At 43.2% G+C, this 60,948-nt stretch overlaps 1 protein-coding gene across 1 annotated transcript; it reads left to right on the top strand.

Moving 5' to 3' along the window:
* Positions 1 to 392: 392 nt before the first annotated feature.
* On the top strand, positions 393 to 19,968 carry angpt2b (angiopoietin 2b). Its single transcript, XM_047605353.1, has 9 exons — positions 393 to 1,283; positions 6,279 to 6,434; positions 7,086 to 7,207; positions 9,283 to 9,515; positions 9,820 to 9,944; positions 12,639 to 12,740; positions 15,676 to 15,842; positions 18,673 to 18,803; positions 19,034 to 19,968. The coding sequence occupies exons 1-9, from the start codon at positions 966 to 968 to the stop codon at positions 19,192 to 19,194; spliced, it is 1,515 nt and encodes a 504-aa protein (XP_047461309.1). The 5' UTR covers positions 393 to 965; the 3' UTR covers positions 19,195 to 19,968.
* The last annotated feature ends 40,980 nt before the right edge of the window (positions 19,969 to 60,948 follow it).

Here is a 60,948-nt window from a genome sequence, read left to right as displayed (position 1 = left end):
AAGGAAGTCAGGCTAGTGCGGCGGCTTTTGACGTAATTTCTGGTAACAGACCAGGTTCTTTATCAAACGCAGATCACACAGAGAAAAGATTTTGCCCAGTGTTATTGGCATAGTTTTGCCAACCTTGAACCACATGCTTTGGAAAAACCGTTCTTATGTTCATGCCAATAAATCAAAGCTACATTTTAGACAGACACAGACAGAGGTAGAGGGAGTAGAAAGTTGTCAGAGAAAGTTCCTAGTTTTCGTCTCTCGTTGTGAGCAGTGTGTATTTTTGGAGCTTCCTCTTCAAGTCCCCGCAAACAGGAGTACCGTAAGAGGGAGGGAGAAAGTAAAAAAAGGGAAGGGTGGTTGACTGATTATGTGCTAAGGAGGTGTGTATATGTGCGTGTGGAGAGGTACGCCACTCTCTTGCTCACTCTTACTCTCTCTCTCTCTCTCTCCCGCTGTACTTTAAGAGCTTTACCGCTTCAGCCAACATCCTGAAGCAGGCCACTCTCCACTCCACACCTCCTTTCCCCTCTCCTCCGTACCGGCACATGGACTCCAGCAGCCTGAAAATACGGCAGTGAGGAAAGAAAACTTTTCAGAAGAGAGATAAATGGTGGGAGGGAGGTCTGCTGTTGGCTTCCTGTGCTGAGCTGCACGCACTGGCTCAGTGTTGGAGTTACAATAGGAAACAATCCTCTGTTTCCTGAGTGTGTGTGTGTGTGTGTTTTGTACGCCCTCACAACGAACAGCGGGAGCACGAGCTGGGCTGAAGAAGACTACTGGATGCAGGAGCAGAGAGGAGGACCAGCCAAAAGAGGCAGACCAGCACGAGTTGGACTGAGAGGACAGGAGAAAGACAGTTAGCAAGAGACAGAAAGAGATACATAAGACAAAAGGACAAAACTCCCGTGACCCACAACGCTGCCAGGTCGTGCTACCTCCTCCCTCCCCCTCCCCCTCTTTTTTACCCTGACATGGGCCGCCTGCTGGCCCTGACCCTCGCCTACCTGGCCTACCTGCTGGCCACCGCGATTGGCTCAGAGCGCCAACAGCACCGCGTGCAGCACGGCCCCTGCAGCTACACCTTCATCCTACCCGAGGTGGAGCACTGCAAACCCTTACGGGACTTCCAGGTCACCAACACCCTCCAGGGGGACTCCCCACCTGAGGCAGAAGCAGACACAAGCCAGTCCAAGCAAAGCAAGGCCCAAAGGGAGAGGCCTTCCTGGCAGGAGAGGAAGCTGGAGAGTCTGGAGAGCGCCATGGAGAACAACACTCAGTGGCTGCAGAAGGTAAGGTCTCTGAATCGCTGACTAAACCCACCACTTCCGTCTCTCGCGTAGAATAATTTCGCCTGCAAACCTTCAAACTCGGCGCTGTAAAAGGGAAGCCCAGGATGTCCGCGGGGGTGCACTATTTGAGCACAAGCCTTCATTATTGATAAATCCAGCACGTAGCTGTGATTTCCTGGATGCTTTCTGTATACATATTTGGCTCCATGACAATGCGTGGTGTATGAGTCTGTATTTAAGACCACTGGGATGCAAGAACTCCCTGTTGCATGCAAGTAGAGAAAGACAAGATGAAATAAATTTAGCGCCGTGCCAAATATGTCTCACACAGTTAAACCTTCTAAATGAGTATTTTACCCCCCCTCCTCCAGGCAACAAGCTCGCAGAGACTTCACTCTTGACTCATGTTTTTGTCCATTTATGAGGGTACAGAGCTCAGTGCTCCCTGAACCAAACACAGCTTACATAAAATGTGTTTTTTCAGTGAAAAAATAAAAATAAAATTGTTTATCAGTGGGAGACACATTTCAGCATGTCTCCTCATTGGACCGTTGGCCTTTGCGATTCCGTTTAGCCCAGATTATGACCGACTAAAATGAAATGATGCGATTAAAAGTGGCTTCACAATGGAGTTTTCATTGCGAAGGTCATCTGGGCACCGAATCTGTTTCGGGCCATTGTCTAGGACGGACTGACTGACTGACACGCCGCCGCTCTCCACCCGTCTCTCCGCCCGTCTCTCCATTCTTGTCTGCATGTCTCGCAAAACGTTTTGAACCCTAATCCTCAGGCTGATTATAAGCGTTTGTGTCAAGTGTTTAGATTGGCCGACAGAGAGCAAACATGATTATATTTCAGGATTTGAAAGTGGGAATGTCAAAAACTCTTACCATTCACTCTCACCACAAGTTCTCTATTTTTATTTATTTTTTGTTGCTTCCCTTCTGACAGTTCTTCTCTATCCGTCTATGTCTTTTCTGTGCGCACCGCTCGGCTCCTCTGGGATGATGAACGGCTCATATCAACTTTCATCAGATCTCAAAATCAAAAGTCCATCCTGCCCACGGTCACCTGACATGCAGTCAGAAGCGCCCATACAAAAACACGCGCTGATATCCGCTAGTGTAAACCATGTCTGGTGCTCAGCGTATGAACTGGGGGCCAAGACTCCATGCCTTCCATGGGAAGAGTCCCATGAGGCCTCAGTGCATGAGAAATGAAGAGGGCCAGAGACAGTGAGAGATCGCACAGCCTTTTCCTTGTGTGTACAGCACATTATTCACTCATATAGCTTGAAAAGCAAAGGCTAAATCGTAGAATACAAATCATCACGCTCATCTTGACCATGTTCTGTGCAGCTTATAGCCCCCCACCGTCACACTCTCTCCTCTCCTCAGAGATGTGATTTGATCGGCCATGAAGGAGATACAGTTAAAGCCCCACCGCCATCTATATATAAAAAAGGAAGCTCTGCTGACACATATTTTGCTCCGTTGCCAACTTCCTCCACACAACGTCTAGAATGAACACAAAGATCCAGCCTTTCAACAAGTATTCCCCACCGGGCCAAAGTGATGCATAAATGATCACACTGTAGGTGGGATTTCTGCATAAACATAGCGTAACCCCAGAGGGCCTCTTTCGAATATGCAGGAGGGTATACTGGCCTTTGACCCCAGATGGGAAAGCCTTTTCAGCACCTAGAAGAGTTCATTAAGCCTATCTGAATAAGGATGGGGGGGAGGGGGGGGGGGGGGGGGGGGCTTGTTGATATGCATGCAGGAAAGCTTCAGGCATGTGCGTGTTGGGGCTTCTGCGAAACTTTGGACTCAAAGCTCCCCTGGGACGCTGCAACCCTTTCACCCAAGCCCCTTGAAAGAAAACACACACCCACACACACGGGGCTAGGAGCACACACACACACACCAATACACGATGTTCCACTGAGGAATCTCCAAGTGGACGAGGGCAACCGGACTATATTAATGCTCCATATTCCTTCTGTGGTGTTTCCAAGAAGAAACTTTGTTTTCCTTCGGACTGACCTTTGACACAGCCCCCCATCTTGTCCCCTTCACATTCTGCCACCCCGAAGGGTTGGAGAAAGGGATGTGAGCTTGCTTTTGTTGAGACTTTTAAGAGGCTGTACGGATTATGTTAATGCAGAAATATTGCCCAGAGATCAAGGCAGCTAAGCTACCCTTGGTGACCTGATATTTTGGCCTTGTAATATTTCATTAAACCAATACAAAAGTACCATATGTCACTGCCATTACTCACATAACCCAAGTAGACTGCCCTCTCTTTCCTAAACATGCATACATTCCATCCATCTTAAACAGTCTCAAACTTTGGCCCTTGGCTTAGGAACATCTTAAAGCATTCATCAAAGTTACAACAAAACACGTTTTTATCATTTCTAACCTCTTGGTATGCTGCCATGCAGAGAGATCACAGCGCTTACAAAAATAAAACATTTGAACAAGTCTGCGTTCATGCTAGCGGCAATGTGAGACTGGATTCAGGGATAGAGGCGCTTCCAGATAAATTATAATGCTAATATTGGATCAGTATCAGTATGCTGGCACTGGCAAATTGCATGAGTTTCCTCAAAAGACAACGGATTAGCAAAACTGAAATTTTGATTTGACGGTGGAACTCCTTGAAGACTTGGGGATGTCAAACATTATTATTGAAAAAGATTGTGGATGTCTGTCTACAATATAAAGGCAATTAATCCGGTAGTGGATCCTGACATTTCCCCCAAAACTTCAAATGTTGAATTGCTTGAGGAAACTAGCACGCGAGGAAATCTCATTTCCAAAGTTATGAGGAAACATCTTCAGGAAAACATCAATATCTGTGCAAAATCTGGTGCCAACTCATCTATTATATTCCATCTATTCGATTATACTTCATGACTTGGGGGCGATGTGGTTGGAAAAGTAGCTTTGAGACTGTGAGGTCACTGGTTCAATCCCTAACATGTCCATGGCTGAGGCACGTGAATCCCCAAACTGCTCCCCCCAGTGCCTTGTGAGGCTGCTCACTTAGATGAGTTAAATGCAGAAAACACATCCCTTGTATGTGTGTACATAACCCACAGAACATGGTGTCTCTGACAAACAAATTGTAGCTGCATAGTCTGCAGTGAGATTCAAAGAGATGTTTTGGTTGGTTTTACAATGCTGTGGACCGCACAAACACACATCCCCTCCCCTTCCCTCCCCTCCACTGAATCTGGACAGAGTCAGAAACACAATGAAGCTATCTGTGTGCATAAAGCAGGAAGATTCTGCACGCTTCTTCTTTTTCACCGTTTAAAGTCAAGAATACTCTTGTGAAACTTGGATTTCCGGAGCGCAGCGCCAACACATCCATCACGTAACCATTTTCATTTCTGTTCTTTCACAATCATCCCCATCCTGACGCTTCCGTCCATCATTACCATTTGCCTCAGCACCCGGCAGATATGTTTCCCATGTCCTCTGCAATTGTAACTGAGAACAAACGTGTCAATACGCTCAATAATTAAGATATCAAGTGATACAAGTCCTATGATTTTCTCACCACTGATCCCTCCACTGTCCCCTCTCAGACACAATAAAACAGAATTGTGTTACTTCCCAAAAGTGATTTATCTGGCTGCATTGCACGGCGGGTGACAGAGCTACAATTAATGCAATTGGCTCGGGGAGACGGAGTGCAGCAAGACTTCTGGCTTGAGCCCCGGCACAAAGGCTGTAATAGGAACGGTTTGAAAAGGCAGCTGATAGCAGCATGAATACATAAGGCTGATTATGATGCAGGGATCTTTGGTTTCTCCTTTGAAGGTTGGCTTTAATCCGCTTGGTAATCTTCTCATAACCTTCATTATGGGGGGATTTTTTTTTCCCGTTTCGGTCGTCTCAGATGTCCCTAAAGTAGCAAAATGTGAGCGATGGATTTACAGAGCAAGAGGGAAGAAGAGGGACACATTAAAAGAGGCAGTCCGGGAGACAGTTGAAGAGGATCTAAGAGACAAAGAGAGAAAGATTACTAGCAGGCAAACACTTTAATTGCATATTCATCTCCGTTAGCCCACTTGGAACTGTATTAAAATAAAACTTTCCAGTGGCAATGTATTATAATATATTATAATAACGCCACTTCTCTCTCAAATGTTTATTTTTGTCGTAATAAAAAAAAAAAAAAAAATGCTGTGGTTTGTTCTGAATTGCCTTCGATTTTCGCTGGGTAACTTTGAACACTTTCTCTTCAGATACTTTATTTTCCACTTGTGTGGTTTAATGAGTAAAATCTGATCATTTCTCCCAAGAAAAGTTCTAAATAATAATCCCTCTTTTTTTTTTTTTTCTCCAATATGCAACTTTGGTTTGTTGCAAAGACACAGCCCATTGCCCGTTAAGCGTCAAAGAATATTCTATCGTTTGGGGCAAGTAGAGTGGAATTGGACTTCCAGATGCCATTTTCTCAGACAGACCACATTAATAAGAAAGTCTATTTATTGGAGCAAGATGGATGCTGGCCTATTTTTACTCCTGATATAACATATGATGTTTTTTGCCTCTTTCCCTGAGCTTGTGATTGATTGCAGAGTGCAGGCGACTATCCCTGAAGTCCTGCACATGAATATCATGATGTCAGACTCCTGGTACTGTATATGCTTTTCACTGCTCTTTCTGAATACCCACAGACATGCCTAGGCCATGTATTTCATCATTTCGTTAATGTGAGGGCCGGTATTTGCCTGCGGTAGACCTGCAGATGGATGGATAGACGGGTGGCCAGACACTGTAAGCACCCTATGGGTACTACATTCCGTGACTCCTTCACAGTGGCTGAGAAGATTGAGGTGAAAGAGACAGATCACTTGAAGGTTGCCTTTTTCACACCACATTCAAGCTGTCAGTGAATGCACAGGGACGTTGGCCGCTAAAGTAGGTTTCTAGGAAATCTGACAACCCGGATGAAATTCACCTGTTCTCCCGCCAGCTGGAGAACTTCATCCAGGAGAACGTGCGCTCTGGGATGGAGGAAATAAAGAGGACTGCGGTGCACACCCAGACAGCTGCCATGTTGGAGATGGGAACCAACCTCCTCAGCCAATCAGCGGAGCAGACTCGCAAACTGACAGACGTCGAGACCCAGGTGAGCACCCGGTCTAAGTGAACAACTGCGGCGTCACACCCGCACAAAAAATAAAAGAGAAAAAAAAGTATGAAACGCTCACTGCAGCTAATTAAATGTAAATCAGATGTAACCCGTTGAGAGGCCGTGCCCAAAGGTGGCGGCAACTCCTTTAAAACAGCTGGTATTCGGTTCCACGGCCTTTGATTGACACAATGAGTTGAGCCTGGTGTCTGACAACAGGCCAATTAAAACATAAAGCTCGGTAGCACAACACAGATGTGTCTTCAATCATGCCACAGGCTTGTTATTACAGATTGGGCCGCTTCGGTCCTCGTGCTTTCCTTTTCTCTTATCAAAGTCGATACAAAACTGCAATCTGCACAAATATCTGAGCGGCTTTGTTCAAGTTTTTCACTCTTTTGTTTCATCTGCCAAACATGTCATAGGTGCATGTGAGATCACTCTCACTCAACTTTTGATTATAAAATCTGAGAAGGTAAATTATAAGCTTTGTGATGTGTTGTGCGACGCTGTTTGTCCCCAAGGGGCCTTTTTTTTATGAATTCATCCGCCGGCGACTTTTTTTTTTTTTTTTCACTCTTACCTATCCCATCCTTCTGTCTGCACATACTGTGATAGAATAATTCTTCAGTTTTAATCAAACTGTAGGTGTTAAACCAGACGAGTCGCCTGGAGATCCAGCTGCTAGAGTATTCGCTCTTCACTAACCGGCTGGAGAAACATATTCTCCTGCAGACTCAGGAGATCTCACGGCTCAGTGATAAAAACAGGTGAGCACACACACGCACACGCACACACGCACACACTTCAAAAGACGATCCGGTGAGTACATTTTTGAGTGCTGCGAGACGTTCACTCTGTATAGGCACTTCATTTCCTGATCCATTATGCTATCTGAAGTGCCGGTGGAGTTGCAGGGGTAATGGTTATTCACAAGGTCAATTTTGGAGAAAGACAAACTGATGTCATGCTGTTATTTTTTCTCTTCACTTTCCCAGAAATCTTTTCTAGAACCGTGCTTACTGTTTGTTTGTTCAGTTTGCTTATTTATTCTGTTAGGGCTTTTACTTTACTGTGCTGTTTTCTTAATCTGCTTTGCTTTCTCTTTTCTAATAAAACGGGCTGCATTGGCTGCTACTGGAAATACAGATTGCATCTCCAAAATAACGCATTCTCAGGAAACAGCCACTTCACGTTTGGCGGTGGAACACAAAGCCCCCTCCGCATATACTGTACTGAAACTGGGCTTTCTGATACAGCTGGGATATGACAGTATCCTGAATGACTTCAACAAGTCTGAACAAAAAAGGGGGTGAATAATATAATGCACATTGTGGAAGCATGCAAATGGCACATGAATGGTGCAGGGCGTGTTAGGAGGGCCTTCCCATTCTTCTCTCTAGGAACACGGGGTCAAACAAAGGCCGGCAGGGGTTAAGGACCGGGCTCCGGGGCGGCGGCATGAAGGCAGCGGTTGTTTTCTCTCTTTTATATCTGCTTGTTTATCATTCCATCCATCTGTACCAGGCGTGACCGAGGGAGAACACAGTGCCCCGGCACCGACACCTGTCGCACATCTGGCCCCGCTTGGCCCGGCTCTGCCCTTTGGCCCTCGTCCTTCAAGCGGGCGGCTCGGCCATGGCATGAAAAAATGAATGAATACGCCTTGACAGGGGTAACCTCCGTGACAGGATGCATGAAATTAGAAATGGAACCGCAGATTCGCAGCCAGGCCGCCGCGGAGCGAAGAGGGGGGAAAGCAGGGGCTGCGGCGGCTGTCGGAGGCTACTGCCGCAGAGGCTTAAGGGCACGGAGCCAGTTTTTGAACTGCTGCCAAGCTAAAAAGGGCAGGTTTGTTTTCGTAGGCATGACATGTAAAATACTATTGGCAGGATGTGCAGCGCAGTGCAGGGGGAATGAGAGCAGACTAATAACAATACGCTGTATATATTACAACAATAACAAATAGCACAATATCGTAAGTAGAACGGCTTAATCGCCCAGGATGCAGAGCGATCCAAAATCACATTGGTTCTGTCGAGCCCAGTAACTGTCTCCCACTCTTTGACTGCTCCTCAAACTAAAATACACACAATGGAGAATATGTTAGCTTTGCCACTTCCACAGAGTGTTGTCCCCACAAAGCAAATATGAATTGGAAGTGAGGGGCGGGGTAGGGAGGGGGTGCTTGGATTGATCCAGCTTTGTTTCCAGGCTACATACTGAGCCGCTGCCCAAAGTGGGAGAAAGAGGATCCATCTAAAGCGCGGCAGCGGCGTGTGCGCGCCCGGCGCTTAGAAGTAGGCTCGTTCAATCTGGGTGGCTGGATTGTTTCAATAAATAACTGCTGCAGAGTCGTTAGTCAAAGCCATAAAGATCAAGCTGCAGGGATTTATGATCTTCATTTGGAGGTGGGGGTGTGCCACTTGTGCCGATGCAGAGACACACACACACACAGAGACACACGCTCGCACACACTGTCAGGTTGTTGCCTCACGGCTATGATCGAGCGTCTCAGCACGCAGGGCCATCTGTGAGTGCTGCTGTGGTACAGGTGTTTATATATTGTTAGCCTGATGAGACTGTTGCGCTGATGTCTATTAATCATCCTTGTGCAAATGTGCAAGTTTGTGCAATATCCACAGTGAAAGGTAAATGCTGAATGGATGGTTTCTGCACCTGCGCCCGCTCTGTTTTATCTTTTGCCCCCAAACAATCTGATATGCATCTTACAGTGATACAGTGTTAGGCCTTCGGATTTTTTTATTTATTTATTTTTTTTAATCTCTTCTGCGGTGCACTGTAGAGAAGAAATATTAAATTAGGATTCTCTTTCCTTTGACAGTTTTCTGGAACAGAGGCTCCTGGCGCTGGAGGCTCGGAACGGGAGGGAGCTGCAGGGCTTGCAGAGTGAAAAGCAGCAGCTTCAAGAGCTTCTGGAGAGGCAGAGTCGATTAGTCAGTCAGCTTCAGGGCGAGCTGGGAAGCTCCACGCTCAACAGCACCTTACTACAGAGACAGCAGGCCATTCTCACCGGCACCGTTCAGCAGCTGCTGGCTATGGTCAATAACTGCAATGGTAAGGCTCAGTGGGTTCACTGTGTTCGGATCAGTTGTTTCACACAAAGATGCTACCAAACCCAACAGAGACGCTACTACGCTATCAATACAAATCTCCAGGACTTTTTATTTGCACAAAAAGTCATCAACAAACACAAATATGACTTTGAGCAGCTTGTGATTCAAATCACTGTGCACATGCTACACCGCCGACACTGCAGGCTCATAACTAGAGCTTAACACACAACATGTGGGGCAGGGATGTGTGTGTGCGAAACCCATACGGTTGCCATCTGCAAACACATGTTTATATGTTTCTGCAGAAATCTCCAATATGCCCAAGGAGGAGCCGCTTAGTTTCCGAGACTGCGCCGAGATCCTGCGATCTGGAGTGAAAGAGAGTGGAATATACAGCATACGCCTGCACAACTCCACGCGCACTGTCAAGGTAGGAGGGCTTTAAAGGCCACTGGCCTTTTCCGGCAAATATCACCTAACTGACTGTGACACTTTTTGTCAGACATTTTGGTCCATTAATCCCAAAGCATTCAACTCTGGATTCTGTTTAACTTGTATGAACTTTACAGGATTTTTCCCAAGCCTGCGTAGGATAAAGTTGTCACGCAGTGTGTAAAGACGCTGAACAGGCTCATTGTTACATTCTGTACAGCGCTAACTATTGCAAGGACAAACTCGATCACTGTAATTCGCCGGAGCTTTTGAACAGAGGTCAATGAAGTTGCCGTGATGTGTAGCAGAGAGCTGAAACATTAAGCAACATGAGGACCGTGTCCTGCAGGGACGCAGGCATGCTTCAGAATGCAAAGTCTGAAAAGCCGAGGAGGGGTAGCGAGCCCTTACTAGCTCAACCGTGGCATCCACCGGCAGGCATCCTTTCTTTCAATCACATCTAGCCCTCTTCTCTGGGATCCTCGCTCTCAAAGCTAGTAGGGAAAAAAAAAACAAACAAACACAGAACTGCAAAACAGTTTTGTGTTATTCATTACTTTCGGTCTAGTTGACTGTTGGCACCATCTCCCGCTGCCTCTGTTTTCTCCTGTTCTTCCCCTTCATTTCCTGTGGGCAAAGCAGCCAGGTGTTAGGCACTGGTGCCATGTGTTTCCTGCCAACTGGGGCCAATGCACGTTTCCACTGATTCAAGTTAGCGCTCCCCAAATCATTGCTGCTTTCAATCTATGCCATCTAAATTCCAATGTGGCTGGCGAGCTGGGTGGCTGCGTTAAAAAAAAAAAAAAAAAAAAAGCGGGGCAGATACGAGTTGCTCCATTTTTCGAAGTAGATCGCAGGTTCTCTCTTTTGGGCCCGAGACAAGAGGCATGTGTTTAATGACAGCGATCTGTCCATCTGTCTAACCTGAAATCACAGAGGTCGTGAGTTACGATGATTGTTACAAACCAAATTATCCACAGTTCGGATCAATTTCTGCTCCGTATGCTTTTGAGTAGTAAACATGCACAGGGGTCGTGAAGTTAATCTCATTCCTCAAAAACACTCGGAGTGTTTCTTAGGAAATAATAACCAAGGCATTATCTTTTTTCGGGAATCATAATAATTCTTAACATGTCTGCATTTTATTGTAATAGATTTGGCCCTAATCCGTCTCCTTCTTGGCTAATACTAAGTGAGTACTTAATATGAATCTGGTCTATATCAGAGTAACAACCGCTCTTGGGAATTGACTTAAATAGAGAATTATTTTCCAGCAATCTGATTTTTTATTCAGTGTTATGTCTTCAGGGCCAGAACATTGCCTTAACGTGCCAGAGGATAATCCAAAAATATTGCCAGTCTGACAGGTTTTTTTGGGGAGTAAAAACCCTTGATTTAGCTTTACCTTTCTGGGAAATTGTTGAAAAATCTCGTTTCATAACTAACACAAAAGAGCCCTGGGAACTGTCTGTCAACATATCAGCGTCTACACTGCGACTCTTGACGGGTCAGAACTTTCTCTTCAGTAGATTCAAGCGAAATCAATTTAGCCCCATCAATGATTATCCAAGAAAGTTGCTCAAATACCAGTTTTAGATCATCTATAATGTGAGGTGACAACATTGTATTAGAGGTCTTAGTATACCGCAGAAGAAGAAATGTCCAACCATGAACATGTGTTTTTTAGTGTCCTTGAGGTATACTGAATACACGTTCAATTATAAAGGATCCCATAACAAAAGTATATAATCTGATTTACAGTCATTTAATCGCCATACCTAAAGGAGGCTGCAATACCCTGAGTTCCTATACACGTCCAAGTTTCAAAAAATCTACCACTAAACGACTAAATTCATTTTCTGTTTGTTCCCCCAAACACATCTGCATATGTGCAGCCAAGTAAAAAAGAAAACATTCTGTGTAACCGAAGCCTCCTCTTCAACCCCCACTCATGGGATAAGAGAACATGCTGAGATGTTAGTTTTTCCTTCCCACCTGGGTCATATCATTGCATGGCCGACACCCTGAAATGCAGGGTGCCCCCCTCGTATTCCTGAGGCTTTCAAGGCGTCCTTCAAATAACAGAAGGACTCTAGTGTGTTTTAAATGGGTTAAATGTGACGTTTCGAAACGACTCTAACTGTACTACCACTCAAACGGCTCCAAAGTTACAGTGGATTCTAATGATATCTGTTGCTTGCACCAGTTACATTCATTGTTTTCCTTTTTTTCTTTTTTTTGTTAATGGTAAACGAGTGCTAAATTAAAGCTTTGGCATTTAATTTTTTTGTATGTATTCAATTATTGTAACGTAAAAGTAAACTGTAGCAGACTCTGAATGGATTGCCACCTTCTAGCTCCTTTCAGTCGATTGTTTTGGTCTTGCAGGCTGAGCCCTTAATGTTTTTGTTCAAAGGTTGTGCATCTCACCGTAGGCTTCTTCACTTCACTTACCTTACATATGTTAATTGTCTTGTCCTATCGTGTCTTAGCTGATGTTGTCATCATCACTTGATTTATCTTAGTTTATGCATCACACTTTAGCTTATCTTGTATTTCTCAAGTTTCTTGGCTTGTCATGTCTTAGCTTATCTTGTCTTGTTCCTTATCTTATCTTATCTTATCTTATCTTATCTTATCTTATCTTATCTTATCTTATCTTATCTTATCTTATCTTATCTCTGTTTTCTAGGTGTTCTGTGACATGAAGACCAGAGGCGGGGGCTGGACAGTGCTGCAGCATCGCCGAAACGGATCTGTCGACTTTCATCGTGGATGGAGGGACTACAAAGTGGTGAGTTCTGCAGAGGGCAGGATTGGGGTGCATCAGTATAGGTTGTATGGATCAGTATAGTGGGACTAGACAGGAGGTTTCAATAATTATCCACGGGTGGTTTGGCAAAGAGAGGCGTGGGAGAGCGGCTCGCCTGTGATCCCAGGTGACCTACGGTTGTTGTATTTGGCCGCCCTCGTACTCTCTACTGCCCCCCCTTCATGTTATTGCACCTGCTCTCTCTCCCTCTCCCTGTCATACTCCCACACATCCCCGGACACACAGCCATGCACAAACACACACGTCATGTACAGCACTTCACTACTGTTTGTATTCATCCTCAAGATTCCAACAGCAACGCAAGCCCCCAGAAAACAAACTAGATATGATACAATCGCACCCACGGGACTGCGAAGGCCAAAACAAGCATTTTTTTTTTTTAAACACCTTTGGCTTTTGTATTGTTTGGAATTTCACTTCTTTTTCACAATGTTTTCTCATTAGAAACAATATTCCCTTTCCGCAACAGAAAAGCAGAGAGGAAAAAAACTATGCTTGTGAACCTTTTTTCACTGCTAAATTACACACCAAACAAACGGTTTGGGTATTTGATTGAACGGGGTAGCAATTTGTCTCCCACCCAAGCCAACAAATCGATTGCCACAGCATGGTTTGGAAGTAAAATGCAGAAAGGACTGTGACTGCAAACAGAAAGAGGGAGGGAGGGAGAAAGCGTGAGTCAAAAAAAGCCTTAAAACCTCTTTCAAGGCCAATATTTTTACAAGTGCATGATAAATATTTGGCTCCAGTTGGGGCGTGGGAGCACAGGGGCCCTGTAGATGGCAGATAACGTATGTACTAAAATGCTTCACTGCCCCAGTCCACCCTCCGTAGTCTCAGAAACTGTGGTCACAGTTGATCAAATGTTGCACAAAGCCCTGCTGGTCAGATGATAAATGCTCCACGGCTCTTGCTATATATTTTCTTTCACTTGAGTCCAGAAACAGAGAGTGTGACAGCTAGACAAAGTGACTTAAAACTCTGAGGTAAACAAGGAGAAAACGTGTGGAATGGGTTCAGTTACATTGTCGCCTTTTCAGTATTTCACTCAATGCAAAATTATGTATATAATTCAATATGACATTTCCAATTGACCCGTCCATGCAGGGGATACAAAGCATGCACCAAAGTGTTTTTGGTAAAAAGTCTGAAGTATTCAGATATTTTAGTCAGCTTCAGAGTACATCCACATCAATTTACTGTAGCATACATTATCCATCCAGTATCTGTAATCACTTATCCTCTAGGGCTGCAGAGGGCTGGAGCCTATTCTGTCTGGCAGGGGCTTACTTAAACACAGAGACACAAACTAACCAGTCAACGTAGTATGAATATGTTTGGAAAGAGGAAGGAAGCATAAGTACTTGGACAGAGAAAAGAGAGAAATTGCACCAGTGATGTTTCCTGAGGTCATTGTCTGTTTAGCATCTTTCAACATCTCTCACCTGAATTAGGGTTTATCAGACCCCTAACATGTGTCTCAACACTAACCAACCGTGGATCAGCCTTTTGATCTAAATGTACTCTCCTTGCATTTAGTTGTGAACTGAAAAGCCCTCTCTTCAGTATAGGACTTTGAGCATGTGAACCCCTACTGCACAAATGTGCAACCACAGCGGGACCCACGGCCTTTCTCACAGAGCTCCTCCGCCAGTTAATAATAGTTTATATGTTTCCACTCTTTAGGTTTTTCGCTGGGCTCCTCCGAGGGCCATCTCAACCAGTTGTAATAATTATGCCTGCCCAAAGTAATGTTGACACAATCTGTCCTGGCAACTTCAGTTGCTTGAATAGATTGACTTTTAGCTACAAGTTAGAGGCTATGTAAATGAGGCAGATAATTGGTTTTGGTTGAGGAGGACGAAGCTTTCCAACTTTGACAAAGGTTAAAGTCTTTTTCGGGGCATGTTATGTGTACTGGAGCTGATGGCGTATGCTCTGGTTGTGGTTCTAATGATAGCAGCCTTGTGCATGAGGCTTTAAGTAGCTGCTGAGCGAGGGTCTTTCTCTAAAACAGAGGAAGCGTGAAGACGTCTCTCATTACATTATGCAGGGCTTCCTCTACAAAAGGGGTGTCAGACTCAGTTTATTTCAGGGGCCACATTCAGCCCAGTTTGATCTGGAGGGACTGGACCAGTAACACAATAGTGTTACCTATAAATATCAAAACATGTGATGAACATTTCTTAAGATAAAAAATTAAGTTTCTGTTTAGTTCTAGGTCTCAGCGTTGTGTGATGTCCACAGTTCTTGCTAAAACTGTACGAACCCAAGGAATAGTAGTCGCTTTTACGTCAAAAATTGCAGTTAATGTCTTCAAAGTCATTTTTGCAGTTTGCAAATTCATCCCTTGGGCTGCATGTTTGACACATGGGCTCTAAACTGAACTTTCTGACAGCTGTCAAGTCTCCACTGTGGATCCATAGATAACTTTATTTGAGCTTACGATAGTTAAAGCCGTGACGGTCGAGCTGCTGTACGGCTTTGACTGTCCAAGGATCCAGATGAGTGAACCTAATACCAAAGGAAGTTGACTGAACTCACGTTTTATCTTTTGAACAGTTTATTGATCACAGTCTGTCTGTATCTGTTCTCAAAGTCAGTTGTTATTTTAGTTTGTTTTATTAAAGAGTCGCTGACCCAGATGGAGCATTGCTAGGATTCTAAGGAAACACTGAAGTCTTGATTATCTGGTCACTTTTTCCAAGTCGATTATTTAATTTTCTAATATCTGCAGACTGTCTTAGCCCATCAGAATGATAAACGTGACTCCTCGCATTTATCCATGTTAATGTAAACTCCAAAAATACTTGGCAGCCCGCCGATAAAGTCATACCCCCCTGTTAGAATATTTCCCTCTTCTTCTATTGTTTCTCTGCCTGTCTGTCTAATCCAGGGCTTTGGAGAGCCGTCTGGGGAACACTGGCTGGGAAATGATATCATCCACAAGCTGACCAGCGCGAAGGAATATGCTCTGCACGTCCAGCTAAAAGACAGAGAGGGGAATGAAGCCTTCTCACATTACGATCGCTTCTACATAGACGGGGAGAGCAACAACTACAGGTAACTTTGGTGAACAAACTGTGATTTGTAAATGAATATAAAGCCTGACTTGGAGTGGTGTGACTCTCATCCAGTTACCAAAAATGCTACAAGCTAAAATGAAACATCCCATACTCACTTTTTCTTTGTCAGAAATATGACATGCGTGGGACTATAATGAGTGTGCTTTATTTTAATATTCAGTGTGTTTTATTCAAAGCCCTCTATTGTAAAAAGCATTATTGCGATCCAGCAAGACAGTTTCAATCGCTGCCTTCCCTTTGGGTGTGAGACCCTTATGTTGCAAAACGTTATCAACAGTCCACATTCCGGTCCATTTTCTGGTTTACCGGGCTTTCTCATCCTCAGGCGCCAAAGTTAAGGCACTCGTGGAGCATTTTTGGGACAGTTATGTCATTCACAATGATGAGTTAAGTGGGGGGGGGGGGGGGGGGGGGGGGGGGCGCAGCCACTTTCGCCTGCCTCTATTTTTCTTTTCCCGTCACCGCAGCTGCCCCTGAAATCTACCCAAGGGACGCCACATCCACTGGAGTGTACCCGGAACGTTTGGCAATACCTGGCCCTGCCAGGAACTACCAACTCTGACAAAGCTCCTGGTAACCCCGCAATCACTAACAAGATTATCCGTGGGCGCGCAAAAGCCGCGCCTCCCTCCAAACAGACAGAAATAACAAGCGCACATCAAAACTATTCAGGTTGCATTTGACATGAATTCACAGGAACTCACTCCTGTTTTGTTTAGGTTTATGGAGATTGATGCTGCGAGAGATGACAAATCATAATCACATGCGGGTGTATGCTTCCAAGTTCCCTAATAGTGCAGCAAATTGCATTTGCCTGAGTTCATCCCACATAATTAGCACGATAAAACTGAATGTTTCAGTTCATTTTGCTGTAGGCCACAACGTGTGAGGTGAAGCACCTGAGTGAATATAATCACCTCTGCAGCTTGCTACATCTGAGATCATGTTCTGTTTAACTAGTTCAATATGCACCAGCTTCTCTTTGCACACTGGAGAAGCTGGCTTCGTCTGCGGGTCTGCATTATAACTCCCAAGCCGGAACTAACGCAGTCTGCAGCTAGTTGGCCAGACCAGTTCTCATCCTCAGCTGCATCCATCTCCCTAGAGCAGCATGGAGGCCTTCGCTTAAAGCTAACAAGTTTCATATATTATTCACTGCCAGGGCAGACCACCTTCCCCACTGAGGTAGCCAAGAATAGCTGTTCTTATAGTTGAGGAAGTAGTGGCCATTTGTTTAATATAACAGTATCTATATCATTAAATCATACAATAACAAAATAACAGTCACCTTGAAATGGGCTAGCCTGTGATTTGTGGTATTGATGGAAGAGTAATTGCAACTCAAATGTTTTTGGAGGCTGGAAAAGCTGCAAACCCAATAGGCCACTTTTTTCCAATAGGATATCCTTTGGCCTGTGGTCGCCATCCCATTTGATTCCATAGCTTCTAATTTTCTTCACATCACGAAAAGAAAAGTTTAAAAAAAAAGTTATGAAAGACAACACCCCCTTACTGTGCGTTATTCCCCTCTCTTTCGATTCTGTCATTACTCCCGAGCCCAGCCCTGTCATTCCAAACTCCCCCCTTGCTCCCACTCATGAAGTGTTGCCCTGCCCTTTAAACTTCGAAACTTCTTCCTTTAGTCGTTGCGCTACAGCGGGGAGGAGGCGTTGGTGGCGGCTGTGGGGGAGGGGTGCACATAACTCAAGGGAGAGTGAGGCTCTAACAAGACAGAAATGACAGGGCAGAGGGGAGGCCAGACAGCGGGGCTGACCTCCCCATCCACGCGCTTAGGAGTAGCCCTGACACGCACACACAGACGGACAAAGAGAAGCAGCAACACACACATGCGCGCATTCCTCATTGCCGGGGTGCCATATAAAAATAACCGAGTTAATCAATTTAACTTGGGCAGAGATGTCTTTCAGACTGAGTTTGTCTCACAAAACGCAGCATGGAAGGAAAATAATAAGAAGAGCTAGCTGCTTCCTTGTACTGTACATACTAACAAGGTCATTATATCTCACAGTGGTTTACAAGTATAAATAACAACACATCATGTAGCGTTATTTGAATTTAATGCTGCACTACAGTGCTTTTTACCCCCCAAAATATGCTCCTCTACTCTAGACAGCAAGTGACAAGAAGAAGGTGCAAAAGGAAGGGGTATTGGATTGTACCCTATTTAAGATGCTGCTATTTGTTTGCCCTGCCAGAATGAAATTCTAAAGTCAGATGTGCCCAGAGGCGCTGACAAATCAAACAAAGAGTGAAAGATTAAAATTGAACAGCAAGAAGAGGAATGCATGTCCCTATATGAACTGCATCCAGTCGGTATTGGGTGGCATTAACCTCCCGAGACCCAAGTATTTGTTTGGAATTTTAAAATAAGATGAAGATCTTTAACTATTTGAGATTAGTAAGTATATATAAATAAGCATAATCTTTGAACTCGAAGATGTTTTTGAAAAAGTAGGAAAAAAAAAGTCCACACAGGGATTATTTCACTGTATATTACAATTTAAGTTACCAATGTGTAGCAACATAAAATTAACTATGTAAATGCAAAAGCAGAACTGGAAACAATGAAATCCCAATGTCCTCAAATGTGCATGTCATATCAAACTAGAAAAATTAACAAAAGTGTGACAACGCAGCATCTCAGGAGGTTAAAGACTCACAGACCGGATGGTTTGGTAAACGAACACAACACTAGCCGATACTAAATATACTGAGCTGTTGGGCTGAACAAAGCTTTGAATAATGAATGGGAGCCCGCGGCTCAACTTTTTCCAACTCTTTTGCAGCCTTCACGCCGAGGGCTTCAGTGGCACAGCCGGACGGACCAGCAGCCTAACCCACACCGGCAGCCAGTTCAGCACCAAGGACAGAGACAACGACCGCTGCACCTGCAAGTGTGCTCAGCTCGCTTCAGGAGGTACAGCAGTGCAAACCCTTACCCCTGTCTCCATGTGCCTCGCCTTATGACCCGTCTTGTTAAACATGTCTATCCACCCCCTTATAAATGTCCTGAGCTGCATTTCATTTTCCCTCTGTGCCAATATAAAGTTACTGCTGACTTACAGCTGCACATTTGGGTGTTACATTTCACGAGCTTGAATTAATTCTGACTTTTCCCTTGAACTCCGTGGCACACTCCCTCCGCAGGATGGTGGTTTGAGGCTTGCGGCCCGTCCAACCTGAACGGCATATATTACCCCGCCTCCTCCAGCGAGGTCCGCTACAACGGTATCAAGTGGTACTACTGGAAGGGTCCCAATCTGATGGCTACCATGACAACCATGATGGTGCGGCCGGCTAACTTCTGATGGCCCGTCGTCGGTTTCAAAATAAGAAGTGACTGTCATCCCCTGGAAAATATAATGAACACTATGAAGGAAGAGGTGTATTTTGGGAGGGATCTCGAAGCGGCGGATTCAGCTTCTGGACATCTTTAGCAGTCGCCTGGGGACACATGCAGACTCTCAGCAAATGACTGTGTTTTCGGTGAATTTCTGAGTGAGGAATTCCACCAACTAAATCTACTCACAGAGGTACCCAGGCTATATTTTAATAAGGGTTGTTCAGCAGTGAAAGGATGAAGACGAAGGGTATGAGCTTCGCTACAGACACAATATCACAAATCAAAACAATGCAGTCGCAGACTAGTTACTCAAACACAAAACGTGAATCACCTAATACATGGATTAACCTTTTGAAACGCTATAGAAACATTTGTTTTAATATGAAAATATAAGCACTTTTCTCATGTTTTTTGTCTATTTTTTCCAGCCTAATCTGCAAAGATCTACAACTTTTTTTTATTTTTAAATGTTTGCTTTAAAAGTTTCATTTAATTTCACACTGAATGTTGTGTTAACTTGGAATTTGGTAGTAGTGATTTGTTTACTCGTCTGTTTAAAAGTGTGTTAAAGTGTAGCTTATTAGCAGTTTAACGTACAGTGACAGCCTTGATGCCCTTTGATGCCATGTCTTCCAAAGCACTTTTCAGAATGAAATATCTGTGATTCTCTCCAGGCAAACCTCTCATAAGACGTTACTTGTGAGAGATTCCGCTCATAAAAGCATATCCTACACTTTGACTGGTGTGATTTACTTAAATATTCAGAGTAAAATCTGGAAAATTAGCTGTAAATTCGAGTTTGACTTCAGTGAAACGGTAAAATCACGTACATCATCACACCTATCTCGTCTTGGCTGCATAAATTCAAAGTCAGGTGTGGAATCCTGGCTCCGCTGATCTGACCTATGGCCTAATGACTGCAATGCTCACCTCCAGAAACAGAAACATGCGTGTGTTCTTCAATGCTGGGGTCAGTGGCTACATGTCTGCAACTCTGATTCCTGTGCTTCATTTTCTGACGGACAGAGAGATCACCTAAATACCTCATCTCTTTTAATGAAACTCCCAAACGTAACTTATGCTGCTGCAAATAAAATACAACAGCAGACATTAAGTTAAAGAACTCACAGGGGAATGATTACTTTCTCTTACTGGACACAAAACAAAACTGTAAATATTTTTTTTTTTTTTTGACAAATAAGTAGCATTTCGATGTTTGGTTTAACTGCAACCCTCACACATGCTCAACTGCCTTTGAATTACTACACTATTAGGAAATACGCAGGAGCTGCTCAAGATGGTAAAACTACTCAGACAGATAATAGCTGCTTCTGTGTCTGGCCATATCTTAAATGTGTGTGAATAAATACATGATGTCCCCATGCTCAAACCTGGGAGGGAAAATTACAAACATCGCTGCGGCTGTAACAAGAGACCTGAGGCGCACAACAGACTGTACAAGCAGGGAAGCACTCTTCATGCATGCAGTGACCCCATTACTAAGAAAGTTTATTACGACCTCCAAGGGCTGGACAGGCGATAGATCACAGCGGGGGTGGGCCAGAGGTGAATCTATCAAAACGACTTTAATAAAGACCACTTGATTTGGCCCACTGGCTCAACAGATGAAGTGGCTGTGTTCAGGTCCAGCGAAGCAGACCGGAGTCTCACTGCTCAACTTGTCCCAGTCCCAGTTTATTAAATGGAATATTTGTAGGCACACTGACGAATGGGCAGTAACGTCACAGTAACCTTGTGATAGCTTGTTAATGAGAAACCGTGGCTCTCATAGTGGGGAATACCCATCAAAACAAGGGAATGTTTATTTTCGCCATGTGTAGTGCTAGGATATCCCAAAAAGTAATATGTGTAAAATGGACTCTCATAACTAGAGACTTTTATCCCTATTAGATCCTCACACACAGTGTAAACAGTAGCACAGTTGAACGCTTAAGCTCTCCTTTGTCAGGTCCATCATTATAAATCCACGCTGTTTGAACAAGCTTTGCTCAAACTAACATATCTTCATATAAAACCTTAGTTACCAGACAGCGAGTGTGCCACAACAGTACAGTAAATGCTGAGAAAAATATGCCAACAGCATTTAGACTTTTGCTGTAAGTCATTTTATGTAGCAGTTATTGCTCAGCATTATGTGAGGCTGTAGTGTAGCAACGGCACCAGCCTAGTTCATGAAATGTGAATGAAATGAAAGTGACTGCCACCCTTGAGAAGGAATTGTTATTTTTCTTTTGTGACAGGAAGCGGAATTTTGAAAATGTCTTTAATCTGACAATAACCTTTGTGCCAAAACCCATATATTTAAAATTGTGTAGTTAAAACTGCAGGAATCCATTGCTGTTTCTTAACCCCAACCTTAACCCAACAAAAAACTGATACAAAAAGAGCAACACAAAGAGAACGAAAAAAGAATTCCACCATAAATTTACCACATCTCTTTTTACTTGCTGGTGCTGCACCTTCATACAGGTCAAGGGCTCCACTGTGAAAAAAAACAACAAAAAACAGAACATGGTGACTTTCCATCCATGTATACAAAGCATTTGATGAATTTTCCTGACTACTTAATGAGCTGCGATGAGACTGGGCTGCCTTTCAAACACCTGAAATACATCATTTTCAGTTGTCACAAGAAACAGGACAATTTCTGTCCATGGACACAGATCAACCGACTACATTTTGTGACTATTTCACTCACTGCCGTGAGACTGCGTTGATGTTACCAGCAGTAGCCGTGTGTGGCAGTTCGGCATCTGACTGATCTCAGATCTCACCGAGACCTCCGGTGCTTCCTCTAATTTCCCTCCAGTTTCTCTCTTGCCTGCGCGCATTCACGGGCCAATGGAAGATTCGTGAAGCCCCGGGCAAATTTTTTACATCTAATTGCGTCTTTCATTGTGTTGCATGCAAATCGCTTAACATCTTAAATTCAACGCACAGGTTGCAGCCATAAGCATGTGGTAGACGTGGCTTGGAAGGATAAGGTCTTGGAGTCTGCTCTGGTTGTCTGTCAACTGCAAGAGAAAATAGCATTTAAATGTGTTTTCTACATAAATGCCCCGTCTACAATCGAACCTTTGTTGGCCTTCTGTTTGGTCTGCTTTGTCAAGTCCCCGCTTACTGTTGCTATGTTAGATCAAAAGCCATGCGGGGGTACATTCGCACAGGAAAAAAAAGACAATAACCTCTATAAACACTTAATTGTGCCAACACAATAAAGTGAACAAATGTACAAGTATGGGTACAGTGGAGGAAATTGCATTCATAAAAACAGAAAACTGGCAAATATAGCAGTATTTTTGCCAAACTTTGTTGCTAGTACATTTGCTGCCGTTAGTCTCCACATTACCTCTAGACTGTATTATTACAGGTTTTCAAAGATTTCCTTTTGGAATGGACCCCTGCATGGCTATTGTTTTTCTAACCTAGCAACAGTAACACAGGAAGTGGCAACTTGACAATGGGTAGGGGCCATCTGGGTGGTGGTCAGCAGACCAATAAGAATGCCTACAAAGGGTCAAATGAGATCTCTGAACACAAAGATGTTCTAAAATGATAATTCGCTGACAGTCAATGCCAGTATCTGGATATGACGAGACAGAAATGAATATGAGACCAAAAACAGTAACTCAGCCCAAGCAAACTGAAATAGATAGCAATAAAGAGAAACGTGTAGGTGAAAGAGCAGAAGACGAGGGCTGGGGCATGCGAGTATCCTCGTATATGTCGACTCGGCGCGTGTATTAACCTATGTGAGCAGAGTGTAACCTGGGCACTTTCTGCTCCAGTGGCGCTTTCAAAGTCGCCCGTGGATTTATCATCCTCGCCAGCTAGACGGCCAGAAGCAGAAGAGAGGGAGAAAAATGTACAGAGAGAGGGGAGAAAATGGGGAGGCAGTGCCAAGTGCTCGTAAGTCCTTGTCTCTCTCTCCTGCCCCAGTGTCTTTGATTCATAAGGGGTATGATGGCTGGCCAGGGCGATGGCCAGGTATGGCATTTTGGCAGTAAAAGGAAGAGAGGGAGGGCCGCGGACTAATTTGTAATCGTCCTCTCTGTGTGGTTTACTGTGTCAGCATGCAGCCCGCTTAACAGCGGTCATCGAAAAAGCAATACCACCCGTATATCAGCCCGTCACGTGTGATACATCAGCTCCTATGTCTCTCGGGCTCCTCTTTATGGAAAGAGAAAAGGCAAAACAGCAGTTGTCATGTCATGTTTGAGAGGGTGAGGATGGAATGGGGGGGGGGGTGGGGGTGTGGGGGGATGCCTCTTCGAGCCACTTGGGGGCACTAGTACCACAAAGAATCCATCCTATACTTGTGGTGGAGTGTCAAGGGATGTGGATGTGGCTGTTGCTCACTCTTCCCATCCTTCCTTCCACCACAGGTCTGCATTACGTAACTATGCATTCATTAACACATCTTCTGCAATGTGCAGATGGTTAACTGAAGGCTACTGAGGAGATTAGGGAGGAAGGGGGACTAGAGCAGAAGCCCTCGCTAGAAAGAACACTTCAAGTGACTTTGAAAAGAGTGACGACACACGTTCAGTGAGGGCTTTGTTAACTTTTATGCCGCACTAAAAAAAAGAAGTAAAACAAAGCTGTCAGGAAGCGTAGTCGCAGGTATGCGAGTCACAGCTGACACATGATGAGGTTTACTGCTGGATAACTTTGATTGTCTTTTTTTTCCCCCGTGCTTTAAAATAAACCAAGAACTGTTTCTGTCGGATGAATCTAATTATTCGTTGAAAAACACTCCGGGTTTTCTGTTGTCATATCAGTTTTCAGGCTATCTCTGCCTCTATTCATCTTTTTCTCCTAAAAAAAAACAAAAAAAACACGTACGCTCGCTTCATACCTCGCTTTCTTGCAAACAGCTTGCCTTCCCATACAGAGTGATGTGTAAATAAGACATAAGGCAGGCAGACAGAGCTGAGAGGCCGTGCTCAGCCAAACGTTGGAACAGGCAAGACGCGAGATTTGGTATGATCATTACAGCCCGCTGGTTCCAGCATCTGACAATCAGCCATCACAACGGGGTATTTACGCATTACAGAGTTTACAGAGGACAGCACCGCAAACAAAAACATCTTGACAGCAGAGCGTAGGCAATTCCTGGAACATAAATGCATCATAAGAGAAAAAAAGGTCAGAGGAGGGAGAGCCGCGAGTGAGCTTACAAGCCACAAATGTAAACTGACTTTATCAAGGAGTGATGTGCCAAAGGGTGCCTCAGCACACGCACAACTAACTGCACACTGTAGGTTCCTCTCCTCTGACTTTTAAACCACCAGATAAAGCTAAAATAACTGCGGCAGCTCCAGCGACTAGGCTCCGAAAATAAGTAAAATGTCACCTCATTCAGCAAATCCCATCATATGGCTCCAGCTGGGTATCATTTCAACTCCACGGTCTACTCAGATCACTGCGGACCAAGTTCACTCATTTATCACTGCAGTCCGTGCTTTTACAAATGGATGCTTCCAGCAGGATAATGTGCCATCAGATGCATTAATACGGCCCCAAAAAGATCCTCAGGAACTCTGTGATGCTATCAAGTCAGCATGGGCCAAGAACCCCGTGGAAAGTTTCCAACATATAGTTGAGTCAGTGCTTCAGGGAATTCAAGGTTGTTTAAGAGGTAAAATGCAGCCTATGCCTCAAAAGAAACTTCTGGCGGTGCTCTGTTTTTCTTATTGTTGGCCAATCTCATAAAAAAGAACAAAACCGACAACAGATTCCACTGTAAGGTGCTGTCTGCGCTGCCAAAGTCAGATATAGCTTGTTGCAGCTTTCACTGTTGTCTGTGAACTATATATATGTGTGTGTGTATATATATATGTGTGTGTGTGTGTGTGTATACATCCTTGCACTGGCTGACATGTTTCTTTACAATGAACATGGAAACTGTGGTACAGTTCGAAAACTTCTATATATACACGATATTGCGCTGTGGAGAAAACTCACCAGCACAAGAAAACTACAGCAGAAAATACTCCACAAGTACATGCACAAATTACAGTGGTATTGAAATTATACCCCCTAGATATCTTCCGATAATTTTAGAATATTTAAATATGACTGAAATGGCTCAAAAAACTATATGTGCGCACCCACAGACAGAAGGTATTAAGCGATGTATACATGGATCGTAAATTTAGGCATTTTAACAACTACTACTGTATATTTAAGTCAAGATGCTGTATTAAGTTCCTACTGTGAACAGATATATGGGTATGGATGCAAAATTATTGTTTATGATAACCAATGTGTCCACAGGCTGCTGTTAATGCAAAGCAACTTTTCCCTACTACTACAGCTTCACCTTAAAATAACTAAGAATGACTCGGTAAAAAACACTACAAATGCATGGAAATGCAACATGTTTTGTTGGTGAGATTAGCGCTTACTGCTAATTGATTCATCAAAAAAAAGTCATCTTTTGAATGCGAATCAGTTTGAAATATTTCAGAGAGTAATAGAGCGAAAAGGAGCGACCGTGGTGAGCTGCTAGATGAAGAGCTGCAGCCAGACCTCCAGCTTTCCTGCTCTTTCATCAGGGGGAGCATAAAAGCTAATCACAGCTGGTCACAGACTGATAGAAAAGGCCAATTTATTGACTTCTTCACTAAATCGTCAATTTGTTTTTGGCCGCCCACAGAATTCTGCGATCTATAGTATTAAACAGCATTGGCTCTCGCCACCAGTAATTACAGGTGTCACAAAAAACAACCAGGCCTGAAATGTGTCGAGATTGCCTCCTACTGCCTCTGCTTGTTACATGTGCTTATTTCCACCTTCGTTTTCACTCAGTCATCAGACATTCCTCCCAGGCATATCCAGAAGAAAGGTGCCAGCTCTCTCTTGACCCATGAGTCTGTGTGTGATTTATTAATCGAGGGAGTGAGAAAGGCAAACTTTAAGGTAATGATTCAATAATTTATAAGGGCCGTCTCTATTTTAAACCAAGTACTCGCAACCATACAGAGGGCACATACGAACTGCATATTTATGTGGATGTCTTGAGGCGCTGCTATTTCACATTCTTTTCTGTATTACTGCATCTCTACATTGATATACTGCATATAAGAGCCATGTTTTCGCGTGACTGTGAGCGCGGTTATTGTGTGAGGGTGGATTTTTCAACTTGGTGAAAATGGCAGCTTGTCTCTTGGGCAGTGTGTTTCTGGTCAGGTCCTGTAGTATGTGGGCAGAAAACAGAGAGGCTGCTTTCTGGAGGCATCAAAGTCCTGACAGTTAGAAAAAGCGTGGAAAACATGGCACTGTGAGAGAAATGTTTGGGGGAAGGAGTATATCCACGTATGAATACATATAAGTGTTTTATGTGGCACCTTAGCCAACTCCCCAGAATTATTTAGATCCAATATGTATTAAGATTTTATGTTATTACGGCATCAAATCTTACTTTTCAGACAGACTCATTTGGCAGATTTGTGCTTGAGGGACTGGGTCTAATTCTGTCCTTCTCTGTTCAGTACCTGGCCAGGCCAATCAGAACAGGTTTCTCCCTTAATAAGGCCAAATGGAAATTTGGGCCCGTCTTCTTCTGTTACACTTTTTCGGGAGATTCGAGCAGCCGCACTGTACAGAAACAAGTTGCGTATGCCAAAATGTTAGAATGTGTTTGATGTTTTGGGACATGTAAATAGATACAGTAGCAGATTATTTTATCTAGTGTCCATGTAAACGGTTTGAGGGACTGGCTCTAATTCTGTCCCTCTCTGTTCAGTACCTGGCCAGGCCAATCAGAACAGGTTTCTCCCCTCATAAGGCCAAATGCCAAGAGCTCTGCAATTACTGCTGTAATTGGCTTGAATTGGCCATTAGTACTCAGCTTGAGTCAGAGTCCAAAACACACATCAATGGACAGATGTGAATTCAATCAAACAACCCCAGTCCCTCACTAATGCACTGGCTAGACCTCTTTTAGTCTCACTTCTCTGAGACTGAAGTGGTCGTTTCCTGTTCTTTTGTTAAAACCCGTGCAGAGGTTTCAAGAGGTTTTCGTCCGTTAGAAATAATTCAGTTTAATTAATGGGACTGACAATCATCATGAAAGGAAGGGGTCAAGATTAAATGTCTCGATGGATAATTAGACATAATGTGTACTAATGAGAGAAGCCTTTACAGCTATATTAGCATTTTAAATATATATATATATATTTTTTTTTTTTCAGGATTGTCATCTTTGCTTGGCTAATTGTTTTCCTCAATTGATGCCAGTTGTTATTATGGGACCCTGACACTCTTCATAACATTTAATTCTTGCAATCAGTGTTGCTGTGCAGCAGTTGGACATAACGTGCGTCCGAATTTACAACTGCCAATCATTATTGGTCCAAATGCTCTGTTTTCATTCTCTGTTTTTTTTTTTTTTTGTTGTATCTAATTTTGCTGTTGACAGCCCCAATAAAAATCCCACGCAGCCACAAATTGAGCTGTTGTTATTTGTGGAAACTTTCATTGACTAGTCCACTAGAAACACTACACTACACACTAAGAATAAATCTGTGGTAAAACAGTGGAAAGTGAAAGACTGATGTACATCGTACATGTTGATAAGATGTATCAGTTGCTGCATTCAAACTAGCATTCCACTAATAATCAGAATAATAGTCTAATCAGAACAAAAATCCCAAAGTCAGCAAACTGATCTGATCCAGCACAATTGGAATGGAATTTCAATTAGATTGAAAGGGGCAGTATAAACCTTTTGATGATCGGTTCAATAGGAAAACATTACGAGATGCTAGAGGTAAAGGACGCCAATACTGATGTGGACAGCATTGAAAATGTGTGCCCGTCTTCTTCTGTTGTACTTTTTTTATTCGAGCAGCTGCACTGTACAGAACCACGTTGTGTGAGTCAAAAAAGTTAGAATGTGAATGATGTTTTGGGACATGCAAATAGATACAGTACCAGATTATTTTATCTAGTGTCCATGTAAACAGTTTGGGGAATAATGGCTCCTAACTTTGGTCACGTTCTGGCTTCCTAGGTTAGAATAATGGTTGCCAAGCAGGGGACTAATCATACAGAAAAATGATGGGAACCTGGAGACTTAACATTGAAATACATCATTTTGATACTTCAGAAAACATGAACAATTCATTTCATTCTGGCCAGGGTATAATACTTAGTTGACACTCCATTGCCTTTCTAAGCTTTTCCCTAGGAATTTTCAAAATGGAGATAATGCAATGAAATAAATTAAAATGCCCACATTCTAATTACTTTATCCTCGAGTCCAACTGAATGTTTGTGCCAACTTTGAAGAAATTCCTTCAAGGGGTACCTAGGAGATTGTGTTTATGAGAATGGGTCATACCTTGAGGTAACTGGCAAACATAATGCCTCCAGCAACAGCTGTTTCCAGCACCCGGCCATAAAAACAAACCACTTATCTACAACATAGAATGCACACAATGCCAAGCACTTAAGTCCAATAACCAGCATTTTCATTCAACTGCAGGGCTGCTGCAGAGCTGCAGAGCTATCAGTTTGATACCTGGGGCCAAATCCATAGATGCCTACATGCATGAATGAATCTGACAATCAGTGAAGCTGCCTGAGAGCGATGTTTCATTATGTATAGCCAATCTCCACCTCCTCCTATCACCTGTGGCAGAATGTAGACAGACATATGGCGTGCAAGCGATGTGACCATTTTCACCCAGTGTTTTGCCAGTTTTTGCATGGAAATGCTTACACACTGTATTTGCACACGTTGTCCTTGCAGGCAGCATGTAGAAGTTTCTACAATGTTCATATCCAGATGGTGGACACCATCTACGAAAAAACTAAAATATGATGCAATTCTGACTCATGTGTATAATTTCAGCCTTTCTCTGCAGAGTCCTAGAGCTGCTCTGTGGTCTGTTAATAATAGAACAAATGCTATATGACAGCACCCGTTATGATATACTGGGATATAGGAACATAATGTGATTTCAATGTAATGCATTTTTAAAATCTCTACATATACAGTATATTGTACTTTTATGCCATAGAGTGACAAATTTGGACAATTCTTTTTAAATTGTATTTAACACTAATATTTGAACATGTAAAAATCCTTATTCTTCCTTTCTTTCTTTCTACCGTTGGTAATTGATTTTTCTCTCTCACAATCTGTGTGCCATTCGGTTTCCACTAGTCTCTTTCTATAGCGATCAGCAGCGCACTCAGACACAGGCGAACACCATGAATCACACATGCAACTTTTCTCAGTGCTTTGTACTGGTTGTGATCAATAATTGATCAAGGGAACCTTCTTACTGTTCAAAGACTGGAGCACATGGAAACAACTATTTTCACTTCCCACACAAAGAGGAGCCACGTCAAACGGAGGGGGCCGCCACGGCCGCCGCACAATCACCCAACTCGCAAACTGGTCCCACAATCGCGCCGTGCACGATCCCAGCATGTCTGACATTACCTGAAGCTCTAGGACCTGCCAGGTCACATACATTCCAGCGCAGACAGCCGGGCCAAGCTAACACGTCGCCCACTGAGATCTTAAATGTCTTGAGAGCTGAGATCTAAAATGTCACAGCCTCCGGGTTCAACTGCTTTCTGATGGGCAATTTTGGTCAGGAAATCCGTCCGGATTCAACGGCTTGCCAGCGCCAGCGACACTTGACAGCTCTATTTTCTGGCCCGTGAAAAGGACATGTCAGGTTGTGTTGTGCAGTCCTTGTTTTGTCTGTTTTGCGTGCATGGATGCATAAGTGATGTGTAAGGTAGATGACAAAATGTGGGGGGAAAAAAACAAAAGAAAACCTTTTGATATCTCTGTGGCTTTGCATAGATGTAATCACACAATCAACACCGACTTCTGCCTCCTAAATCTATGTCAGCTCCCTTGGATGATCATAGGGTAACCACAAAGTGTTAGGAAGGGAACAGATTTGTGAGTTCTGGCTAGGACAGGTTGGGTGTTTCGTCAGGCAGTGGCAGAGTGTTTGTCCTCACTCTTCTCTGTAGTGTGCCAACGATTCCAGTGTGTATTCACTCCCGCTCTTGTGTATGTGGGTGTGTGTTTTGTGAGCATCGCTCTGCAGAAAGGATTCCACTGCATTCCTCTGCCCTCTCTCCTCATGGCTAGCCTCAGGGACCCCGAGAAGAAGGAGAGGATGGAGAAAACAAAAAAACACTAGAAAGTAGAATACCAAGCGACGGTGACTAGAAGCTGTTTACTCCATCTGCAGGCTACATGCTGTGTTTGAGCAAGTGTTTGTGCGTTTGGGGAGGGGAGCCTGCATGCTTTTGTGCTCACTCCCTCTGCTCGCCCAGGTACCAGGTGTGCCACTGCAGGACGAGCAGGAGACAATGCTTGTCAGTGAGAGAGAGGGACCGGACTAGTGAGAGGGAGATAAAGAGAGAAAGGGGGCGCGAGCTGGCAGAGAAAAGTGAATGAAAAATTCATACGGCTGCAGGTCCCAAAAGCCCTTCTGTCTTTGCCAGGAGTCCTCAGCTTCAAGCTGCCGGGCAGAGGTGGTGAGACTGTGCCAAGGAAATGGTAGGCACACACACACACGCACACACAAAGCGAAGAGAATGGGAGACGAGCGTCGGGCGTGGTGTTATCGAGGAATCAAGCTGAAAGAGGAGTCAACGGCACAACAACAGGACGCTCAGGACGGCATCCTGATAGCCCTCTCGATCCTTCTGTAGCGGCAGCCATTACAATCAACTCACAGTCTGCCGTGTTCTACAAGGGAAGTGTGCGGTATGAAAAGGTGTTTGTCTCTCCAAAACTCACTGTGTGTTTAAATTAAGTTCACGTGACTTTAACGTCGGCCGCCCGGGTGAAAAGGTGTCGTAATAAAGTGATTTGATGCGAATTAAGCTAAAAGAGAAGCATGCAGCATAGGAAAATGCCAACGCAGGCGCGCTAAATAAATCAGAAGATAGGGATCTTTGTAATTACAAAGACAACGTCTAGATGCATACCAGTAACACAGCCTTGAGGTGACTTCAAAAAAAAATTGAAGAAGAAGAAAAGAGAAAAAAAAAAGTGGAGAATGGAGCGAGTGAGAACAAGATGAAATGTGGTCTTCTTTACTGACTGCTGCAGCGTTGCCATAGTCACCGCTGCATCCTTGGGATGCCGGGGCACAGAGAGTTAGAGGAGGTAGAGCGGAGAGGAAGGAAGGGGGAAGAACTTTTACTGCTCTACCTCTCTTTCTCTCTCTTGCAGAGTGAAAGTGGGTCAACAGACACACGTCCGTATACACACACACATACAGATGCAGAAAAACCGTCATGATCCAAACCGCTCTGTTCTGCTCGTCTGTAAGGTGGGGGTCTCGAAGGCATCTGGATTTTTCTCGCAGGGCGCCTAAAAGCGAGCAAAGACAAACACAATGCGTATTTTGCCGTGGATTCTCTAATGCCTGTGAGATGCGCACGAACTGCAAATCCAATCGGGGGCCTGTCAACACACTCTGCATGAAAATAATTGATGAAATGAATTCGGTTGAACCTCTCTGCTCCGCATACATTTCACATCAGTACCTTAAGGTCCTCACTTAATGTCTCGAGATGATAAAGGACTCATCCTGTGAAGCTATTTTCCATCAACCAAAATATTAAGTTCTGTCCTTCAACTTTAAGGTTGCTTTTCTTTTTCTTTTTTTTTAGGTAGTGATGAATACAGAGAAAATTTCGAAGATATCTTTTATCTTTCTGCCATTATCTTTCTTTGTTAAAATGCACTCGGCCCTAATCTATGAAATTAAAATGTTGTGTTAAATTAAATTAAAATATCGTTAAAAGGGAGGAAAATGCCTTCTTGTGCAAATTTCTCTTCAATAATGTGATGGTAAATATAGCAGACTAAATGCCAAGCATTTGCCATGCAAATACTGGATTTGGCGAAGTTTTCAAATTTTTTATTTTCATTAATTTGTTTCTTCAGTCCTTTAGGTTTGTCATCATTCGGGGTAGAAGGAAATCGTTTAGAAGGTTCCCTTTCTTTCCATTTCCAAATACTAAGATATCATTCTATTAAATTCAAATGTTTAAGAAAACTGTGTGTGTGTGTGTGTGTGTTTGTGTGTGTGTGTGTGTGTCTGTGTGTGTGTGTGCGTGTGTGTGTGTTTTTAACACCTGTCACATTGATTTAAGCACAGGCTGTCATGCAGGAAGCCTCTTAGGTTTTGAAGCGTGTTTAGGTGTCATGGCTGTGTGAAAGGGACAACGACCTCTGCACACTGTGATGCCGCGGCCCCCCCTCCCCACGTTTCACCGCTGGTTTAGGTGCGGGTCATGAAGCCTTTTCATCATACAGAGTGTCGTGTCCATTTGTAAGGACTATTGGTTTACCCTCACGGTCAGGATGGTCGTTTCTCTGTCAGAGTGGAGTCAGTCCCCGGGGAGCTGCCGGGGCCATTTACAGACACCACGAGACGTATGCCGCACAAACACGTAACCGCTCACGTGTGCACACACGTACGCAAACACTCGCGCCGACCCGACGCAAACAGAAGACGGACGAGGACAGACCCGCGAGTCAAGGAAAATCACATTTAAGCAGAGGAAACGGGTACCCGTGTAGGCGAGTGTGTGTGTGTTTCCGTGTGTGTTCTCCCCTTGTGCCCACATCTCTCTCAGCGACATGATGAGCATGTGACAGGAGCAAGGGAGCACTGAACTGAGTCATAGTCCCCAGGGGGCAAGTGTGATGATCAAGAGGACCTTTGGGAGAGCAACTGAAGCTTTACCCAAACAGCCTTCCAGTCATTCCCTGAGTCATCTCCTTAACCACTCACTAACCTGGCCTCATAAATTTACCGGCCCAGTCTCAATGGGCCGATACTGCTGACGGACGCCAAAGAGTAAAAGTTATCATAGACTATTAGTCTGCTGGGACTCGTGGAAGATAAGTGTGACTTCAGATTGTGAAGCAGCAGTTCTCTTTAGCACGCGGCATGTTTCTGTGCCACTTGTTCGCCGCTTTCTGTCTCTTTCCTTCTCATTCTCATTCTTTCCAATTGCCCCGCAGTCTTATTACACTCCTGTGAGCTCACTCTGTTCTGTATCTCCTACGCTGACACAGAACCTTTGCCTTCCTTCCCTGCAGACCTCCCCTGACCCATCAGGACTGTGGTGTCCACAGTTGAGACCTAAAGCCTCAAGCATCGCTAGCAGGCACCAACACAACAGCTGTGCATGACACATGTTCCTCTAAAATTTCATTCTTTGCTTCATTTCATCCTCCTCACCCTTCATTTCACCCTTCCTCTTCCAGCACACCCTTTCCTTTCCCATTTGCCCCTTACTGTTCTATTCGGAGCAGGTGATCCCTCCCGAGGGCCAGTTTTACACCCTTCACTTACTCGCCGCTGTGCTTTCTCCTCCAGCTCTCAACCCCCACTGAAACCTTGTTTTGAGTGACAACCAGAGACATCTGTCCCAAGAGCCAGCAGCAAGTCAAAGAAAGGTCCAAACTCACTGAAATACAGCAAAGAGAAGCCAAAGGGGCATGTGATGAAGGTGAATTTGTCACAAAGTCCAGTTTTCCAATCTTATTATGAAACTAGCACTGCTACTAAGTTAAAACACTACATTGTGACTATAGTAACTCAGGGTTTGAAGACTAAATTCAAAAGCAAATCTTAAATAATGTAGAAGAATTTACTTTGTGCTCCGCTTCAGTATCCCAATCATATTCTTGACAGGAAACTCTTTGAGATACATTATTTAAATCCACACTAGTTACTACTAGCCAAATACACACAGAAAGAAATACATTTGTCTCTGAATATCGTTCATTGGCGTTTTTTTCCCAATATGTTATATTAATATCATCACGTGGAGAAGGGGTCAGGGAGGAAACAGTCTGAGAGGCCTTACGTCTAGGACACCAGTTATCAAATTCTGCTAGTTATATCGCAAGGAATATGCCATTTTAAAGACAGTGTTTGCCTACCTATGTGCAAATGTTTCACCAAAACGTGCCTCCAACACTACTTTGCAGAGTCTCCTTGGACGATTGTGTTTGTGGATTAAAGAAACGAAACAAACTCCTCATTGAATTCAAAGAGAAGGTGTGTCTGAACTTTTGACTGGTAGTGTAGTTCTGTTATTCAAGCCCAAAGGAATGTGCAAGACTTCAGTGAGATTTGTTGCTTGAAACTTGAATTTTGACATTCTTTGGGATGTCGTCTCGTAAAAAAGACCAAAGCTGACGGAGTCCCTTGAATGCTTCAGATGTAGTTTAAAGGTTTCCTAATTATGAATGTAATTCTAAGCAGACATGGTTGTGAAAGAAGACATAAAAGTGAAAACGACGCTCATTTCCTCAAAGAACATAGGTTATATGCACAGCTACAAATGCACACAGTGTGCTTGGGTAAATCCCATTAGCACTCATAATAACCACTATTTATGATTGACATCTTTCAGTATCAACGCTTGAGCTACACAACAGGCTAAGGAAAGCCAGCTGTAATGCAGTATCAAAGGAGTTCATCACCCTAAGGTACGCAGAAATGAAATCCATCAGGTCCAAATCTACAGTCAATATCTTTCAACGCTGAGCCCTGACTCCAGCAGTTTGTTCCATTACCAGTCCAGCGGGTTTATCTAGAATATGCCTTTTCCAGCTCATTATGCCCACTTTAGGCTCCCATAAGGTCATTAATCCCAATCACTGTGTTCATTTTCACACATGCCAAACCATTATTCCACACATGGCATATCTTTTTACTCTTCTGTAATGCTCTCTCACACTCTTGCTTGCGCCCCGCACACACACAACTGCTGCAAACAGTCTCCCTCCACTTAGTCATTCTGTTTGTGTCACACTATCTGTGATTCCATAAAAAACATAAAATACTGCGAGGGGGATCATAAGACGATAATGATCAGAGAAAACCTTGCCAAATATAGGCTTATGGACTTGAAATGTATCAGCGATGACACATCCCAGCACTCTTCAATGGTATGGGTTAGATTTGCGGAGCAGCTTGCTCGTGTATAAATGATTTGCCCTCATCCAGAATATTTGTCATGCTGGAGAGCCTTCCTGCATCTGCGCTCCATGCCTGATGGAGATTACTGCTGTTTAGAGAGTATATATTTTTAATCCGCTAAGGTACCCCTTGGCACTGAAAACCCACACGGTAAGGAAACAAAGAGAGTAAAAGGCAACCGGTTTCATCTGCGATATAATTATTTAACGCCACGAGAAAACACATACTGGGCCACATGGTCTGCATGAAGGTATGAATTGTGTGAGACACAAATGGGCTCAATGTTCAAACAATCAATGGTAGGGTGTGGGCACATTGGGCAATTGGTTGCTGGGTTTTCAGAGATGCTAATGAGCAGAGTAACAAGAAAGGGATCAGAGCACCCAATCTGAGAGAGAAGATAAAGAGGGACTATGATCAATGAGTGTGATTTCATTTGGAACTCTATTAGATGTGGCAAAGTCGTGCACCGGAGGTGTCGTCTTAGTTCTTCATAGAGAAATGGCAGAGCTTTTGCGTGGGTGTGGACAGAAGAAGCACTACCTAGCGCAGTATAAGTGTCCCGGAGAACAAATTATTTGTATTACAGTAGCATGTAGGGTGCAGCGCACCCCATTCTCTTCCTCTGGTGCACACACGTACACACACACAGGCGTCGGCAGCTTAGTATTCACACACAACCACGAGGCTGTGAGGGAATAGCCCTGCAGCGGCTGGAGAAGAGAAGCATAATAGAAAAACTCATTTGAAAGGAACTCAGGAGCCCAGGACCACATTAAGCTCAGCTGCCGGCCTGAATGAAAGATCATGTCGAACTTGTCACGCAGTGTGTGTGTGTGTGAGTGTGTAAGTGTGTGGGAGAGACAGAGTGATAAAGGAGACAGAATAAAAGCAGTATAAACATGATTTAAAAAAAAAAAAAAAAAAAGATGAAAATCAAAGGCGAATAAAGTAGGCTGACTGTGCAAAAAGACTTAACGTATTCAGTAGAGTCCCCCGACTCTTCAGATTGGAAAATTCTCAGGGTCTGTTTTCGTCTTTCATTCAATGGATTTCACAGTCTGAAACAATAACAAACTATTTTCCTACAGTTTACTCCGCGGGATCAGCCGTTATTGATTCTTCTGGATGACAATTTTAAAATATAAAAACTGTTAGGAGCTTATTTAAATTTGACTTACCTACTTTGTCTACACAACAGACGCTCTGGGACCGAGACGACTCGTGTAAATCAGAACGATACCGCACAGCAACAGATTAAATATTTTATGCATCGTCAGTACCACAGATCATGATCTAATTTTGTCATTTTTTCAGTTTTTTCATTTTATTTTTTTGTGTGTGTTAAAAAGAAAGAAAAAAAAACAGACAATCCCCTGTACGAACCGCTGCTGCTTTCAACGCTTTCAGTCAGGGGGAACTTGGCCTCTAATTCTACGGAGGGCGCTCACCTCTCTTCCCCCTTCCGCTCCCTGTCTCTGACTCAAATTTCCTACAGGCACTGGGATGAGTTTTGCCCATTATCTTTCATTTTGTCGAGGTCAGACAGGAGGAACACCTGTGGGATTCACCCTTTGAAAAAAAAAATCATTTTTTTCCCTTTCCTCTTTACTTCCTTTGTTTTAACTTTTCACCTCAATTTTGAAAGGTCAAGGATATCCTATAACCGGTTACAGCTGCAACGGCCTCGTTCCTCAAGTCAAATTGTCATGCAGACATGAAGATGATTGGAGCATCTTGGGAAGGTCCAACGCTGCATTTATGCACCTTCATAAGTCCACGCGTCCCACTGTTTCTGAACTGCAGAGCAAGGCATCCCTGAATAAAACATCACCCGGTCTCTCACTCTGGAGGGGTTTACCTTGGACTGAACTCTGTAAAGTGAAATTCACGTGGCGCATCAGCTTCTGAGAGCGACTGCCCCTTCCAGTGGCTTTTAAAATATATTCGACCGCGGAGGAGCGCAACAATACAGCAGAGATGCATTTGCAGATCACACGCTTCGGGCTGCCTCTCCCTCTCTTTATAGGAAAACAGACCGTTGGCGGTTTGTACAAAACCACGAGGAAATCGTCAAAACAGCTTGTTTTAGCAAGACTCTGCGAATAGCTAACATCTGAACACACCTTTAGCAATCAGACCACACACACCAGCCACTGCTAACAACAGGCAACCCTGGGCCTTTGGCCTCCTATGACCCTGTCACTGCTTTTCCTTCCTTGGCTCGTTTCTGATAAGTACCTGACCACTGCAGGGGGAGATGCTCTGACTGAACTGTCCAGCCATCACAATTTACCGTCGCAAAAAGTCACTCATGTCTGTTTGAGGACAAAGTGTTCACTTCATTAATTATGGTTATAATGTTATGGCTGATCACTGATACCCCAGCTCTCCCTGTCTTTCTTTATCACACAGCAAGACAAATTTCTTTTCATTTCTTGCGGTACCTGCAGTTCCTCCCGGACTCCAGCCTCCTCTACCAACGGCAAGACTGCCCAGCGAAACTATCCAGCCGCGCCACTGTCTGTCCACGATCGATATAAATTGTTACCATCCAGCAATTTCCTTCACAGTACTGTTATTGGATGACAGCCAATATAACATTCCCTTGTTGTTTGTTTTCTTTCTTACTTGAACTTATGTAATAAAATGGTTTCCACTGAGAAAAAATAAAGGTTTACTTTTAGTATACATGAACATCGCTGCTGTTTGGTAGAAGCTTATTCTTAAAAAAAAAAGGAACGAGAAAAAAAAATATGTTTATCAAAAAAATAAAAATGTCCACGCTCGTAGCCTGCGGCTTGCTCCACAATCCGAATGTTCACTAATCCATTAGGTCCAGCTCACAGTTGCAACCTGTGTTTTTTATTCCAGCCTCTCCCAACAGCTGCTGCTCAACCCTCAATTAGATCTAACGACGCCAAGCCCGCGTGACCTGGAATGAGCCCCGACAATCAATTCCTGTAGTGAGCTCCTATTGAGTTTTAATCAAGGTTTCTACTTTGTTCTGTCTTCTCTCACGGTTGCCCGGCCCGCAGATTTCACAGGTCAAGGAACCATTCAGAAAGCTTTAATTAGCTTTCTCAAGCTAATGAGTTCTCAGGCATCATACAAATTGTTCTGTCAAACCCTGACTGACTTTGAGCCAGTTCTTGCCAGTCTGGATTGTTTGGGTGTGAGCTCAACAGAGTGAAGGACTTTTAATCATGTTCACATTCATTACCCCCCAAATGAGTAATATTTCATTCTTCTCAGTCATTTGGGGACTTATTCGTAGTTAAAGCCGGCCCTATGTCCATGGCAGACAGACCTGTTTAGTGTGACTTCTATCATCATTACACTAGATAGATCCATCCTCCAGCACATTTTGAGGGAAAATTCTACTAAAAAGTCACATCTGATGGACTGGGAGCATGAAAGGGAGGGGATGCAGTGGAAAAGTAATTTCAGACGCGGGGTAAATTCTGACATTGACTGCCTCCTCCGAGATAGGTAGGGCAGTGAGGAAGCTCAGACAAAAATATGAGCTTTGGTTTAAAAATGAAATATGACAGTCCGACCCCATTCCCTTTTCCCCAGATCTAATTCAGCTAAATGGGGGATGCGCGCAAACTAACCCGATAACTTGCCGGACCTGAAGTATCCTTTCAGAACCAGTTTCTGGGGAGTTGAATTTCAATCGTGAGAGCAGTAAATGAGGAGGAAATTTATGTGGCTACATGTGCGTGGGAAATGGGTATAACAAGGAAGCAGTGGCAGTGGCTTTACACTTTGTCACATCCACAAAGGCGGCATTAGGGCTTTGACCCACTTCAAGCAGGGACCGAATAATGCTGCTGGTTTCTAACGCTAGCATAATGGTCGTTGTCATCATCCTTGTCGAATTTATTCACTCATTGTCATGTGCGGAACTTTGCACCAGGACGTCTGTACAGCCATTAATCTTATGACTGTCTGGGCATGGCTTAAATTCTAATGTCGTGCTTTATCGCAGTGTTTGATACTCCAGGGAGGGGTGGTTTACAGCAGTCATACACAGTAAAAAGGGCTGGCCGTTATTTACTTCTCTCCGTCTCTTTCTCCCTATTTCCCCATCTCTCGTCCTCTCACTAGCTCCTGATGTGAGGCTGATAGAGCTTGGAGCACAGCCCCTTGCTGTCAGGTCCCGGCTAATGGAATCAACATGGTTGACGGATAAACCCACCGAAAATAAGTTGTCAGGGAGCCGTGGGCCCTTCATCAACCTCTCTGCCACGCGTGGCACCGCTGTGACCCCTTCCCACCGCCATACCAGAGGGGTGTTTTATCTTCCATGCGCTGAAATTAGGTTTCAAGTTTTTATTTATTAATGTATATTTTTGTTCTTGGCGACACAAACAATAAGGTTATGGTTGTTCTGTGAGTCAGAAGGATGCTCTGATGGATGTGTTTACCCTCTGGAGACTTGAGCTTATTTAACAACTGCTTGCGCAGAATGATTCATTAAGGGGATACTGTGACATTTTGGGAAGAGTGCTTCTTTACTTTCTTGCCGAGAGTTAGAGGGAATAATTAAGAGTACAAGCCAGGATGCTAAACATGCGGCTAAAGCCAGAAGCCGATTAGCTTAGCTTAGCTTAGGAGAAAGACTGGAAATGGGGGAAGCAGCTAGCTTGTGTTTTTTTTACAGTGCACTCTACACACAGTAAAAACATGAGTCAAATCCAATTGAGCTCTTACAGTAATCGAGCATGACTTCATGTCACTGTAGCTTTTGTTTAGGATGTACAGACAAGGAGGAAGACACACTTGCTCTTGTCTTCAATCCTCATTTGTTATGCATGAGAGGGAATGCGACAATTGAGATCTCTCCATCTCTCTGATGAGACAGGGAGTGCAGAGAACGGACTTTTAATGTTTTACATGCACTTGAGGAATGTTGACATTTTGGTACAGCTACCTTTCACATGTGATGAACACCTCACACAAGTAAACATGATCCGGACTGGTCTCCTCAGAGCAGGCGCAGTCACGAATTGTTGTTCAATCACACTAACCAAATGCAGTAGACTGTGGTCTTAGATATAGAAAAAAAAGGCACTTAGAAGGAGACCCTGTTCAGATTTGGTTCTTTGCATGCATACCTGAGTGACTGCATCAAGTTAAGGTGCAAACATACCGAGGATGCATTCAAGTGTGGTTCACTAGAACACAGTCTGTTCTTTAGGAACTGGAGCATTTTTTTTTTTACCTTGTAGCTGTTAAATTCTGTACATAAATCATAAATCCATTTAAACAGGAATCTAAACTATTTAATAAGGGTAGGACGACTAATTCTACTTCTCGGTGATGTGTTCATGTTCATGTACAAAGTAGACAAGTGGGGTTAAGTTACTATGTCTTAAATAATCACTGATGCCTTTGTGTTTTCTTACAATGCAAATGTATGTTTCTTCCACTGCTGCAAACAGTGGTGATATTATGGCACTTTAAGGAAGCATCCAGGGTTTAAGAATCTCGAGTACTGGCTCAATACGCATCTGGAACGGTATTTTAAGTTCAGGTGTGAACACACAAACATAAAGCTGGCCAGATGGGACTGGATAGTTCAGGATGCATTCTAGCACTGAGTCTGAACAGGGCCTCTCAAGCTAGCTAATTGTTTAATTCAGTTGCATTTGTACAAAATTGCGGTAAACTATTTCTTGGCCTTGCACGCAATTTATAATTGTTCTTGCTGGTTTCAATCTCAAACTTAAAGTGTTCCCATCAGGTTAATACATCCACCAATGAAATATGTTGCTTAGTTCACACAAACATAGCAATGAATGACAACGAAACATGAAATTCCAACATGCTCACGAACCAAGCTAGCTGTTTCCCCCTATTTAGACTCTGTGTGATGAGATAAGGTTATAACAGGAGTCTTCTCCTGTGAATTTTCTGAAAATTAATGAGCACAATTTCAATTTCCAAAACGTCGATATATCTTTTTCAACATAAACAGTGTGATGTATAGTAACACTGGCATTTGAAACTCATGCTTAAAAGGACAGGCTCATTCAACAACAGCCTCTGGAGAAAGAAAAATAAACCAAATTGTAATGAGACGAGGCCTGTCAACCTGACTACAACGCAGGGCCAAATACCAAGAGCATAAACAAAGACCTTATGTTTGTCCAGTTAAATAATTCTGCGCGTCTGTGCGATGTGTACCCTCCACTGGGTAGTGCAAAATTCTCCAGACCACCTCTGGCCTGCAGAGATAGGGAGAAAAATGAGAAAATGAAGAGACTGAACCGTTCCTGAACTCGAGAAACATGATGACTCGCCGTGCCCTCCCTCCCCAGAATATACTAAAAGCTTCTCTTATTTTTTTTATTAAAGCTTGATGCCTTTAAAAATCTAATATTCTGTGCTTGCATTTTAGTTAATCAATATTATATGTGAGTAAAAGAAATCTCGCACCGAGACTGGATCCACCAAGGGGTGATTATGTGAACAATACATCTCGCACAGTTGTCCCCAAGAGATGGAACTGAATACAAGAAAACCTGGAGATGACATTATTTGTTTCATGTGGGGCAAGTAAATATATATATATATATATATATATACTCTTCCTCATCTACACCTCTCAATATTATAGTTTTTTTCTCATATGACGTAAGCCTCACCAAGATGCCAGAATCCATGAAAGCAGTTGTGCTCAGTGCCAGGCTGCTGCTACACTCTCTCGCTCAGAATCGATAGATCGGGGCTGATCTGTCAAACTGAGGAGGCTGCTCCGGTCTCCTTCATCCGTCGTTCATTTTGCAAAAGCTCTACCGGTTTTCCAAACATTGTTTTGATTAACGGGAGGAGTTTAATATATGCACACAGAACAACTAGGTCAAGGATTTCACACACACACACGCGCACACACACACACACACACACACACACACACACACACACACACACACTACTTCCCCCCGAGCTCACTGCACCAGTACCTCGGAGCTCCACCAGGAGCCACTGTAGATCCACCTGTGCCGCAGAAGCGCACTAGCAGACAGAAGAAAATGTGTGGGGGGGCGAGTAGGGAGGTAAAAAGAGCTCAGTGTATTAGATCAGCCACCCCACTGGTTTTGTATACCAACAGCTGTGCTCTATAACCCACTTGACAAGATTAAAAGTCCAAACATATAAACAAATAGACAATCTGCATCCTGGCTTGCAGAAGCTCAGTCATCGGGCCTGGCTCCATCTCTCTGCGTCTTCTCCTGCACCTTGTGAAGACGGGGGAGAGAGTGCGGGAGCATAATTTAGTGCTGCTTATAAGATCACAAAATGTGACCTACTTCAATGTTGCACTGACTGAAAGAGTCTAATAATATTTCCGGAGGTACAACTTAATAAATCTCGGATAATAATTCCATGAATGTGGAACGATCCCTAACCTCTCCGTGCTTGGCTACTTGGCCATGCGTGGATACTGCTGGTGCATGGCCCTGCCACTGTTTGCACGCAGAAAGAGCAAAAAGGAAGTAAGACAGAGCGAAATGTCTGATGACAGATGCACAATGCTCAGCAGTACATCGTTCACTGTGCGGCCATATAGTCAGACCTCCTCCAAGCTAAGGCATCCATCCATCCGTCCTCTTGCTCCCTGGCGCTTTGTGTTTTGTGTTTAGTTTGTTTGTTCTGACATGTTAATGGGACAGTTGATGGACTGGCAGTCTGATCCAGCTAGAGGGGCAGAGGCTGCTGGGTTTATTTTATATTGACAGCGAGCGGGAAGGTCAACACGCTCATAGCTCACCTGCCTCCTCCTCTCTTCCTCTCTGTCTCACTTTCTGCTCCCTCTCATCCCTTCTATTCCGCCTTTGTCTCGCTTCCCTTCCATTTCCTATGGTGCGTTTTTTGGGTGCATCCGTCTCAGCTCATTTCCTCCCTCATGTTTAGAGCTCCTCTGAAACATTTCCCCAATGATTGACTGACGGCTGCAAGGGAAATTGGGACAGAAAATTAGATGAACTACCAGCAATACTGAAAGTAATACACTATGAAAATGTAAGAGAAGCTCAAATGCCACTTTCCTCGAGTGACAAAAAGGCCAACAAAAGCATAGTGAAGCTCACCTCCAGACTGCAAGGAGGAATGCTACTTACACTAGTTGCATGTGCATACACCATACACCTATCTTACCGACTTGTAAAGCAGAAATGTATCAAGCGTTCTGCTAAAAATCTAATTAAATCAGCTTTATTTGCCATGTACATACCGTGCCTTGAAAAAGTATTCATACCCCTTGAACTTTTTCACATTTTCTGACCTTACAATCACAAACTTGAATGTATTTAGTTGAGATTTCATATGATAGACCAACAAAAAGTAACACATAATTGTGAAAATGATTTATGTTTTCAAAATGTTTTATTTTTTTTTTTCCATTTGTCTGCATTTGTCTGCATAGTTGAACACCACAGGGTGTCAACATTATATGAGGTTTATGCAGTTATATTCTTACAGCTGAAAGCTTTATTACTTCAGTGCGTGAGTGTGACCATCACCAGCCCTCCCTGAGAACTGTCCTGTTGATCTTTATTGAGTGTAGTGACCTTGTGTGGCAGGGAGGGCAGTGCTACACCTCAGTGGATAGAGGGGGGGAACAAAGGAAAGAAAAGATGTAGAAGGATGGACAGTGGAGGAGATACATGTGGTGCTAGTAGGAACTAGTGGAGTGCAGGGTTCTGTGCTTCTCAAGTCACCTCACTCAAGTATGACTGGGTACAGTCATCTCTGGAGAGATGAGAGAGTCCAGGGGGGGTAAGGGTGTCCCAATGGAAGGAGAGAAGTCTGCCATAGGGCACGTAGTGATAGAGTGAAAACAATAATCCAGCCCTTAATAGCCGGGACTCATCAATTCTTTTTGATGTGATCCAGCACGGGCTGGCAGGTGACAACACACATGCATGTGGGCATTCCTAAATATGAGTGAGACCATTACCAGGGCCCAGAGTCCAGGTCAGAAGCCCAGCGCCCGAGAGCCCTCACCCAGTGTGGGGCGCATGGGTGACAGGACCAGAGAACCACTGTAGCCACGGGGCAAGCCACACCCCAGCGCAGATGGCGAGCGACGACCAACACCCCCAGACCGACCAAGCGAGCACAAGTAGGTGCAGGCCAGAGCAGCCCCCCATACCCCCCACACCCTTCCAGCCACCGCAGCCCGTCCACCCACCGCCGCCAACACCCCCCTCAAAGACCCCACCCCCCGCCCGCAGGGCAGCCATGGACACCTCTCCAGCCGAGAGGACTCCCCCAGGAGCCCAGCAAAGCCCCCGCAGACGGGCAACCGGCCCAGCGCCCAACCAGGGACAGGGCCATCCGAGCAGGGGGGCCAAGGAGCCGGCCCCATGCCCCCTGGCGCACCCACCGGCCAACCCCCCAAGGCGCCGCAGCCATGGACACCCACGGAACTCCCCAGATCCGACCCCCGCCCACCCCCAGACCCACCCGGCAGGGGGGCCAAGGAGCCGGCCCCATGCCCCTGGCGCACCCAGGCCAGGGAGACCACGGGAAGATAGAACCCCCACCCGCCATGGAGTTTTCAAAATTTTAAACAAATATGAATCTGAAAAGTGTGGTGTGCATTTGTATTCAGCCCCTTGTACTCTGATACCCCTAAATACAACCCAGTGCAATAAATTGCCTTCAAAAGTCACCTCATTAGTAAATTGACTCCATCTGTGTGTTATTTACTCATAGTACAAATATTCTATGAAGGCCTCAGTGGTTTGTTAGAGAGCACTAGTGAACAACAGCATCATGAAGAACAAGGAACTCATCAGACAGGTCAGGGATTAAGTTGTGGAGAAGTTGAAAGCAGGGTCAGGATATAAAAAAATATCCCAAGCTTTGAACATCTCAAGTACCACTGTTCAATCCATCATCCAAAAATGGAAAAAGTATGACACAACTGCAAACCTACCAAGACATGGCCGTCCACCTAAACTGACAGAGCGAGCGAACAGAGCACTGGTCAAAGAAGCAGCCAAGAGGCCCATGGCCACTCTGGAGGAGCTGCAGAAATCCACAACTCAGGTGGGAGAATCTGTCCACAGGACAACTATCGTGCATTCGACAAATCTGGCCCTTGAAAGAAAGGCATAAGAAAGTCCCGTGTGCAGTTTGCCACAAGTCATGTAGGGGACACCGCAAACATGTGGAAGAAGGTGCTTTGGTCAGATGAGACCAAAATTGAACGTTTTGGCAAAAATGCAAAGCGCTATTTGTGGCGGAAAGAACACTGCTCATCACCCTGAACACACCACCCCCACTGTGAAACATGGTGGTGGCTACATCATGCTGTGGGGATGCTTTTCTTCAGCAGGGACAGGGAAGCTGGTCAGAGTTGACGGGAAGATGGATGGAGCTAAATACAGGACAATCCTGGAAGAAAACCTGTTGGAGGCTGCAAAAGACTTGGGACTGGGAAAGAGATTCATCTTCCAGCAAGACAATGACCCTAAACATAAAGCCAGTGCCACAATGGAATGGTTTAGATCAAATAACATTCATGTGTTAGAATGGCCCAGTCAAAGTCCAGACCTAAATCCTTGAAAATTGCTGTTCACAAATGCTCTCCATCCAATCTGGCTGAGCTTGAGCTATTTGCAAAGAAAAATGGGCAAAAATTTCAGTGTGTAAAGCTGGTAGAGACATACCCCAAAAGACTTGCAGCTGTAATTGCAGTGAAAGGTGGCTCTACAAAGTATTGATGCAGGGGGGGCTGAATACAAATGCACACCACATTTTTCAGATTTTTATTTGCTTAAAATTTTGAAAACTATGTATCTTTTCCTTTCCACTTCACAATTATGTGCTACAGTACTTTGTGTTGATCGATCACATAAAATCTCATACATTTAAGTGTGTGGTTGTAAGGTGGCAAAATGTGGGGTATGAATACTTTTTCAAGGCACTGTACACCAATCAGGCATAACTTTATGACAACCTTCCTAGTATTGGGTAGGTCTCCTCTGTGATTTGTGATTCATCAGAGTATGGACATGGGCCTTTTGAGGGTGTCTGGCAACAGAATGTTATTAGTGGGGGAGACTTTGGATCCTATGGGTTGAAGGGAAAGACCTCTGTTCTTCAGACTTGTTCTAGTGCATCCCACAGATACTTGCTCAGTTTGGAATCTAGTGAATTTGGAGGCCAGGTCAACACCTTGCGCTGTTCTTCTTTTTTTGTGTGTGTCTGCGTCAGGCTGCGTCCTGCTGGGGATGGCTGCCTCCATCAAGGAGCGGCTCACATACAAGGGATTTGTTCTCTGCATTTAACCGATCCAAATGAGCACCCTTGGAGCAGTGGACGACACCCAGAGAGCAATTCAGTGGGTTTTAGGTTCTTAGTCAACTCACCTCAGCAATGGACACAGAGGAGGTCAAACATCTGAACTCAGAATCCCATAGCTGCTTTTCTAACTACTCGTCCACAAAGGCACAGATCATGTAAAGTTAGCACAGCATTTATCTTTCTCCCACACATACATAAGGCTAACAATCAACAGTCAAACAATGTCATAATAATGACACAGGTTGGATGTCTCGGAACACAGCTACCATAGCAACTTTTTTCCATAGGTGGCACCAAAGTGAACAAAACTGTGCCTTTACAGCACAGAGGAAATAATTCACCACTTGATTTTCAGCACTTAATTCTACATAGCTGCTGGTAATTAGTAAGTATCAATAGCAGAGGAGATAGGGTTGGTGTGATGCATGCCACAACAAGCCAATAGTGAATTAGGCCGCTGAGCCGTGGGGGTAAATGTAGGAGCTGGGTGACTCACTGTGAACAGGGAAGAACCGCAGCGCAGCCATGCACCACTAAAGAAATGCAACTGCACTCCACAAGTCCCCTTTTCCCAACACTTTTATCTGCTTCAGGCCCGGGCAAGCAGCAAGAGGGAACGTTGACCCGTGGCACGGACAGACCAGGTGTTTTTCTGTGGTAGTGGCTGTTCAACTGCAAACAAATCCAGATGCAGAAGGTCACTGCCTTCGATTACACATGTAGCAGCAGTAATTTTCCCATTTAATGCCAAAAATGAGTGTATTTCCATTTAAAACAATTATAAATAATTGTTATTTGCAACCCTAATAGGGAAATTAACAACTGATTGGAATAACACTGCTATGTACAATTGTATAATTTGAATGAATGGACAATACAATGCACCAGCAGACCTCAACTGCGCAGTGGGAAATCAACATAAAAAAAAAAAACAGCACAACCCACTCCTTGACAACTTCTTATATTTATAGTGTTATGCTATCGGTGCTAACACACCAAGATAACTTTATTGGTAGGACAACTTTATTTGTATTTGCAGGGTGACCTGACAGCACTGAGGAGCAGCTTCAGTGACAGACTGCTTCACCTTCACTGTGTGAAGGAGCGATATAGAAGCTCTTTCCTTCCTGCTGCTGTTGAATGAACTCTCATAATATGTGCAATATTACTATTACTAATATTATCACTACCTTGTACTGTGTACAACCCTGTGCAATATCTGACAATCCCTATCTGTTTGCAATTCAATACTTTTTGTTACAATCCACTTTCGCAGTTCAGTAGCTTTAGTATAGATGCAAATACTTGTACATTGTTTATTCTATTCTATTTTTCTTTTCATCTTATTATTTTTATCTAATTATTTATCTTTTACACAGTCCACTCTTTATTCTTGTTACTTGCCAGCCCCTATGTATGCTGTTGCAAACTGCAATTTCTCCACTTTGGGACAAATAAAGGTTTTTCTATTCTATTCTATACAGACTTACTGTCACATGATCTGAGCTTCAACTTGAGTCGAATTTCAGACAAAAACAAAACCTTGTTTTTGTCTTGGGCCTAAGCAATTTCTCTATTGCCCCATAATGAAATCCAAATGGGGTGTTACTGGACTCATATTCTAGTAAGAATTAAACAGCTCTACACCGGACTACTTAAAGGCCAACATCAACACTTTAGTTTACTACATGTATTTTATTATTATTCATTTATTAATTTGTTTTTAATTTAGACTAGTCAATTGCAACTTTCGTTTTGATAATCATGTGTAGAATACAAATAATGTTTTAATAACCTTACCTACTTTTGAAAAAAAAAAAAGAAATAATGGGAATCCATTGAACTCCTCTAAAGGGTGCACATATTTGTTATTAAACTGACCATCATGTCAGTGACACAAATATGTTTTCCATTAGTGGAATAACTCATCAGGAACTAATGTAATATTGGCTGATGTAGTGCATCCTTAAAAGGAAGAGAATGGCAGTGCAGAGATTGAGAGTGGTACTGTTGTCGTAATTGGATGATGGTGCTACTCATGGATCAACAACTTTAAAAGCATGAGAACCAGCAAGAGAATTTTGGACTGATAAGGAAACCTTTTATTCATCTCAACTGCCTCAACTCTGTTTTCACTAACGTACAAGTATTTTTCTAAGTTACATTTGCTATTGAAACAAGAGGAGATCACTCTCTCTCTCAGCTTGGAAGCAAGCCTGATCTGGAGATGCTTTGATGGGAACTGATTATGCTCCAGCAAAGATTGGCTGGGTCAGACAAATATTTTGGGCAGGCTTTATGTGCTTTGCACTGTAAAAAATATTTGAAAAACCATGAGTCTATGAGAGGTTATAGCACATACAGCACACGCTACTGATAAATGTCAAGGAAAAGAAAAACAAAACAAAACACTGAAAAGAAGCTAAGTGATATCATTTTATTCCATGGCTTAATATGCTTTAAGTGCAGCAGCCTTGCATATGCATTAGTTTGTGAAATTGAGCTATGCATTTAAGGATTAAGGTTCTCCCAATAAAGATATAATTTTTTCGCTCCGCGGATTTAGCCCAAATAAAACATGGCCTTAATAGCCTGTGAGGATTAAGTAAACATACACCGCTGAAAGTGATGTGACACAGAGGACACACAAACTGTACAACCATAACCAGTAACAGGTCATTGCATTTTCATGTTCATTAGATGTGAAAAGTACCTGACAGAATTGCCAAAATTAAAATAATGTGTGTATATAAAATGTCTAATCAACCAAAGGTTTTACGACCCCTCTGCAGTACCGACCCTCGGCAGACCCTGTAGGGGTCGCAGACCCCCTGTTGAATACCTATGTTTTAGATCATTTGTACTAACCGATTAATCAAGGAAATAAAGTAAAATTACCAGATGAATTTTTTTTTTTCTTTACGAAGACAAAGTAAAGCTGTGACACATTTGTTAGAACTCTACATGATGACTTGAACCATTAATTTATCGCAGAAGAATGCCTGATGAATTCCCGTTGATTGCCTAATCAATTCATTGTATTGCTTCAGCCTTAATTCTTGTTTTGTTGCACTTTACCCGAATGAATGTAATCGTGGTAATCACGCAAATCAGATTAAAGTTTCTGAAAACGTGAAAAATGTCCGCAAAAATACAAAGAGAAGTAGTGCTGTGACGTGATCTTTCCAGACCATTACAAATAGCCGATAAACCCCATACACTTTTTTAGCTCTCAATCACACAGACGAAACAAAAGAGTGTGATAGAGGGAAATAGCACAGACGCTCTCCTGTAAAACTACAGTTATTGGAAAGAGAAATTACATGACTGAGTGTAAAATCAAGGGAAAAGAGATGGACCGAGAGAGTGAGAGAGAGAGAGAGAGAGAGAGAGAGAGAGAGAGAAGGGATAGAGAGAATAAAGCATAGTTGTTTTCTGCCAATCCTTAATTATCTGTCTCGTTTATTTACTCTCCATCCATCCCTTTAAAGCTGCAGGGCCTTTAACACCCTTAATCAACCTCTCTCCCCAGCAGGGCCTGTAGCATCTTCACTCGCCTACGTAATTGACTCTTCGTGTTTGAGAGGCAATAAAAGTTTATGACTATTAAACATAACATCAAGCGGGCTGTCTTTTTACCAAACTATTAGCGAGGGGAAGGCACGTTGTGAACTGATAATTAATTGCTTACTCTGGGGAAGCCTAATTACCAATTGTTGGTGTTATTAGCTGATTAGCGGGTGGGTTTGACAGCCCTGAAAGGCTGCGAGTTGACAGAAGAGAGGATGGGGCATCCATTGGTGCACGGATATGCTGACATAATTGGTCCTTTTTTTTTTTTCTTTTGAAGTACACGGCTCGCACTGTCTCGCGGCAGGGTGGAAGAAACAGAGCTCTTGTATGGGGTCCCAAGGCTCAAACTCAATTTAATAGTGGTGGTCCTAAAAAAATAAAGAAAGAAAGAAAGAAAAAATGCCAAGGGATAATTGACTGCTTGTTTAAGTTTCTGCAAAATGACTCGCGTGTAGAATTTTTGTGAGAATTATGCAACCTGTGAGACGTATTGCATAGAAACTGACATTTTACCATGTGTTGCAGCCCTTCAGGCAACCCTCCAGGACATCTATATTTATATTTATACATCTATATTTGCCCTGCATTCTCATCCAGGTAACACCTTCAGGTTAGAACATATAGAAACGGACAATATCCACTCTCCTCTCCTCTGAATAATTGGGTGTATTTTTAGGGATTGGTTTGAAATTGATATGGGAGGCAGGGGCGCTGCTCAGTGATCCATCCTTCGGTGCCAACCTTGGTGGCCATAGTGACAAATTTAGACATAGAGCGCTCTCTTCCACCAAATTAGATCAGGCCAATGGGCCATGAAAAACTTGGCTCCGTGTCCCTGGGAACAAGTGAAAGCCAAACTGCTAAAGAAATTAACTTCCCAAGACGGAAACTCTATCAAAACCTCCATTTGCTTAGTCTGTGATGTGAACATGCATAAATTACACTGTATACATTAATTATGGCATTTGACTGCATGTTAGTTTTGTTTGTTTGCTTTTTGAGCCATGAAATATAGATTAACAAAGAAACATCCATACACAAATGATTCAAATCATGTTAAAATAATGTTATGGAATGGAGCCTGGAAGTGGCTTAAGTAGAAAGAGAGTGTATCTAGTGGACTATAAGTCACATTTACAATTCATACTTCTTCAAAAATAAAGCTGCACTCCTGCTTCTGTACTAGGTATTTAGCAAGCGAGGAAGATGATATGAGCAGGAAATTGAATTTTATATTTTCCTGTGTAATAACCAAAATGTTCCTAATTTACTGGGCCAGGATCCAACAAAATAAAGATTTGCTGTTTCTTTGTCAGATCGAATATCTCTTGGTTTGCCGTACCTAGCAAGGCAATTGTATTCTTCTGGGACTCTTGCGATCACGGTACCTCACGACAGTCTATCTTAACGAGATTCATACAATGCACTTGTGGTTGATTTACAGATGTGCGGGCCAATCAGCATCCTGATTGGCCCGCGATGATCACTCAATCACTCACAGGAGTGCACTTTATGTAGGAATGTTCCTAAAGGTAGGGACACACTAAGCTGATATTAAGCCATTACTAGTAGAACATAGGTGTGTCCAACTACTTTTTCCAGTTTGGCATTCAACATGTTGAATCCGTGGTGGACAAAGTTGGTCAGAGAGATTAGTCAGAGAGCACAAGAAGAAAACAGAACAGAAAGCGTACGCAGATGGCTCTTCCTATTTTACCGTATCTTTATCTTTTCAGATTTGTATAACTTCCTTGCTTCCTACACTCCCAGCTAGTAGTGGTTCTACCAGTTTCCTAGTCTTTCATAAAGGTGAAGAGCATACGTGCTTGCTGGCCATTGGCTATAGCCTTAGCAGTGGCTCAAGTTTAACTTTTTCAGCTCAGACACACCAGACTTTGTCTCAGATAGGTCCGTCTGTATGTTGTGTCCTTAATTTTATAAACGAGGCAAGAATTATCTAAATCTAAAACTCCTCAGACTCATGATCGATGCGCTGAGCCAGAAATAGATGGTGATAGACAGACAATTTGTCCAGTCATCTGCCAAGTGATTTTTGACAACTGCCAAAGACAACTTCTCAGATGGTTCTCTTTAACAAACCATCTGGCGCGATAGACAAAACTGGGCATTCAAAGATCTCACCTTTGACTCTGAGATATTGTGATGAGCATTATTTACCATTTGTATTTCAGAACAGATTGACAAAGGAGACAATCCATATATTTATTAAAGATTAAAGTATGAGTACACTTTGTGACGTAAGTCACTTATTTTTGTGGTGTTGCTGGGCAAACTTGAAGTACCCTTGAGAAAAAACCTATATTCTATTAAGCAGATTGGGTGAGGTTGCCTGTCCAAAATGAAATTCTTTTCTCTAAGGCGTGCCATCTGCAATGATGGAACATCAAAATAAATGCAGAAAATTCCTCCAACCTACTACAGAATTCTATATTATTATATAATACATGACAAGGGAGATATGATAGCGGGATGAAGAAAATCAAGCCCTGAAGAGGTACACAAGGCAGGAGGGGTGGCAACAAAGCAATAACACAGCAAAAATAGAGACATAATAACACGGTAAAAGACATTATTTTTTTCCCTTCCTCTTCCAAGGCCACAATTCCAGAGAAGATTATTTATCTAAGTACTCCATAAGAGGTGCTGTAGAATCTGCTGCATTAATGAAAGGAGGAAGAGGAAGTCCCGTCTTCACTGTTCTGCTCTGGCAGAATAAATCTCAGAAACAGTCCTTGCGTGTGCCTATGCATATACATGTACAGTCGTGATCAGATTTTTGCTTTTGGAAAGAAGGCGATGAGTCACCCCATTTCTAAATTCAGGGTTGGAGTTACGTTTCACAGAGGGATGGAGATCCAAATGAAGCCGTAACCATGTCATGTTACAGCTGGTAATTTGAATTTGGTAATTTAATTTGGTGGCAGCAGTCTTTGATCAAAATTGGTATGATTCACAGATTCATTTTGATCACCTCTGTTGTGGATAGAGCTTCTAGGTCTGGACCAATATTTTGTAAATGAGGCAAATAGAACTCCATGTTAGCCATATTTACAAATGATTTTAAATGTCACTATTGGTTTTGCAGTTTGGTGTCGTTTAGGTGTACTTGTGTTCAAAGGTTTATCTCCTGCTCATCACCTAGCTTATTAATACAGGGACCATAGTAGTTTGATTCTTGCCCTAAAAATATACAGTCAGGACTGAGGAGAGAGGCCAGCTATGTCTGCATGTACTTGTTTTGCTGTGTAGTAAGCAGGGTGATTCCTTTAGAAGATGAAAGATTGCGGATTTCGTTTAGCATTTGCTTGGCGTCCTTTTGAAGGTCACCGCATCTAAGTCATGCAAAAGTATGCAAATTATCCAAGATAAAAAATTTCAGTGGGATTGCCTCCCAAAGGTCCGCATACTTTTTTCCTCGCAACATGTGGCCACATAATTAGTGTATTTAAGAGTTGCAGGTTTAAAGTGTTCTTTATGTTTGAACCTTATCACACTAGAAAACTTGTTTTGCCCTCAGGCGGACTTAAAGACTTCAAAAGTCGGGCTTGCTGGTGATCAGTTTGCTAAACACGGTTTCCTTCTTAACAAAGAAAATGAGGACACAAGGTTAAATGGAAAATCAGCTAAGAGAAGAGAGCGAGATGGTTGTGACCTGCGCCGGATAGAAACGAGTTCTAGATTGTGAAACCCTGATGACCATAAACCAGAGGAGCAGCAGGACCTGCAGGACGTGAGAGCTGAAGACCAGGGCCATGTCTCTTCTTAACAACAGAGTGCAGTCACGTTCAATTACCGTTAACTTACAATCAATACGATGACCTACAACACATGAGTGGCTGCCTTCACTGATGCCTCCATTTTGGAGAAAAAGAAAATCTTCTTCCACTATAGATTTTTCCCTTGTCCTTAGGCTGGTCAATTACATCAATAACTCCCAACAACAACACCAACTGAGGAAAATGAGGTGAAGTAGCTCTCCTGTGAGTTCAGTACCCTTTCTTTCTTGACGTTCTGCCAGGCAGGTAGTAATTTTTTTTTGTTCTCCTTTTCCCCTTTTCACAACCTTCATGCAATTTTGTAGCCGTCAGAGCCTGGCAGTGTGGCAGTTTTACTGCATTCCCTCACTGCGTATCACGACAAGATGGAATCACTGCCTAAAGGTTGGCAGCCACTGAGACATGGCCTGTATGCTAATGACGGCACAAGAGGGGGGCCCTCTACCCAGCCAGAGCTAGTGCTAAGCCTCCATGCCAGTTACAGAAGAAGCAGTTTGCTGATAGCAGTGGGAGGTCTCCATGTAATCACTTCACTTTGTATTCATTGGACAGAAAAGTCACTTTTTTTTCCCGTGGTGTTGAGAGTAGATGCATCTAAAGGAAACAGGAATTGGCTGTGGTAGTATAAGGCGGTGTCTTAGCATACACATTTATGAGAACACCTACACAGTACCCATCGATCACAGGGGATAGTTTTGCTACAAACTTGACATTTTTATTTCTATTCAACCACCTGCCAAGAGAGTGTGATATGCACTCTTTTAGTATGTAAAGGTTATTCTATAGAGAATCATTAATAAAGTCTGACCCATAGTCAAGCACTGCAGAGGTCACATTTTACACTGAAGGGGCTTCCCTGCTGTGCATCATTAGTGTCCCTTGTTACTAATCCCTGAACTTTAAAAGAAGATACTAAAGTGCTCCATTTCCATTCTTCTTCAGAAGCATCCCACTTGTGGCACTTTCAAGATGATTTTTAATTGCAGGACTTCTCAGGTCAGTGGGTTGGACAAAAGATTTGTCGGAGCAGTTCATGAGGACAAAAGACCGAGGATTTGAAGAGGATGAGGTCAGCTGAAACACAACCCAGGTAAGGTCTAATGTGCAAAATGGAAAGTCTTTGTCATTTCAGGAGCTGGAACTAAAGTCAAGAAGAATATCAGAGATTCAAAAAAATTAAAACACTTCCACTCTATTCAATCCGTGTATCGTTCGTTCTTTCTATTTTCAATTGTCAATCAAAAATCAAAAAATGAAAAAGTTATGGATTATTTTGTTTTTAGATTTTTAATCTGACACAAAACACGAAAAAATGTCTGGTTTTTAATATTTCAATTTTAGACAATTTTAGAATACGAAATGGAAAAATGGGGCCACAGGACTGAATTTGATTTTATATTTAATTGGTCGGGCTGCGTGACCCGGAGATGGCTTTGCGCAAGGCAGTTTGGATTTTATCGGCTCGGCTCGATGCGGCTTGATGTGAACAGGAATGCCGCGTCGACCCGGATTTTGCGCTCTGATGTTGATGTATCTGAACATTAGACTGTATCACTGTCGAAGCCTCAGCTCAAACACAGCACAAAGTTGTGTTCTACTCCCATATAGACCGATCTCTGAAGGGCAGATATTTTTGTTCATTTTTTTTTTTCAATCAAACAAATCAAATGTGTTGTTTCACGTTCATTAATGGAAGCGCATCAGTGAATTATCCGTACATCGTGTTCGGGAAATTGCACCGATCGGGGAATGCATGTGCGACTGTGACGACAGATATCGGGCTCTGTGCAGAACATAGTGATTTATTCTAATATCAACAACCGTTTGAAAGAGCAGGGGTTTGACCGGTCCGTTCTTCAGGTAATCAACAAACTAAAAGCGTTAAATAAATACACCATGTTTATCTGCAGTGTACTGTGCTTAAATGTATAATGATGACGTTGTTGCGATGACGTATAAGAGGACAAAAAACAGGCACGCAGCTCTCGGAGATGGAGGTTCGACCCGGGACTTCTGACAATGTGAAAGATCACCAAACCCGGGGTTTTTAGATGTGAAAGGGGTTCACCACTGTAGAACAAGTCATTGAACAAACAGCGCCGCGATACATTACCCCATAAACAAATATATGCATTACCCAAATTGCCACGCGCAAAGTCATTTTCAGGTCACATAAACCCAACCAATTAAATATTAAAATCAAATTCAGTCCTGTGGCTCCGTTTTTCAATTTTGTATTTTTTTATATGGAAAACCAGGCATTTTTTCGTTTTTTGTGTTGGATTAAAAAAACAAAAATCAAAATAATCCGTCACTTTTTCATTTTTTGATTTTCGATTGACAGCTGAAAATAGAAAGAACGAATGATACACAGATTCACTTTGTTTCTGCCTGCTAAGCTCTGAAACAATGGGTAGCTATTTACTAGACTGTCTATCCAATAAAACTTGGCTCATACTTCAAAGAGAACTAGCCTGGGTTCTGATGAATGAAGTAAATTCAACATAGTCAGAGAATCTGTTTCTCTGTGCCTTGTCAAATACCTGTCCTAGATACTTTGCCTGTCAAAAGTGGTGAACCAGTGTGTTGTCGTCAACATGTCGTCAACTAATGGAAGTTTTCACATGACAAATATATCTGAAAATGAACAATTGTGGTCTGCTTTAAATCAGAACAGAACTTTAACAAAAATAAAACATTTGACCAACAATCATGACCTTTACGTGGGAGTGCATTTTCCTTCAAAGGTTATCCCTGGCCCATTTTAAGAAATTTATTCCTGAGAGTCAGATGGAGCAATGGTCCACACTTTTGAAATTTGACTCATGGTTTCTTCCCATTGTTATTCTTTTTAATCAGCTGCTAATTAACAGCGCATTGTGTAGCTGCCAGAGTTAGTTTTCTATAATTCCTGCTTTTCAATTTGAATTTGATTTGCATCTGGTGAATTTGACTGTGCACTGTACAAGTGTGATTTATGGTACAAAAGTCAAATTTAGAAGGAGGTAGGAGTATAAATTGCTATTCCTTACCGCTGAACGAAGGCACTCATGGTGTTTCGAGCATGTAATGAGGATTCCTCTGTTAGCTTGTTGCAAATGCATCACTCTGGTGCAATATATGGGGCGCATGAGGGAATGCATATACGCCTAGTCTGGAAATTTCTTGTGGAATTGCAGGAGGCATAATAGAACAGATGCAACTTTGTAGAGCTTGTTGGCTTGGTGACCCAGATGCAGGTAAATGATGGAAAGTGGGCTGATGGGTGCGCACAGCCACCACGTTCGCGGAGGCATCGGTACTGAGTAGTTAACCGGTGACAGCAATCATCTTCTAAACAAATCACATTTGTCGAGCATATGGCTCCTGGACTGCAACCCAACTTTGCTGGTGTCGCACCGATTAGCACAGCCTAGTTGTGCTACACATCAATGCACCGCCAACGTGGTCAATTCACTCTTCCCATCAGCAGGAATGGAAACACTCAACTCATCAAACTGATGCATAATCAGTAACATATTGAGAGCAGGCACTGATACTAGAGAATCAGTCCCGCATCCGCTCACTCAGCTTGTCAAAGGTGATGAAATGAAACAGCGGACATTAGCAGAGAAAACAGAGGCAGGCAGACCTGCTTGTGACATACAACGAAATGACATGGATTGCCAGCGGTGGCAAAGAAAATGGAAACAGATCTGCATGTCAAATGATTGATTATTATCCCCTGGCTGAGTTGAACACTGCCCTTCATTTATATGATAAACAGCTGAATTGTAATCCGAGCACTTGTCTTTTCTTTCATACCCTCTCATTTAGGGGAGCAGCAGCATTATCCGTCATTGCGGTTATACCTCTTGCCCGCTCCTTATCTTTCTTAATCTATGTGTCAACACACCGTCACTCCCTGCGAGTACTGGGATGGAGGGGAAGTAGCTATATAATTGACTTGCGATGTGTTAGGCACATTAGCTGTGTATTTTGTATGTGTTTTATGTTTGTTTTTTTTGTGTGCAGATTTCACCACATCAAATCACCGGACATCACAAGTGTCCACATATACACACTGACCTGTACAGAACCACAGGCCATGTCCCACTGAGTTTAAAGTGACCATTGTAGCCCCCAGCACAGTTATGAATACAATTATATTAAACAGAATGCAGTCAATTAGACACAATGACTAAACTAGACCTCAGTGAAGGTGAAAATACTGATATCGTGGCAGTGGTAATTACTCTGTCAAAGGAGTGTTAAAGAATGTGCTCATTCACAGCCACATAGGTCAAATGAGTTTCTGTGTTGTCACTGTTGCTGTAATAACGAAGATATTTTAATTTGCAACTCACTGTTTCTTTGCTTTTTGTTTGTTTTCATGACCTTAAGCAAGCCAGCATTTGTCGAACAAACATCTCTCCACAAAAAAAAAAAAAAGAGGTGTCCCCAAACCTCAGACAGCACAGTTAATGAATCACGACACGCACAGACAACACAGAGGACAGAGAGACTGGGAGAACAAAAAGTCACAAGAAACGCAGAGAAAGTTTGAGCACTGTTTTGAGCTTGTGCAAGTGGTGGGCGAAAAAGACAGAGAGGCACAGAAAGGAACATGAAAAGGACAAAGTGACAAATACATCAGGGTCGCAGTAAACTGTGGAGTACATCTGTCTCGACGCATTTGAAAACGGTGAAAGGCTTCCACTCACGAGGCACGATGATCAAAATTAATTAATCATATTTGCCAGGCTTGTTTCTTAATGCATAGACCCTATCCCTCCCCAACGGCCCATTTATAGAGCCCTTGTGGTTTAAAAATGCACAGTTGCTTGATGTTGGTCGCTGAAATAATGAGGTGCTTTCTTCTTTCGCAGCACCTTTGATATGTTAAAGCAATCAGACCCACCAACTGGCTGCAGCATCTGAACCGCACAACCTCACCTTCTGGAAACTAGAAGGAGAGAGGGTGAGAAAGATCAACACAGAGCGGGAGAAAGTGGGAGAAAAGGAGAGAGAGCGGGATGAAGAAGCGAAATAGGTACAATGTGTGACCTCCACGGAGGGAAACGGATGAGGAAGCTAACCTACAGGATAGTGCGACATGAGTTACATACTTATTGAGACCCACTCGTGGATGATTGACAGCGCCACTGGCATATCCATGGAAATGGATGAGAAGGGTTAGAAAGCCCCTACAGGGAGGAAGTCAGATGAAAACCCTCTGGGTGAGTGATTGAGGAGGTTAAGCTGAGATCAGACTCACTGCTTCAGCTGGTAAAATATCACTGGAGACTCTAATCATATATCTGGACCTGAAAAACAGTGAAGGGAAAGCGTGACCCTACGTTAGACTAAAGCAGTCAACATCACATTGATTGAAATAATATGTTATTTTGGGATGGGATGGTTGCTGCTATCAAGGAGTGTCATTGCTGTGGGGTGGGTGTCTGGTGTAGGTGGGTGGCATATGTCTAAATAACATCCACACAAATTCCAGATCCAAATGTTTCCCAGCAGAACTTTGTATTGTCACAATAGGGTCAATATTATTCTCTACACCTGTCAGTGGTTTTAATGTTGTGGCTAATCGGCGTATTGAAGATCCCATTTCAAACTCTAAGCTAATCAGTATGTGTATGCCCTTGGCTCAGCAACTTTCTGTTATCAGACATAACTTTTACTGCCTTCAACTATAGACGTACATTATTTGGCAAATGCTTTTCGTTTAATCAGGTAACACAATTGTGATGAGCTTGTGGAAATGCTTATACTGCATAATTCTATTATTATGAGCTGCCAACCTTCAACAGATGCTGCTAACACAGTCTCCATAAGCAAATATCTAAATACTAATCAGACCCTAGCTGACTGAACATTGCGTATTGCTGCTGCAGCTTCACATTAAAAGTAATTGCTGGAAAGACACGAAGACTTTACTGACTTTTATAAAGGAGTCACTTGAAATGCAATATATTTTCTAGTGATCTTAGCACTTTACTGCAATTGGCATTTTTGAAAGATCATTCTGGAGTAATGCAAGAAGTATGGAACAAGAAAGTGCAGCCACAGTGCACTGCTAGATGAAGAGCTACTCAGCAATCAGTTTACTTCCTTAGTGAAACAATAGTTTAACACGACACTCATAGTTTTTAACATCTGTGATGCAGGGGTGAACAGACCCTTCAGACTCCAATCTATGCCGCCTCACCTTGAGAGAGGCAAATCAGTCAATTGAAATTTCGTGCTCGACTTTCTCAATCACCTCCTTCTCAATTGACATCACATCTGGGTGCTGGAGTCTGCTTTGGCCCGTGATCCTTCTCAGCCAAGTATGTTTAGCTTACAGGCAGTATTAGTCTTACACCTAGACTTTAACATCAACACATATGCCTACCAAAAGCAGGAGACAATAGACAGGAGGCACACAGCAGCGCAGCAGCTCAATCCATATGAAATCTTTACAATCCTGAGTATTTAAGTTGAATTATTCAAGGTTAAGTGTGGCGTATTTTATATGTGTGGGTTTTGGTAGTGAAAAGTGGACTTTTTTGGGAAAGACCCAGAAATAGCCAACACATGGTTCAGCTGCAGTAACCAATAGGCCCAATTGCAACTACCACCAAGCCTGACAGCAGCTACCTCCAGGCCCAACCGCAACTACCACCAGGTCTGACAACAGCTACCAACAGGCTTAACTAAAGCTACCACCAGGCCCAACTTTAGTTACCACCTGGCCAGACAGTAGCCCTCACCAGGCCCAACAGCAGCTACCATCAGGCCTAACTGCAGCAACCACCAAACAAAGTTGGGTATCTGAATATGGGTCCAAAGAAAAACCACATGGATCCAAAAGAAGAGAAATCAGATGATGACCTTGTCTCACTTGCTCAGATAAAGGAGCTTTTTCACTAGCAGAAAGACATGTTTTTTGCACTTCTACAACAACAACAGGCCTTTTTTAAGGGTTTTGTAAAAATAATTATCAACTCCTCTAACTCTAGGCTG

This window comes from Mugil cephalus, chromosome 14, assembly GCF_022458985.1.
Source record: "Mugil cephalus isolate CIBA_MC_2020 chromosome 14, CIBA_Mcephalus_1.1, whole genome shotgun sequence".
NCBI classification, from domain to species: domain Eukaryota; kingdom Metazoa; phylum Chordata; class Actinopteri; order Mugiliformes; family Mugilidae; genus Mugil; species Mugil cephalus.
The sequence above is the reverse complement of the archived record's forward strand: the minus strand, read 5'-3'. Positions and strand labels throughout refer to the sequence as shown.

Bases quoted from the DNA above. Each gene is read 5' to 3' on its own strand.
- angpt2b (XM_047605353.1), top strand. From the start codon at position 966: ATGGGCCGCCTGCTGGCCCTGACCCTCGCCTACCTGGCCTACCTGCTG. The intron at 7,208-9,282 runs GTGAGCACACAC...TTCCTTTGACAG, and splicing joins CGGCTCAGTGATAAAAACAG to TTTTCTGGAACAGAGGCTCC. The intron at 18,804-19,033 runs GTACAGCAGTGC...CTCCCTCCGCAG, and splicing joins TGCTCAGCTCGCTTCAGGAG to GATGGTGGTTTGAGGCTTGC.